Raw genomic sequence first — 72,089 nt, forward strand, 5'->3', positions numbered from 1 at the left:
AGACGCATTGCCTCTTGCTCTCTTAAGAATTAGAATTCAACCAAAAAGTGTTGAAAAAGTAAGCCCATTTGAGATATTGTATGGAAAACCATATCAAACTACTATCAAAGCGAGAAAGTTCTTTACCAATCACAATAAGGTAACTATGTGACGTGGTTTAGCCCCAGCCGGTAGCTAAGTGCCACGCACCGCTCGCTCACCCCTCCCCCGGCGGGATGGGGAGGAAAAGAGAAAAACAACGGCAAAGCCTCGAGGGTTGGGATAAGGGCAGTTTACTGGGACAGCAAGGGAGAGGGAAAACAATCAACAACAGTACTGATAACAGACAGTAACAATGGGTGATAACAGAGAACGATTTTACCGATCCCAGGACCAACGGACCGGACGCTCGACCCGTCCCGGAGCCACGCCGACACGCCGAACCCACCCCTGCCCGACTAGCCCCCTTTTATGGTGAGCATGACGTCACATGGTATGGAATAGCCCCCGGCCAGCTTGGCTTACCTGTCCTGGCTCCTTGTGAAATTAACTCTATCCTTGCCAGAACCAGGACATTATGTGATGTAAATGTAATTTCATAGTGATGTAAGTGTAATTTTGTAACCTAAGGGTATAAATGTGTAAGGGATTGAAAACTAGGTGTGCATGTTAGGAGGAGAGATCCCCCATGCACCCAGCGCTGAATAAACCAATGCTGGCTTTCTAAACTATATTTGTCTTTGGAAAGTTTTTATTGCTGTTTGAGCAGTAACATTGAGAGCTATATTCTTCTGGATCTAAAGTGATAGGGCTTTATGTGCTGTAGTTTGGACTCACTGGCTTCCATCAGAGGTCACTTGGAGGTCTTTGCAGTATTCTTAGTTGTGGGCTTCGGATATGTTTGTGGTTTATTTTGGATGCTTGGCTGTTGGTCTCAATTGGAGAGGCTGTGTGTTACCTGGACATGGCAGCTGAATTTATGTGGAAAGGTATTCTTTAAGTGAGCTCTCCTATACACCCTTCCAATAGCTCAAAAATTTAATTTCACAGTAAACTTTGCACATAGGTCATTTAAGCTATGTGGACAAATGTCTCAGCTTTTCACTTTCTGAGATCTAAATTAACTTTTTTTTTTTTTTTTAACTCTCCCCATTCCATTTATAGACTTATTTGCCAAAAACATCACCCTGGACACTGGGGAGACTTTTGAAAGAGTAATGGCAACCATCACTGATTTTGAGTCTTAGTTGAGGCTTTAACTAATGTTTCCTTTGAAAATCAACCCTAGTTTTATATTCAAATAGAAAGTCCAAAACTGGATACTTCCAAAGTATGCTATAAAGCGCTGACATAAATCCTTGGATTTATGTAGCCCTTTCACACAACAGGATCCTTTGATTCTTCCTCACTGTTCCAGCACATCGAGATGAGAATTTAATCTATGAGAATCAATTCATAGCCCAGCTTCCCTGCAATTTGTTTTTCAGTATGTGTGATGCAATGACAGTTTGTCTTTATAAAAGTGTGATCATCATTCCCAGGAGCTGCTGGGTGGGGGGAAACAACAGAGTTTCTTCTTCCCTGTTGCTACAGGATGTCTTGGCAACTGTGATTCCCAACTTTGCAGGTGCAAAAAGTAACTCTTCTCCCCTCTTTCTCTGTGGGGGATGTTTTTCCACTCTTCCTGGAGGGTGGGAGCAGGGCACTAAGGAGGATCATCAGCAAAAATCTGCAGCAGCAGTGCTAAGGGAAAAAAGGAAACCCTTTCATGACAAATTTTAACTGATGATGAAGAGACTCTTCATGGGGAAGGGAAGGAGGCCTTTTTACCTCCTTCACATAACTTTTAGTTAAACTGACTGGCAAACCAAACTATGGCACCCCACACTGACTTTTAAGTCAAAATCACTGTAATCAGTGTAAGTCACACACACCTTCCATATGTATTTTACAAATGAAAGGGTAATGTCAACAGAGACAGAGTTAACTTTTAGTAGGTGCTAATATTAAAACACTTCTTTCCTCTGTGAATGGCTAGTTTGGCTGTATGTTGTATTAATGATTTTCTTTTTATGGAATTGATGAGTCTGGGGAAGCAGACTATAGAGTAACAAATCAGGGACTTAGTGGAGGCAAAATAAAATATGCCTGATGGAATCCTGACAGAAATAAACAGTATAAATCAACTTTATTAATCACTCGGACATGGAGGCCAGCTGCAGTAAGTCCCCAGCATAATAGGAGAAAACTGAAGACAAACACCGTTTGGAAACTACAGAGGTATCACCGCTGGCTCTCGCAAGGCACATCACTCTCGCCCACTCACTCCTCTGCTCCGCAGCCTGCCCAAAGGCACAGGGGTCCAACAGCTCCTATCATCCTGCAAGATGGTCTTGAACTTCAGGGGAGAAATTAGAAAGGCAAAGGACTGATATCCTCTGTTACCTCTCTGCAAGTTGCCTTTGCCTATGCATAATTTCCCCATTGCTCCCTGGGATGTGCCTACACCTAGAGCCTTATTACACAAGGAGACAGGTTTACACTTGAGCCCACATTCAGTCTCCTAAAAGTGAATGCCAAGGCACTATGAAACTGGATAACCTCATCTTCCCAATTGCCTTTATTCACTGAGATAGTTTACAGGTAAATGGAGATATGTGGGACTGCTGTTGGGTATGTGAAAGGGCATAGTTAAACTAAGTTAAAGCTAAGTTAATTAAATTTAATCAAATTTAATTAAGTTAAATTAAGCTTCTAATTACACCATTTACATTGAAAACAATTAGGATCTATTTTAAGAGATTTTTTAGTAGTACTAAAATTTTCCTATTTGTTGTTCACTTTCCCTGACCTTTGCCTGCAGTCTATGCATGTCTCAGAGGAAAGCTTTCCCTATCTCCCCATTCCAACACATAACTGGAAAGCTGCTGTCTTCTCTTGGATATGACTCTAAACCACTGAAATAACATGAGGACATTTGCCCTCGACTACACATTCTGGTTTTGTTTCTATTACATGATTATAGCCAAGGAAAGCTTGAAATGAACTGGCTTTCCTACAGAGGTTACAGTCTATCATTTCCACTGGCATGTTCATCCACTTCAAAGTGAGGGCAAGTCCTTTTTTAGATTAGAGTTTCCCCTTTATAGATTTATTTCTTGTTGACTCTATACAATTAGAGCTAATATAGGTAATTAAAAAAAATTATTTAATGGCATTGAAGATAGTGGTTAATGTCAGAGAAGATCTGAGGTCCTAGAGACTTGCTGAAGTCATGATTCATGAATGGTTTCTAGCCTGTGGTGATAGTTAGCTGAGTGACATTGGAGGATAATGACCAAAGGTCTGAGAGAGACACTGTCAGGAAAGCATCTGCTGCCGGAGGTATATAAGAAACCTGGGAGAAGAAGTCTTGCTCATGTGAAAACAGTAGAATTTAAAGTTGATTTTAAAATCGAATGAGACAAAAGTTCTATTTCCTTATTATAAGGAAGGCTTTCACTAGGACAGTTCTGGTTTTGTTTACATGTAGAAAATATCGACATAAGCCATGTCTGAAAACCTGCTATGTCTCCTGGAGCAGCAGGTTAGGAAAGCAGACTAAAAGTACAAATAAAAAAATTCACATATTAGTGCCTCTGAAGGGCTGAACATTCGCTAATCAAGTGGAAATACATTAATAATATGAAAGACAGAAACAAATGTAAACAAATAAATAAACACACAGAATCAAAAAATTAAGCCAAATTAATTTTCATTCTACTGAAACACATGCCATGGATGCAAACATGTAGAGAGAAGTGTCTACTCAGGAAGCATCCCCTCTTGTGTATATATCTGTTCCTATTCCTACAAAAAATCTCTGCACCCTGTGTCTCGGAGGTGGTGGGAATCCATGAAGAGTTAATGATGCCAAAGGCAACTGCCTGCAATAGCTTCCTGGAAAATGCCACTGGAGGAGTAGGCAGTGAGTCCTTGTGTGCTTGTGCTGCTGTGTCTGCATTGCCTTCCTGTGAGACCGGCGAGGAAAAAACACCTCCCCAGTAAGTCTGGGCACTTGGATCTGCAAGCATAGAAGCTCTTCCCATCACTGCATGCTTGCTCCTGCCCTGCTGCCCTGTGTCTCAGCAGTGAGACCACTCTGGATGGGCTGTGCCATTGGATTCAAAATGTATTTGCCCTAATTTGTTCTCTACTGTGCTCTTCTGTGAAGGACAAGAGCCTACACAGAGTCTGTGTCTTATATCATTGTGCCGGTTTTGGCTGGGATAGAGTTAATTTTCTTCATAGTAGCTAGTATGGGGCTATGTTTTGGATTTGTGCTGAAAACAGTGTTGATAATACAGAGATGTTTTCATTATTGCTGAGCAGTGCTTACACAGAGTCAAGGCCTTTTCTGCTTCTCACCCCACCCCACCAGCAGGATGGCTGTGGGTGCACAAGAAGTTGGGAGGGGACACAGCTGGGACAGCTGACCCCAACTGACCAAAGGGATATTCCATACCATATGACATCATGCTCAGCATATAAGGGACTAGGGGAAGAGGAAGGATGGGGAGAGGGGGGCGGCAGTGTTCGGAGTGATGGCGCTTGTCTTCCCAAGTAACTGTTATGCGTGATGGAGCCATGCTTTCCTGGAGATGGCTGAACACCTGCCTGCCGATGGGAAGTAGTGAATGAATTCCTTGTTTTGCTTTGTTTACGTGCATGGCTTTTGCTTTACCTGTTAAACTGTCTTTATCTCAACCTATGAGTTTTCTCACTTTTACTCTTCTGATTCTCTCCCCCATCCCACTGGCTGTGGTTAAACCACAACAATCATGCCCAAAAGCAGGTTAGACTAATGCTCTACTGAAGTGTGAAGGAAAGGAAATTTCAATCTCAAGGGCCTTCAGCTGGGAAATTTTATTGATGCACAGGGAGTCAGACACTACAGTTTAGAAAAATCTGTGTTTCCAAAAACGTCTGCAATCCCTGCTTAGGACATGTTGGGACAGCCTGGACTCTATGACAAGGGAAAGACAAAAAGAGGTATTCGATCTGGGAAAGCAGCTCAGACCCCTGCAAGAAAGAAGACTTTCCAGAGTTCCACAGGTCCATAAAGTCTGTAATAAGTCATGTACTAACTCATAAGTCACCATAATACTATTCCTCAGAAATCCTCTCTCTTCGTCCCCAGGCTGCCACACTATCACTCTGACATGACATAGCTTACATGAAGTATCAAAATGTCTTACATATATTTGCTCTATGAATATGCTTAACCCATCAGGACAACTTGGTCTTGCTGCATGACCTGATAGAGGATGATGGCTGATAAATGCAAAGGTTGTGTTATTTGTAAGCGGCAGCAGAACAGAGGTCTGCTCTTATGAGCAGTCTGAGTATTACGGCTTTCTCTGCACATCCAGGATCTGGTTGGCGGCCTAGTCCTGGAACATTTTGGTTCTTCAAGGTTACTGGTAGTTTGATTTGGATGCATGGAATAACCCTAACCATATGCTTATGGGATTCTACATCAGCTAATTTGGGAGAGGTACAGTATTTAATAATAAAACAACGTAAAATAAAATAAATATGAGATGGAGACAGTGTGCAGCCCTACTAAACCTAGCACCTTACAGAACACTCATCTTTTTCATTATCATCTAGTATTGCCTAGCTCAAGTTTTCATAGCACCTTTTTGCTGTGCACAAGAGCTTGAGACACAGCACCAAGGACATCCTGATGAAGAATAATATTGGGAAGGGCAGAATATTAATAAAAGAAAAGAAATCCAAAGACTTCACTGCCAAGAAAACATTCATCTGCAAACTAAAGGGAACATCAAGCTCTGCACTGGCAGGTTAAAAAAATGCAACTTTTTATATAGAGGAACGAGACACTTTCACCCATAGACAATTCTCCCTTTTATTCAGCCCAGAAGGGAATAGTGTGGTGGGTTGATCCTGGCTGGATGTCAGGTGTCCACCAAAGCCGCTCTATCACTCCCCTCCTCAGCAAGGCAGGGAGGGGAGAAAATAAGATGGAAAAAAACAACCCCAAACTCGTGGGTCAAGATAAAGGCAATGTAGATAAAGCAAAAGGCCACGTGTGGAAGCAAAGCAAAAAGCAAAAGATTATTCCCACTTCCTGGGAAGCAGGGCTTCAGTACGTGTACTCCTTCCTCCGGAAGAGAAACATTGTAAAAAAAAAAACCGAATGCCCCCCGCCCTGTTCTTCCCCCTATCTCTCAGTTTCTTATTGCTGAGCAGATGTCATATGGTATGGAATATCCCTTTGGTCAGTTTGGGTCAGCTGTCCTGGCTGTGTCCCCTCCCAAGATCTTGCCCACCCCCAGCCTACTGCTGAGGGGGGAAGAAATGTTGGAGAGACAGCCTTGATGTGTGCTGGCACTGCACAGTAACAGCCAAACCACTGGTGTGTTATCAGCACCTTGCTAGCTACTAATACACAGCACAGCACCATGAGGGCTGCTGTGGGGAGAATTAACTCCATCTCAGCTGGACCCAATACAAATCTCAAGCACAACTACAGGCTGGGTTGAGAATGGATTGATAGCAGCCCTGAGGAAAAGGACTTGGGGGTGTTGGTTGATGAGAAGCTCAACATGAGCCAGCAATGCATGCTTGCAGCCATGAAAGCCAACCGTGTCCTGGGCTGCATCAAAACCAGTGTGATCACCAGGTCTAGGGAGGTGATTCTGCCCCTCTACTCTGCTCTCATGAGACCCCACCTGGAGTACTGCATCCAGCTCTGGGGGATGACAAGAGAGACATGGAGCTGTTGGAGTGAGTCCAGAGGAGGGCCAGGAAGATGATCAGAGGGCTGGAGCACCTCTCCTATGAAGACAGGCTGAGAGAGTTGGGATTGTTCAGCCTGGAGAAGAGAAGGCTCCAGGGAGACCTTATTGCGGCTTACCAGTACCTAAAGGAGGCCTCCAGGAAAGATGGTGAGGGACTGTTTACAAGGGCAGGTAGTGACAGGACAAGGGGTAATGGATTTAAACTAAAAGAGGGTAGATTTAGATTAGATGTTAGGAAGAATTTCTTTACTGTGAGAGTGGTGAGGCACTGGAACAGGTTGCCCAGAGAGGTTGTGGATGCCCCCCTCCCTGGAAGTGTTCAAGGCCAGGTTGGATGAGGCTTTGGGCAACATGGTCTAGTGGAGGGTGTCCCTGCCCACAGCAGGAGGGTTGGAACTAGATGATCTTTAAGGTCCCTTCCAACCCAAACCATTCTATGATTCTATGATTCTATACAATAACTGCTCACTGGAACTATGGAAGAGAATCCAGTTGTCTTCACCAGACTCTGGATTGATGCCATCATAAATCATTTCCACTCAGTTGTACTCGCTGAATTTTCAAGATCTACTCCTTGGATACCTATATCCCTGCTAGTCAATGCAAGTTCTTTTTATATTTCATCCAACCTCTTTTAGACTGTTGCTTTATGATAAGATGACTTAAACCTAAAATGTGCCTGTTTCTCTAGAACAGAGGTAGATATCTTCTGTTGATCCCATCCCTGGCTTTTTACCTGGATGCTGATATACTATGGTGCTTTCAGAATGTCTTGAGGCATACTGAGATTCATCATCATATAGTGTATCCTCAAAATGTTATTGCAATCACCTCTAGAATGTATCTCCATCCTATCACATATATATGGAGAAAATCTACACCATCTTGCAGCCTTTAAAGTAATGCTTAGTATTTATAGGTCTTGATTTAAACTCTGCAGAAGCCAGTGGAAAAACTCTTGTTTTCCAGGTGGGGCTGAGTGAAGGCCCATATAATGCTTTTTATGTGTAACACTCATGGCCATTTAAAGGACAAGTAAATATATGATCCCATTTTACAAAAAGAGAAATTCAAGTGAAGAGTTGCAAAGAGAAATACTTTTAAAACTATCTGCAAATTCAGAGTGTACAACTTGAGACAGAAGACCTAGTTCCCACAGGAGTGTCTGAGTGTCTAAAGACCATATTGACTTCAGTCACAATGGTAAAAAACTCAGCAGTTCAGATATTCATGTTCCTTGGGTCCTGAAAAACTTAAAAGACTCACTGTATGTAAAACAGTGAGCTAGTAGAAGAGATGGGAGTGGAAACATGGTCTTTTTAGTTTATCATTCAGACCATTCAGCTTCTTATATTGCCAGGTCATGAAAATGTTGAACTTTGACATATTACATAGAAACTCTAATTACGCCATTTTTATATCGATTTAGTCTGTAAATGGGACATATTATAGTGCAAATATAAAATACTCTCAAGTTCTTAATAAGGCTTGCTTTCCAAGAGCCTAAGAGCTCATGAAGGACTTCATGGTTCATCCCAAAGCATACCTTATATGGGTGCTAGCCATCTTCAGACTATCGATATCTTGAGTTTGCATTTTTCCAAGTACAAAAATAGCTCATGTTGGATATTTCATATAACAATACAAACCCATTCAAAATTCAATTTGATGAACAACCTTCAAGAGGTCAACCTCTCACTTCTCAAATAGTGATAAATTTACCACCTCAAACAGTGACAAATAAATAAATTCCTGGGCTATTCCCTACTGATCTCTCTAAGCATATGTAACAATATAGATCAGGTGTGAGGACTTATAGTCCCATGAAGTGGCCTGGAAAGATGTGAGAAGGTAGCCTGTCACGTTCAGGTTCCTGCTGGATATTTGACTAGGCTGCCTGGTTACTTTCTGGAGTGCTTTCAGTCTCTAATGCTTCAGTTTTCAGGTTGCTTATTCAATTCACTGATATAAACAAAACAAAATTACTGATCTTTTGTTATTAAGTTAAGATGGGCTTGTAGTTCTGTTTCTTTCAAATAATTTAGAAACATTTATTATGGGGCAGACACGCACACACACATAATTTCTACCTTTTCCTGCCTAAAGCCAGGAGCACCAGAATCTGAATAAAGTAGTTGCTTACCTGGGGAGAAATGCTGTAATTCCTAGCAAAAGGGAATCAGCATATGGTCCTTTGGTGTTCTGCTCTCTGTGAGGCAGTAGCATTGAGAATATATTATAATAATATAATGGGCATTCCAAGTATCTATACCTGAAGATCACAAAGTAGTTTAATTCTAAACAAGAATGAGGTTTTTCATTCATAGCTATTCTTATCTATTTTTACATATGGATGACTAGAAATAGAGAGTACTAAAAAATATAACAATAGAAGAACTGCGGCAAAGTAAAAGCTCCTGATTGCTATCCTGAAATTTTTCCTCCATATTCTCTATTGTCAGATGATTTTTGATGGGTAAAGATTTTCTTTCCAAGAGAAGGCAAGCCAAGTTTATTACATAAAGCAAAGTTCTGTACTTGTAAGTTTGTCTTTTAATCTTATCCTTAAGAGTCCTTATTTTTAATTATTTTATAGTTAAAAAGCCTTTGGTGATCAGCAGGAAGATGGTCAAAGTCATGGCTGGACTATGCAGTGAAACAGCTGAAAGATGTCTCTATTCCGCTAAAACTGAATTTGATGTGCCCTTTCAGGCTTTCAACGTACTTCAGTTTATAGGACATCTGACTCTTGGTGGCAAAGCAAGTATTAATAATGGATAGTAAGTGTAGATTACAGTGAAGCTGCCAGTGTTCTTGTGAAGAATTAAATCTGGCCAGGGATGTTAAGGGCAACAAGAAAAGCTTCTATAGGTACGTCAGTGACAAAAGGAAGACTAGGGAAGATGTGGGTCCCCTCCAGAATGATACGGGAGACTTGGTTACCTGGGATATGGAGAAGGCTGAGGTACTCAATGACTTTTCTGCCTTATTCTTCACCAGCAAGGGCTGTAGCCACACTGCCCAGGTCACAGAATGCAAAGGCAGGGACTGGGAGAATGAAGAACCACCCACTTTGGAAGAAAAAGGTAAAACTCATGGGTTGGGATAAGGACAGTTTATTAGGACAACAAAGGAAGAGGAAAATAAAAACTACAGTACTTAGAATATACAAAGCGAGTGATACACAAGGCAATTTGCTCACCAACACGACCCAACGACCACGCATAACCGTACAGTCAGCCAGTCCCGCAGCCACTGCTCCTCCCGGACTAGCCCCCTTTTATACAGAGGATGACATCATATGGTATGGAATATCTCCTTTGACTAGTTTGGGTCACCTGTCCTGGCTGTATCCCCTCACAGCTTCTTGTGAAAATTAACTCTCTCCTAGCTGAAAACCAGGACAAGAGAAAATGCCATTTAAAACAAAAACATACTCTATTAGCCAGACAGAAGCATGGAATGGTACCTGATCTAAAATTAAAAGACCTTCTTAAGGCTCATAGCACAGAGGGCTAAGAAATTCCTGAATGGGTTTTCTTTTATATGAGCCCTGGTTTAGATTGCAAACTTAAAATGAAATTTGGACCAAACATCCAGTTCCCAGCTGTCCCATTTGCAGTCTGTAAAGAAACTCAATACTCCACCAGATTATCTGTAGCATTTATGTATATATCTACATACACAATCCTCAGGCATCAGTCAGTGTTTGAGTTCTAATGAGGACTTACAGTCACTATATATTATTGTTTTCACACTGCACTAAATATACCACACGATCAATGTCTTATTTATTGGTCACTAAGTTTCTGGTGAATTTAGAAGGACCTAAAGCTCAGGCATCCCACACAACTCCACGGTGTGATGAACACATTCCCAGCCTCCAGAGCCAGACAGTAAAAAGTTACAGCTATTTAAGAAACACTTCCAAAATTACATTAATAAGTGAAATTCACTTTTTCTTGTTCTTACTAAAGCTGATCTACATGCACAGCTGATGAATGACCAATCGAATCACCAACCAGCTCCAAGAAATACATAGTTGTATTCTCCTTCACCTTCTTAGCAGCTTGCTTTGCCTGCTGGTTTACCTTTCCAAATCCCCATATGTTGAAAAACCCTGGGGGGCGGGGGGTAGACACAAAACTTTTATTTTGGCAAAAATCACAAATACAATTTATTTCCTCTAGCTAAAAAGGCAACTATGAGAGTCACTGAAAATCTAAAAGCAGGACAGTCTGCATGGCAAAATGACAGATGCATTGCACTGTGCAGCACTTCTACATCTGGATTATTAATCTTGAGCAGAGAGGGAAACATAGCCACTTTGTCTTTTGTCCTTGCTAGACATAATATGGCAAACAAACATGTTGAATTACTCACCTGGATGAGATAATATACAGATTTAGCAAGAAATCCAGGGACTACCTAAACGAACTAACTGAACAGCAAAGGCAGATCCAGTACAGTGATGTTTACCTTTGCTCTGTCCTCCTAAACTGACTGTTACTTGTGCAAAGAGGAGAGAAATGAGGTGCCAGTCTCTTCCCTCTGTTTCCTGCACTAATGCATTAGATGCTGGCATGCAGGTAACAAAAGTTTCTGATGCTGAATTGCCTGTTTTTATACTGCCCACTGACTTTCTCCTTCAGATTTAAAACCATCACCCAAAGTAGAGTGTAAAGATAGTCCTCGACATGTTCCATTTAGATAGCAAGAAAATACACATCTGTGCCACAGCCTCCAGAAGAACTGTGTAATAATAGACAGAAGTAAGAAAGTTGGGTTCTTTACACAATGCAGTTCTGACTTTCTTCCTGACCCTTCCCTCAGCCCCATCAGCACACAAAACAAGAAATGTGCTAGAGCATGGCCCTGGTGCAAGGGAGATAACTGGAGATATGAACAACTACTTAGGGGATTCCTTAGAATGAAATATTTTTGTTAGACGAGCTGATACAACTGGAAACTAAATAAGCTTTATGGCACAGAACTGCTTAAACAGGACCTTTTAACTTCCCATATCAGACCTTGGAAGGCTTGTACACCCAATGTCTTCCTCAGTTTCCCTCCCACACTTGTTATCAGTTGGTTAAACACAAGACATTATCTCTTCTTACAAAGCCTGTAAGCCTCTCTACTCCTGTATGGTGAATATCGAGTTCTCTAGTTTTCCTTTTTAAAATGCTCTTCTCACCCTCCACTATGAGCAAATCTGTTGGAATTGGCTCAGCTGGCACCTGCTGCTTTTCTCAGAGTTCCCAAATGTGAACACTGCCATCTTCTGAACAGGAGATCAGCTGCCTGTCAAAAAAGTTGATAAGCAATGCTAGTATGGATACGTATATATAAAAGACACAGCAAGTGCTTCAGGTTCTACGCAAGTTTGCTACAACTCTCAAATGTAGCAGAACATCCAGATATTCCATACAAAACAAGCTGCAATTTGTAGCAGAACAAATTATAATGGACTTGAAAAATAGATGGAAAAAACAAAACATGTTTTCAATCCTATTTTAAAAACATACCACTCTGATGGTGCTACATGGACTAAGTGGGTCACACTGATCACACAGCGGGCTCCACTAGGAAACCCCAGTCGCCCAGGAATCTTGGAAGTGATCATGGACTGGCCAGAAGGCAAAGATTTTGGAATATTGCCAGAAGAGGAGGTAAAACATTCTTAAGAGGTCCCACCATATAATATACTATGCAGAAAATGAGAAGTAATATGCACTGTTCACTGATGGGTCCTGTCGCATTGTGGAAAAACATTGGAGGTGGAAGGCTGCTGTATGGAATGCTACATGAAGAGTTGCAGAAGCTGTTGAAGAACGTGAATCGAGTCAGTTTGCGAATGTAAAAGGCATCCAGCTGGCTTTAGACATTGCTGAAAGAGAAAAGTGGCCAATGCTCGACCTCTATACTGAGTCATGGATGGTGGCCAATGCCCTGTGGGGGTGGTTACAGCAATGGAAGCAGACCAATTGACAGCGCAGAGGTAAACCCATCTGGGCTGCTGCATTTTTGCAAGATATTGCTGCCCAGCTAGAGAAGGTGGTTGTAAAAGTACGTCACATAGATGCTCATGTACCCAAGAGTCGGGCCACTGAGGAACATCAAAACAGCCAGCAGATGGATCAGGCTGCTAAGATTGAAGAGGCTCAGGTGGATTTGGACTGGCAGCGTAAGGGTGAATTATTTATAGCTTGGCGAGCCCGTGACACCTCAGGCCATCAAGGAAGAGATGCAACATATACATGGACTCGTGATCGAGGGGTGGACTTGACCATGGACGCTATCTCACAGGTTATCCATGAACAACCCCATGCATCAGTAAAGGTTAGGGGTTGACCTGCTGGGAAGCAGCGCTGCAGAGAAGGACCTGGGAGTCCTGGTGGACAAGCAGCTCTCCATGAGCCAGCAATGTGCCCTCGTGGCCAAGAAGGCCAATGGTATCCTGGGGTGCATTAAGAAAAGTGTGGCCAGCAGGTCGAGGGGGGGTTATCCTCCCCCTCTACTCTACCCTGGTGAAGCCACATCTGGAGTACTGTGTCCAGTTCTGGGCTTCCCAGTTCAAGACAGACAAGGAACTACTGGAGAGGGTCCAGTGGAGGATTACAAAGATGATTAGGGGACTTGAACATCTCTTGTACGAGGAAAGGCTGAGAGAGCTGGGTCTGTTTAGCCTGGAGAAGGGCTGTTTAGCTAAAACAACCACACAGCTGTTCGATCACTCCCCACCTCCCAGTGGGATGGGGGAGAGAATAAGAGAAAAAAAACAGGTAAAACTCATGGGTTGAGATAAAGACAGTTAAATGTGACAGAAAAGGAAGATGGTAATAATAATAACAATGATGAAAGAATATACAAAACAAGTGATGCACAGCACAGTTGCTCACCACTCACAGACCACCGATGCTCAGCTAGTTCCTGAGCCACGATTCCAGCCCCCGGCCAGCTTCCTCCAAGTTATATACTGAGCATGACGTCAAATGGTATGGAATATCCTTTTGGTCAGTTTGGGTCAGCTGTCCTGCCTGTGTCCCCTCCCAGCTTCTTGTGCACCGCCAGCCTCCTTGCTGGCAGGACAATATGAGAAGGTGAAAAGTCCTTGACTTGGTGTAAACATTGCCTAACAACAACCAAAATATCAGTGTGTTATCAACATTATTCTCATAATAAATCCAAAACACAGTCCTATACCAGCTACTGGGAAGAAAACTCTATCCCAGCCAAAACCAGGACACAGTACAAGATGTAAAAAGCCACTTATGATCAATAACACACCAAAAAAAAAAGGAATAATTTATTACAGTGTTATTATTAACATCTCTTACAATAGTAACTATACAATAAAACATTTCAGCCTGGTAACTTTAAAATTCAAAGAATCAGTCAACATCAGAAGTTGTAGAAAGCAGAAGTGAAAAGTATTAGACGTCTTTATGGATAAGTTAAACTTGAAGCAAGGACAGGTAGCCTGGGAGGAATACAGAGAAATTATCTGAGCAACCAGGGATCAGGTTAGGAAAGCTAAAGCCCTGATAGAATTAAATCTGGCCAGGGACATCAAGGACAACAAGAAAAGCTTCTATAGGTATGTCAGTGATAAAAGGAAGACGAGGGAAAATGTGGGCCCTCTCCGGAAGGAAACGGGTGACCTGGTTGCCCAGGATATGGAGAAGGCTGAGGTACTCAGTGACTTCTTTGCCTCAGTCTTCACTGGCAAATGCTTGAGCCACACTGCCCAGGTCACAGAAGGCAAAGGCAGGGACTGGGAGAATGAAGAACCGCCCACTGTAGGAGAAGATCAGGTTCGAGAATATCTAAGGAACCTGAAGGTGCACAACTCCATGGGACCTGATGAGATGCATCAGTGTGTTCTGAGGGAACTGGTGGATGAAGTGGCCAGGCCACTCTCCATCATATTTGAGAAGTCCTGGCAATCCGATGAAGTTCCCACCAATTGGAAAAGGGGAAACATAACCCCCATTTTTAAGAAGGGAAAAAAGGAAGACCCAGGGAACTGTAGGCCGGTCAGTCTCACCTCCGTGCCTGGCAAGATCATGGAGCAGACCCTCCTGGAGACTATGCTCAGGCACAGGGAAAATAAGGAGGTGATTGGTGACAGCCAACACGGCTTCACTAAGGGCAAATCATGCCTGAACAAACTTGGTGGCCTTCTATGATGGGGTTACAGCATTGGTGGATAAGGGAAGGGCAACTGACATCATCTCCCTGGACTTGTGCAAGGCATTTGAAACTGTCCCACACGACATCCTTACCTCTAAATTGGAGAGACATGGATTCGATGGATGGACCACTCGGTGGATAAGGAATTGGCTGGATAGTCACACTCAGAGAGTTGCAGTCAACGGCTCAATGTCCAAGTGGAGAACAGTGACAAGTGGCATTCCTCAGGGGTCGGTACTGGGACCGGCACTGTTTAACATCGTTGTCGGCGACATGGACAATGGGATTGAGTGCACCCTCAGCAAGTTTGCCGATGACACCAAGCTGTGTGGTGTGGTCGACACCCTGGAGGGAAGGGATGCCATCCAGAGGGACCTTGACAGGCTTGAGAGGTAGGCCCTTTGCGAACCGCATGAAGTTCAACAAGGCCAAGTGCAAGGTCCTGCACGTGGGTTGGCGCAATCCCAAGCACGACTATAGGCTGGGTGGAGAATGGATTGAGAGCAGCCCTGAGGAGAAGGACTTGGGAGTATTGATTGATGAAAAGCTTAGCATGACATGGCAATGTATGCTTGCAGCCCAGAAAGCCGACAGTATCCTGGAACAGGTTCTCCAGAGAGGTTGTGGAGGCCCCATCCCTGGAAGTATTCAAGGCCAGGTTGGATGAGGCTTTGTGCATCCTGGTCGAGTGGAGGGTGTCCCTGCCCATGGCAGGGGGGTTGGAACTAGATGATCTTTAAGGTCCCTTCCAACCCAAACCATTCTATGATTCTATGATCTTTCTTAAGAACTCATCTGACTGAAAGCTATTATTCAAAAGGATACAATATTCTCAGGCAATCAAAATCTCCTGGAATTAAAACTTTATTTTAACTAGCCTTACAATTTCTTTTTTGCTATCTCAAAGGCACTACAAAAGAACTGTGGGAAGTTTATATTATATATCAATGTCTAAACACAAGAAGACTTTTTTTAATTTGCTCCCAATTCTTTTATCCGAATATTGTATTGCTATTTTTCAGCTAAATGTTTAATCATATTGAGCAAAAACTGTTGTTTTGTTGACTTGGTGTTCTACTTTATCTCCTGGATTTTTTTCCCATATTTTGTCATTTCAATAATTTTATAAAACACTCTTATTTAAAAGACTGTCCACAGATAGCTAATGATTTACAGTTTTCATACATGGAAAATCCTGTCTCCAAGTGAGCAACAGAAAACATCACATTGTCTCATTATAGCTTTGGATAGTATTTAATCAGCAATATCTCACACTGCTGATCTTGGATAAGTAGGCTCTAGGGAAGCCTAATATCTGACAGCTCAAATAATGAGTTCCAGATTTTCTCCAGAAGGACAAATGTAGATCTCCACAAACAGATTTGGACAGCTTGCATTAACAGTAATAATAAACAATATAGAAAAATTTTATTATGCAGCTCTCAATGAAATTCCTGAAGGAGATCAGTATTGTCTACCTCTTGGTCAAATAAGGGAAAAAGGAAGAAGGTTGCTTATCACACCCTAACACCATTTACTTTTCCGATACAATTCCAGCAGTGTGCTCTGTACACATATTCTGATAAACAGCCAATTATAGAGGAAAACAAACATTTAACAGAAATGCAACATACTCACTTAGCTCTTTGCCAACAGCTGCCTGACATGGTTTAGCCGCAGCCCCAGCTGAGCACCATGCCACCGCTCGCTCACCCCTCCCCCAGCAGGATGGGGAGGAGAATGGGAAAGTAAAGGCAAAGCCTCGTGGGTTGGGATAAGGGCAGTTTACTGGGACAGCAAGGGAAACAATCAACAACAGTACTGGTAACAGATAGTAACAATGGGTGATAACAGAAAACAATTTATTGATCCAACCGGACGCTCAGCCAATCCCAGAGCCACGCCGCCCCCTCCCCTGCCCGACTAGGCCCCCTTTTATGGTGAGCATGATGTCACATGCTATGGAATAGTCCCCTGGCCAGTTTGGCTCACCTGTCCTGGCTCCTTGTGAAAATTAACTCTATCCTTGCCAGAACCAGGACATTATCCACCCCTTATTCTATAAAACCTACATCATGCCCAGATTATTCAGAGATATGATTCCCTTACTCTATGGGCCATCGCTCTAAAATGTCCATCGAGTTCATTTAGTCCATGGCTTTAGGTTCCATCTGCCATTACAGTCTCTCAGGGCAGGAGCAATGGTGCGTGCTGATGGATTGTTGTACACTGCATCCGGAGTCTTCACAGCTGGTGTATCTGGTATGGTCCATGCTCACAGTCTGGACATCAAAGATGTGATTTTTGATGAAGTTCCTGGCCACCAGTTGAAGTCAGTTCTAGTTCCATCATCATGGCACTTGACTCAGTATCATAGTCCATCCTTCATTAGATTTGGGTGATTCTTTTGGTCATACCATTGATACAGTATATCGCTATTAACATCATGCAATTTAATTTATTGGCTATTTTCACCCAAAATCAGATCCCCTTGGGGTACACATCGGCATTCCCCATCCTTTCTCATCACCCACCAAGTGCACCCTGGTCCCTGAGCAAAAGCAATCCCGCAGATGGGCTTGCCTTTGCCTGAAGCAGGGATAACCCATATTTTCTTCCCCAATATATTTTTCATGCGCACTACGGGAACTTTATCCCCTTCTACTGGGCATGGAAATTTTGACTGGGCGATTGGCAGATCCCCTACTGTTAACTAACCAGGTGGCCTTTGCTAAATGCGTATCCCAGTGTTTGAGGGTCCCACCACCCATTGCTCTCAGGGTAGTTTTTAGCAGTCCATTGTATCGTTCGATTTTCCCAGAGGCTGGTGCATGGCAGGGGATGTGATACACCCACTCAATGCCATGCTCTTTGGCCCAGGTGTCTATGAGGTTGTTCCGGAAAAGAGACTCAATTCTCTCTGGGGTGCCATGTCACCACAGGACTTGCTTCTCAAGGCCCAGGATAGTGTTCCGGGCAGTGGCATGGGGCACAGGATATGTTTCCAGCCATCCAGTGGTTGCTTCCACCATTGTAAGAACATCACGCTTGCCTTGGCGGCTTTGTGGGAGCGTGATGTAGTCGATTTGCCATGCTTCCCCATGTTTATATTTCAACCATCGGCCTCCATACCACAGAGGCTTTACCCACTTGGCCTGCTTGATTGCAGCGCACGTTTCACATTGATGGATGACCTGTGAGATGGCGTCCATGCTCAAGTCCACCCCTTGATCACGGGCCCATCTATATGTCGCATCTCTTCCTTGATGGCCTGAGGTGTCATGGGCCCACCAAGCTATAAATAATTCACCCTTATGTTGCCAGTCCAAATCCACCTGAGCCACTTCAATCTTGGCAGCCTGATCCACCTGCTGGTTGTTCTGATGTTCCTCAGTGGCCCGACTCTTGGGTACGTGGGCATCTACGTGACGTACCTTTAAAACTAGCTTCCCTAGCCGGGCAGCAATATCTTGCCACAATGGGGCAGCCCAGATGGGTTTGCCTCTACACTGCCAGTTGCTCCGCTTCCACTGCTGTAACCACCCCCACAGGGCATTGGCCACCATCCATGAGCTAGTATAGAGGTACAGTGCTGGCCGCTTTTCTCTTTCAGCAATATCTAAAGCCAGCTGGATGGCTTTCACCTCTGCAAACTGGCTCGATTCACCTTCTCCTTCAGCAGCTTCTGCAACTCGCCGTGTAGGACTCCATACAGCAGCCTTCCACCTTCGATGCTTTCCTACGATGCGACAGGACCCATCAGTGAAGAGGGCATATGATTTCTCATCTTCTGTTAGTTTATTAGACAGTGGGGCTTCTTCAGCACGTGTCACCTCCTCCTCTGCCAACATTCCGAAATCTTTGCCTTCTGGCCAGTCTGTGATCACTTCCAGAATTCCTGGACGACTGGGGCTTCCTATTCTAGCCCGTTGTGTGATCAGCGCAACCCACTTAGTCCACATAGCATCGGTTGCATGATGTGTAGAAGGAGCCCTCTCTTTGAACATCCAGCCCAGCACTGGCAGTCGGGGTACCAGGAGGAGCTGCGCTTCAGTGCCAATCACCTCTGAAGCAGCTCGAACCCCTTCATAGGCTGCCAATATCTCCTTTTCCATTGGAGTGTAGCGGGCCTCGGATCCTCTGTATCCCCGACTCCAAAACCCCAGGGGTCGACCTCGAGTCTCCCCTGGTGCTTTCTGCCAGAGACTCCAGGTAGGGCCATTCTCCCCGGCTGCGGTGTACAGCACATTTTTCACATCTGGTCCTGCCCGGACTGGCCCAAGGACTACTGCATGAACTATTTCTTGTTTAATTTGTTCAAAAGCTTGTCGTTGCTCAGGGCCCCATTTGAAGTCATTCTTCTTCCAGGTTACATGGTAGAGAGGGCTTACTATCAAACTGTAATACGGAATGTGCATTCTCCAGAAACCCACAACACCTAAGAAGGCCTGTGTCTCCTTTTTGTTGGTTAGTGGAGACATGGCTGCTCTTTTGTTGATAATATCCATAGGGATCTGACGCCGCCCATCATGCCACCTTATTCCTAAAAATTGGATTTCCTGCACAGGCCCCTTCACCTTACTTTGCTTTATGGCAAAGCCAGCCTGCAGCAGGATTTGGATTATTTTCTTGCCTTTTTCAGAAACTTCCTCTGCTGAGTTGCCCCATACAATGATGTCATCAATGTATTGCAGGTGCTCTGGGGCTTCACCCTTTTCCAGTGCAGTCTGGATCAGTCCATGGCAGATGGTGGGGCTGTGTTTCCACCCCTGGGGCAGTCGGTTCCAGGTGTACTGGACGCCCCTCCAAGTGAAGGCAAACTGTGGCCTGCACTCTGCTGCCAAAGGGATCGAGAAAAATGCATTAGCTATATCAACTGTGTCATACCACTTGGCTGCCTTTGACTCCAGTTCATATTGAAGTTCCAGCATGTCTGGCACGGCAGCACTCATGGGCAGCATGACTTCATTCAGACCACGATAGTCTACCGTCAGCCTCCACTCTCCATTGGACTTCCGCACTGGCCATATGGGACTGTTAAAGGGTGAGTGGGTTCTGCTGATCACTCCCTGACCCTCCAGTTGACAAATCATCTTATGGATGGGAACCAGGGAGTCTCGGTTGGTGCGGTATTGCCGCCGGTGCACAGTTGTGGTAGCAATTGGCACCTGTTGCTCTTCAACCCTCAGCAACCCTACAACAGAAGGGTCCTCCGAGAGACCGGGCAGACTAGACAATGGTTCAATGTCCTCCGCTTCTAAGGCAGCTATTCCAAAAGCCCACCGGTAGCCTTTTGGGTCTTTGAAATACCCTTTCCGGAGGTAGTCTATGCCTAGGATGCATGGAGCCTCTGGGCCAGTCACAATGGGGTGCTTTTGCCACTCATTCCCAGTTAGACTCACTTCAGCCTCCAACAGAGTCAACTGTTGGGATCCCCCATCACACCAGAAAGAGATATCGGTTCCACACCTTCATAGTTCGATGGCATTAGGGTACACTGTGCACCCGTGTCCACTAGGGTCTTGTACTCTTGTGGGTTCGATGTGCCAGGCCATCAGATCCACACAGTCCAATAAACTCTATTGTCCCTTTCCTCCACCTGGCTGGAGGCAGGGCCCCTCTAATCCTGCTCATCATATTTACTACTCACCTCTTGCAAAAAGGACTTAGAAGTCCCTTCAAGAGGATCAGAAGTGCGATCTGGCCTTTCACTTGGTCTGGGGGGCTGCCCGGTGGAAACTGGAGCAGCATTCTTTCTGGAAGAGTCCTTTTTTACAGCTGTCTTGCCTTGTAGCTCATGTACTTGTGCCCGCAGGGTTGAGGTGGGCTTCCCATCCCATTTCCTCATGTCTTCTCCCTTGTCACACAGGTAAAACCACAGGCTACCTCGTGGTGTGTATGCTCTATATCCCCTCTCCGGAGCAGAAAAACGCTTACTCCTCACAGCTGAAATGCGGGTCTGTACAGGTGGGGAGTAAGATATATCCTCTTTGAGTTGCCGGACGTCCTGAGACAGTTTCTCCACAGCCGAGACGAGGGAGGAAGAAAGGCTCTCTTCATACTGCCGGAGTCGGCCAGCCACTTGGTCCACCGTGGGTGCCTCTTCACTCTTCCAGTCAATTACTGCCAGTGAGTTGGCGTACGATGATGGTGCACTCCGTACAAACTTCCGCCACATGGGTCGGGTACACTGGACTTCATCGGGGTCTGTGGGCAACTGTGCATTGTCCGGATCATAATAAACCATCTCCCGCACGGCTAATTCCCTCAGATATTGAATACCTCTCTCCAAAGTGGTCCACTTGCCTGGCCGACATACGACATCTTCACTGAAAGGATACCTTTCCCTCACACTTGACAGGAGGCGCCTCCAGAGGCTAAGGGCCTGTGCCTTCTTCCCAATTGCCTTGTCAATGCCCCCTTCCCTAGACAAGGATCCTAGCTGCTTGGCCTCCCTGCCCTCCAGTTCCAGGCTACTGGCCCCGTTATCCCAGCAGCGGAGCAGCCAGGTAATAATGTGCTCCCCTGGAAGGCGGCTGAAATCTTTCCGCATATCTCGCAGCTCCCTCAGGGACAGGGATCGAGTGATCACTTCTGGTTCTGGCTCTTCTTCTTGTTCTCGTGATGGCCCCGGTTCATCATCATCATCATCTTTCACTAAGCGAACCGATTTCCTTGTGTATTTCTTTTTGTGTATAGGGGTGACTCATACTGGTATGGGTTGATCTTTTAGCTCGGCTACAGTGCCTGTTGCGGGGGCTTGGGCAGCTGCAGTGCCCGTTGCAAGATCTTGGGAGGGGACACAGCCAGGACAGCTGACCCAAACTGACCAAAGGGATATTCCATACCATATGACATCTGCTCAGCAATAAGAAACTGAGAGATAGGGGGAAGAACAGGGCGGGGGGCATTCGGTTTTTTTTTTACAATGTTTCTCTTCCGGAGGAAGGAGTACACGTACTGAAGCCCTGCTTCCCAGGAAGTGGGAATAATCTTTTGCTTTTTGCTTTGCTTCCACACGTGGCCTTTTGCTTTATCTACATTGCCTTTATCTTGACCCACGAGTTTGGGGTTGTTTTTTTCCATCTTATTTTCTCCCCTCCCTGCCTTGCTGAGGAGGGGAGTGATAGAGCGGCTTTGGTGGACACCTGACATCCAGCCAGGATCAACCCACCACACTATTCCCTTCTGGGCTGAATAAAAGGGAGAATTGTCTATGGGTGAAAGTGTCTCGTTCCTCTATATAAAAAGTTGCATTTTTTTAACCTGCCAGTGCAGAGCTTGATGTTCCCTTTAGTTTGCAGATGAATGTTTTCTTGGCAGTGAAGTCTTTGGATTTCTTTTCTTTTATTAATATTCTGCCCTTCCCAATATTATTCTTCATCAGGATGTCCTTGGTGCTGTGTCTCAAGCTCTTGTGCACAGCAAAAAGGTGCTATGAAAACTTGAGCTAGGCAATACTAGATGATAATGAAAAAGATGAGTGTTCTGTAAGGTGCTAGGTTTAGTAGGGCTGCACACTGTCTCCATCTCATATTTATTTTATTTTACGTTGTTTTATTATTAAATACTGTACCTCTCCCAAATTAGCTGATGTAGAATCCCATAAGCATATGGTTAGGGTTATTCCATGCATCCAAATCAAACTACCAGTAACCTTGAAGAACCAAAATGTTCCAGGACTAGGCCGCCAACCAGATCCTGGATGTGCAGAGAAAGCCGTAATACTCAGACTGCTCATAAGAGCAGACCTCTGTTCTGCTGCCGCTTACAAATAACACAACCTTTGCATTTATCAGCCATCATCCTCTATCAGGTCATGCAGCAAGACCAAGTTGTCCTGATGGGTTAAGCATATTCATAGAGCAAATATATGTAAGACATTTTGATACTTCATGTAAGCTATGTCATGTCAGAGTGATAGTGTGGCAGCCTGGGGACGAAGAGAGAGGATTTCTGAGGAATAGTATTATGGTGACTTATGAGTTAGTACATGACTTATTACAGACTTTATGGACCTGTGGAACTCTGGAAAGTCTTCTTTCTTGCAGGGGTCTGAGCTGCTTTCCCAGATCGAATACCTCTTTTTGTCTTTCCCTTGTCATAGAGTCCAGGCTGTCCCAACATGTCCTAAGCAGGGATTGCAGACGTTTTTGGAAACACAGATTTTTCTAAACTGTAGTGTCTGACTCCCTGTGCATCAATAAAATTTCCCAGCTGAAGGCCCTTGAGATTGAAATTTCCTTTCCTTCACACTTCAGTAGAGCATTAGTCTAACCTGCTTTTGGGCATGATTGTTGTGGTTTAACCACAGCCAGTGGGATGGGGGAGAGAATCAGAAGAGTGAAAGTGAGAAAACTCATAGGTTGAGATAAAGACAGTTTAACAGGTAAAGCAAAAGCCATGCACGTAAACAAAGCAAAACAAGGAATTCATTCACTACTTCCCATCGGCAGGCAGGTGTTCAGCCATCTCCAGGAAAGCATGGCTCCATCACGCATAACAGTTACTTGGGAAGACAAGCGCCATCACTCCGAACACTGCCGCCCCCCTCTCCCCATCCTTCCTCTTCCCCTAGTCCCTTATATGCTGAGCATGATGTCATATGGTATGGAATATCCCTTTGGTCAGTTGGGGTCAGCTGTCCCAGCTGTGTCCCCTCCCAACTTCTTGTGCACCCACAGCCATCCTGCTGGTGGGGTGGGGTGAGAAGCAGAAAAGGCCTTGACTCTGTGTAAGCACTGCTCAGCAATAATGAAAACATCTCTGTATTATCAACACTGTTTTCAGCACAAATCCAAAACATAGCCCCATACTAGCTACTATGAAGAAAATTAACTCTATCCCAGCCAAAACCGGCACAATGATATAAGACACAGACTCTGTGTAGGCTCTTGTCCTTCACAGAAGAGCACAGTAGAGAACAAATTAGGGCAAATACATTTTGAATCCAATGGCACAGCCCATCCAGAGTGGTCTCACTGCTGAGACACAGGGCAGCAGGGCAGGAGCAAGCATGCAGTGATGGGAAGAGCTTCTATGCTTGCAGATCCAAGTGCCCAGACTTACTGGGGAGGTGTTTTTTCCTCGCCGGTCTCACAGGAAGGCAATGCAGACACAGCAGCACAAGCACACAAGGACTCACTGCCTACTCCTCCAGTGGCATTTTCCAGGAAGCTATTGCAGGCAGTTGCCTTTGGCATCATTAACTCTTCATGGATTCCCACCACCTCCGAGACACAGGGTGCAGAGATTTTTTGTAGGAATAGGAACAGATATATACACAAGAGGGGATGCTTCCTGAGTAGACACTTCTCTCTACATGTTTGCATCCATGGCATGTGTTTCAGTAGAATGAAAATTAATTTGGCTTAATTTTTTGATTCTGTGTGTTTATTTATTTGTTTACATTTGTTTCTGTCTTTCATATTATTAATGTATTTCCACTTGATTAGCGAATGTTCAGCCCTTCAGAGGCACTAATATGTGAATTTTTTTATTTGTACTTTTAGTCTGCTTTCCTAACCTGCTGCTCCAGGAGACATAGCAGGTTTTCAGACATGGCTTATGTCGATATTTTCTACATGTAAACAAAACCAGAACTGTCCTAGTGAAAGCCTTCCTTATAATAAGGAAATAGAACTTTTGTCTCATTCGATTTTAAAATCAACTTTAAATTCTACTGTTTTCACATGAGCAAGACTTCTTCTCCCAGGTTTCTTATATACCTCCGGCAGCAGATGCTTTCCTGACAGTGTCTCTCTCAGACCTTTGGTCATTATCCTCCAATGTCACTCAGCTAACTATCACCACAGGCTAGAAACCATTCATGAATCATGACTTCAGCAAGTCTCTAGGACCTCAGATCTTCTCTGACATTAACCACTATCTTCAATGCCATTAAATAATTTTTTTTAATTACCTATATTAGCTCTAATTGTATAGAGTCAACAAGAAATAAATCTATAAAGGGGAAACTCTAATCTAAAAAAGGACTTGCCCTCACTTTGAAGTGGATGAACATGCCAGTGGAAATGATAGACTGTAACCTCTGTAGGAAAGCCAGTTCATTTCAAGCTTTCCTTGGCTATAATCATGTAATAGAAACAAAACCAGAATGTGTAGTCGAGGGCAAATGTCCTCATGTTATTTCAGTGGTTTAGAGTCATATCCAAGAGAAGACAGCAGCTTTCCAGTTATGTGTTGGAATGGGGAGATAGGGAAAGCTTTCCTCTGAGACATGCATAGACTGCAGGCAAAGGTCAGGGAAAGTGAACAACAAATAGGAAAATTTTAGTACTACTAAAAAATCTCTTAAAATAGATCCTAATTGTTTTCAATGTAAATGGTGTAATTAGAAGCTTAATTTAACTTAATTAAATTTGATTAAATTTAATTAACTTAGCTTTAACTTAGTTTAACTATGCCCTTTCACATACCCAACAGCAGTCCCACATATCTCCATTTACCTGTAAACTATCTCAGTGAATAAAGGCAATTGGGAAGATGAGGTTATCCAGTTTCATAGTGCCTTGGCATTCACTTTTAGGAGACTGAATGTGGGCTCAAGTGTAAACCTGTCTCCTTGTGTAATAAGGCTCTAGGTGTAGGCACATCCCAGGGAGCAATGGGGAAATTATGCATAGGCAAAGGCAACTTGCAGAGAGGTAACAGAGGATATCAGTCCTTTGCCTTTCTAATTTCTCCCCTGAAGTTCAAGACCATCTTGCAGGATGATAGGAGCTGTTGGACCCCTGTGCCTTTGGGCAGGCTGCGGAGCAGAGGAGTGAGTGGGCGAGAGTGATGTGCCTTGCGAGAGCCAGCGGTGATACCTCTGTAGTTTCCAAACGGTGTTTGTCTTCAGTTTTCTCCTATTATGCTGGGGACTTACTGCAGCTGGCCTCCATGTCCGAGTGATTAATAAAGTTGATTTATACTGTTTATTTCTGTCAGGATTCCATCAGGCATATTTTATTTTGCCTCCACTAAGTCCCTGATTTGTTACTCTATAGTCTGCTTCCCCAGACTCATCAATTCCATAAAAAGAAAATCATTAATACAACATACAGCCAAACTAGCCATTCACAGAGGAAAGAAGTGTTTTAATATTAGCACCTACTAAAAGTTAACTCTGTCTCTGTTGACATTACCCTTTCATTTGTAAAATACATATGGAAGGTGTGTGTGACTTACACTGATTACAGTGATTTTGACTTAAAAGTCAGTGTGGGGTGCCATAGTTTGGTTTGCCAGTCAGTTTAACTAAAAGTTATGTGAAGGAGGTAAAAAGGCCTCCTTCCCTTCCCCATGAAGAGTCTCTTCATCATCAGTTAAAATTTGTCATGAAAGGGTTTCCTTTTTTCCCTTAGCACTGCTGCTGCAGATTTTTGCTGATGATCCTCCTTAGTGCCCTGCTCCCACCCTCCAGGAAGAGTGGAAAAACATCCCCCACAGAGAAAGAGGGGAGAAGAGTTACTTTTTGCACCTGCAAAGTTGGGAATCACAGTTGCCAAGACATCCTGTAGCAACAGGGAAGAAGAAACTCTGTTGTTTCCCCCCACCCAGCAGCTCCTGGGAATGATGATCACACTTTTATAAAGACAAACTGTCATTGCATCACACATACTGAAAAACAAATTGCAGGGAAGCTGGGCTATGAATTGATTCTCATAGATTAAATTCTCATCTCGATGTGCTGGAACAGTGAGGAAGAATCAAAGGATCCTGTTGTGTGAAAGGGCTACATAAATCCAAGGATTTATGTCAGCGCTTTATAGCATACTTTGGAAGTATCCAGTTTTGGACTTTCTATTTGAATATAAAACTAGGGTTGATTTTCAAAGGAAACATTAGTTAAAGCCTCAACTAAGACTCAAAATCAGTGATGGTTGCCATTACTCTTTCAAAAGTCTCCCCAGTGTCCAGGGTGATGTTTTTGGCAAATAAGTCTATAAATGGAATGGGGAGAGTTAAAAAAAAAAAAAAAAGTTAATTTAGATCTCAGAAAGTGAAAAGCTGAGACATTTGTCCACATAGCTTAAATGACCTATGTGCAAAGTTTACTGTGAAATTAAATTTTTGAGCTATTGGAAGGGTGTATAGGAGAGCTCACTTAAAGAATACCTTTCCACATAAATTCAGCTGCCATGTCCAGGTAACACACAGCCTCTCCAATTGAGACCAACAGCCAAGCATCCAAAATAAACCACAAACATATCCGAAGCCCACAACTAAGAATACTGCAAAGACCTCCAAGTGACCTCTGATGGAAGCCAGTGAGTCCAAACTACAGCACATAAAGCCCTATCACTTTAGATCCAGAAGAATATAGCTCTCAATGTTACTGCTCAAACAGCAATAAAAACTTTCCAAAGACAAATATAGTTTAGAAAGCCAGCATTGGTTTATTCAGCGCTGGGTGCATGGGGGATCTCTCCTCCTAACATGCACACCTAGTTTTCAATCCCTTACACATTTATACCCTTAGGTTACAAAATTACACTTACATCACTATGAAATTACATTTACATCACATAATGTCCTGGTTCTGGCAAGGATAGAGTTAATTTCACAAGGAGCCAGGACAGGTAAGCCAAGCTGGCCGGGGGCTATTCCATACCATGTGACGTCATGCTCACCATAAAAGGGGGCTAGTCGGGCAGGGGTGGGTTCGGCGTGTCGGCGTGGCTCCGGGACGGGTCGAGCGTCCGGTCCGTTGGTCCTGGGATCGGTAAAATCGTTCTCTGTTATCACCCATTGTTACTGTCTGTTATCAGTACTGTTGTTGATTGTTTTCCCTCTCCCTTGCTGTCCCAGTAAACTGCCCTTATCCCAACCCTCGAGGCTTTGCCGTTGTTTTTCTCTTTTCCTCCCCATCCCGCCGGGGGAGGGGTGAGCGAGCGGTGCGTGGCACTTAGCTACCGGCTGGGGCTAAACCACGTCACATAGTTACCTTATTGTGATTGGTAAAGAACTTTCTCGCTTTGATAGTAGTTTGATATGGTTTTCCATACAATATCTCAAATGGGCTTACTTTTTCAACACTTTTTGGTTGAATTCTAATTCTTAAGAGAGCAAGAGGCAATGCGTCTGGCCACTTGATCTGGGCTTCCTGACAGATTTTACTTATTTGCCTCTTCAAATTTTGGTTCATTCTTTCTACCTTTCCACTGGACTGTGGTCTCCAGGGAGTATGTAAATCCCATTTTATTCCTAATACTGTAGCTAAAATTTTAACTGATTCTGCAACAAAATGAGGTCCCCTATCTGATGATAATCCTAGTGGCACCCCAAATCTTGGTATTATTTCCTTTAGTAGCACTTTTGCTACTTCTTTCGCTTGATTGGTACGACATGGATAGGCTTCAGGCCATCCTGAAAATGTATCTACCAATACTAAAAGATACCAATACCCATTTTGCCTTGGGAGTTCCGAGAAGTCAATCTGCCAGTAGTGTCCTGGTGAATTTCCTCTTCTGGTTATTCCCTGTAAAAGTCTTTGACAAGTTTGAGGATTATTCTTTAAACACAGTTCACATCTTTGCACTATACTTTTCACAATTCCCATCATTCAAACACTAATTACTTGTGGGTTTAGTGCTTCGATCAGGGACTCTATTCCCCAGTGAGTCTCTGCGTGTTTTCTCTCAGCTAGTTCCCTCATTAGTTCTTGTGTTACAATTATCATCTGGTTTGTCGGCGTAACCCACCATCCTTCATAATTTTTCTTGGCTTTTGTCACTTCTGCCAGCTTATCATCTTCAGGGGTATATTTTGGTTCTTTTGTTTCTAAATTCTGTTGCTTCCGTGGTAGGAGTAGCAGCACCTGTTTCCCTGCTGCTTCTTTTGCTGCTTTGTTGGCTCTTCGATTCCCCATTTGAACTGGCGAATGTCCACATTGATGAGCTTTACAATGCATGATAGCTACCTTAGCTGGCAAGTGGACCGCTTTAACAAAAGTTCAATGGTAGGCCCATATTTTACCGGCGAGCCCTGTGACGTTAAGAGTCCTCGCTCCTTCCAAATAGCTCCATGGGCATGCACAATTCCAAAAGCAAATTTTGAATCAGTCCATATATTTACCTTCTTTCCTTTGGATAACTCCAATGCTCTTAGTAGAGCAATCAGTTCTGCTTTCTGGGCTGACGTATTCGATGGCAGCGCCTTTGCCTCCAGGATATTTCTTGCAGTTACCAATGCATATCCGGACCTTCGAGTGCCGCCTTCCACGAAACTGCTTCCATCCACATACAGCTCCAAGTCAGCTTATTCAAGGGGATCATCTTTGAAATCAGGTCTGCTGGAGTACACCTGTTCAAGAGTCTGTAAACAACTATGAGTTAATTCTCCTGATTCTGCATTGGCTGTTAGGAACATTGCAGGATTGGTTACAGTTGTTACCTTAAGTTCCACATCATCTTGTTCTAGCAGCACCGCTTAATATTTTAACATTCGGCTAGGAGATAACCAATGACCCCCCCTTTTGTTCCAATACTGTGGTCACTGCATGGGGTACATAGACAGTCATCTTTTGTCCTAGTGTTAGTTTTCGAGATTCCTGTATCAGCAATATCGTCGCGGCTACTGCTCTCGAACAAGTGGGCCATCCTTTACTCACATTATCCAATTGCTTAGAAAAATATCCCACTGGCCGTTTCCAGGATCTTAACTTTTGAGTTAGGACTCCTAATGCGATATGTAACCCTTTGTGCACAAACAGTTCAAATGGTTTCTCCAAATTAGGAAGCCCTAGTGCGGGTGCACTCATCAAAGATTCTTTTAATTTCTGAAAGGCTTTCTGGCATTCAGGTGTCCAGGTTAATATTTGCTCTTCTCGTTGGAGAGCCTCATATAATGGTTTCGCTATTAACCCAAAGTTCACAATCCAAAGGCGACCCCACCCGATCATGCCCAGGAAAGCCCTCAATTCTTTCTTTGAGTTTGGTTCAGGAATCTGACAAATTGCTTCCTTTCTTTCCTGCCCTAGACTCCGTTGTCCTTGAGAAATAGTAAATCCCAGGAAAATTACTTCTTCCTTCGCAATCCGGGCTTTCTTTTGGGACACTTTGTATCCTGCTAGGCCTAAAAAGTTCAATAATTCAATTGTGTTTTGTAATACTTTTTCCTTTGTTTCTGTTGCCAACAAAATGTCATCAACATACTGTACTAAAGTTAAGTCTCTGTGATCTTTCTTCCATTCCTCCAGCTCTTTTGCTAATTGATTTCCAAAAATGGTTGGGCTATTTTTAAAGCCTTGCGGCAACACAGTCCAGCACAATTGTGTTTTCCTTCCAGCGATGGGATTTTCCCACTCAAAGGCAAATATCTTTTGGCTTTCTGTAGCCAGCAGCAGGCAGAAGAAAGTATCTTTTAGATCCAGTACCATGAACCGCTTATCAGTTTCCTTCAAGGTTGTTAATCAAGTATAGGGATTTGCTACCACTGGATGCACATCTTGGACAATTTGATTTATTGCCCTTAAATCTTGTATCAGCCTATACTCTTCCAAGTGGGGTTTCTTCATGGGCAGGATTGGAGTATTATATTTTGATTGACATTCCCTTAAAAGTCCATATTTTAAAAGTTGTTCAACTACTGGCTCCAGTCCCTTTCTAGCTTCTAATTTCACAGGATACTGTTTTCGTCTTACCGGTTTGGTGTCTGGTTTTAGTTGAATTACTACAGGTTCTGCTGCCCTAGATCTTCCAGGTGTTCCTGATGCCCAAACCAAAGGAATCACAGCATCCTTGACTTCTTTGGGTATTTCTAGAGGTGGCATCTCCTTCTGTAACATAAACACTTGCGCATTCAAGCCTTTATCTTGTGCTATCGTTACTTGAATTTTTCCTTTTTCAAAAGTTATCTGTGCATTTAATTTACTCAATGCATCTCATCCCAGCAAAGGCACAGGGCAATCCGGTATATACAAAAATCGATGGGTTAACACCCTTTCTCCAATTTTACACTTTATAGGTTGGAAAAATGGCCTATTTTCCTTTTTCCCTGGGGCACCAATCACTGATGTTTTCTCCTTTGACAATTTCCCAGTTCCTTTACAAGTATTTAATACTGAGTAAGTTGCTCCTGTATCTACTAAAAATTCCATATCATTGTTCCCCATCTTTACTATAACCAGGGGCTCATCTACTGGGGAATGTTCTTCAGCCCCCGGTCTCCCTCAGTCTGAGTCCAGGGTGAGCAGAGGCATTGCTTCCCTCTCCCCATTCCTCAGCTGAGGGCACTCTTTTTTTTTCCCCAATGTCCTTTCTTTTTACAAAATGCACATTGATCCTTTTCTAATCGGAACCTTGGGGGTCTGGGATTCCCTCTCCTAGGTCCCGCACACCCTTGTCCTTTAACCTTCCTTGTTTCCAAAGCTATCGTTGCAGCTAATAGTTTTGTTTCTCTCATCCTTTCTTTCTTTTTATGCTCCTCCTCCTCTTTTTCTCTGTTATTATACTTGATTATCCCATAAATATGTGAACCAGGGAAACTTGATCCCTTTCATTCTCGGGATCCAAATCAGTGTATTTTCGTGCCATTTCTAACAGTCTTTCAAGGAAGGACGAGGGATTTTCGTCCTTTCCCTGAATGACCTGGTACAATTTTGACCAATTCTTAGCCTTTGGTATTGCATTTCTTATACTGTATAGAACCAATCTCTGATATTCGGTTAACATCAGTCTTTGGGGGGGGATTATTTGGGTCCCAATTTGGATTATTTTCAGGGTCCAATACTACAGGCAGAGCAACATCTCTTCGGGGCTTTATCTGCTACCCCTACCATCATAACTTGATCTTTATTCAACCCACATTTTCGCCGAATTGGCCAATCATTCCTTAGAGCAAAAGACAAATCTACATACGGCACTTCATCCCATTTTCCTTCTCTTCTACAAAACAACATTAGCTGCAATATAGTGTTATATTTTAAACTACCATTCTTCGGCCATTTTTCTTGATCCTCTAAAGTATACAGCGGCCACCAATGATTACAATATTCAACAAGCTTCCTTCTAATTAGAGGATCTCCTCCAAACTTATTCCAATGTTTCAGAATACAACCCAGAGGTGAACATTTCGGGATCCCACCCTCCAGTGATTGTTGTATTCCCATTATTACTATACCTTTTTACTTGAGTTACCAAGTTCAGACACATGTATTTTAGTCTAGCTGTACACTGAACATCAGGTGTGCAACACAGCAAGCTAAGAATATCGTGAGCATCATGGTAATAATAATGGTTTCATTGCAGATGTTCCTGTACTTTAGTGAACTGGGACTGGCTATATGCTCTGCTGACCATCTCATCATTTTGTGGAAGGATGGTAAATGAGAATCTAGACTCTGCAGTTTAACACTATTTCAGAAATTAGTGCAAAATGGTGATTTGCAGCTCAAACTTTAAATCGCTCTAATACAGTCTAAATATGCATAAACTGGATGTGCTTTAAATGTAAGTGTAGCCAAAAAGGTAGGCCTGTGACGAAGGCCTACTTGTATTATATGTGATAAGAAACTATTCATTGTTTACTTTAAGTAGAAGGCTAACGATTCTTAGGATGAGCACATGTTACACATCATGATAAAAAGGAAGAGCTACAAGACACTTCAAGGTCTTTATGAACGTACTTATCAGAAAGGGAAGACACTAATTGCCTTATCTTCTTAAGGCATTTAGCGAACATTTACCAGGACCGAAGTAGTGAGAAACTAGGGGAAAGGTCACTTGGGCCAGGGTCTCCGCGACCACCCCATGAGCCCCCTACCCAAATTATCCCACCTACTCAAAAGATAAAGGCAGAGAAAAAACCTGAGCATGCGTTCTGGTTTGCATACTAGGCGAAGAAATCTGAACCAATCACTGTAACTGGGAGTGCACCGCTCTGTAACATTTGTGTATAAATATGACAAGAGCACCAGCGTTAGGTGTGCTAGATTTGTGGCAGGATGCCACCTAGCACCCGGTGCTGAATAAAGCAATATCTCCTCTCTAAACTGGAATAAGTTTCGGGAGTTTTACTTTTGGGTAACATAAGTGTAAAGGAAAGTCTGAGCTACTGGGAATGTGACTATCAATAAGGTTTACACCTAAAGTCATGTATTATATTGGAACTTTTATTAGTTGCTACTACTCTTCTCAAAGGAGAATTTTGCATGTTGAAACTTACTTGGCTTACTCTGTCGGGAGAAATGCTGTTCTCTTAACATACTGAAGATAACGATGACTCAATAAACAGTTTCTAATATTATTCCTAATGTTTAAAAACATCATGGGTGTATGTCAAAATTAAGATTTGTTAAAATCCTTAGATGAATCATAACTAAAGCAGCTGGGGGCATTCCACAGTGTTATATGCAGAAAGGAGGCATAGAAACAAATCTGAGGCTTCCTGCTTTATGTAACTTATTTCTTGAAGCTGGACTTCAGTCACTGATGGCTCAGATTTATATATCTACAAAAAAACCACAAACAAACAGTTCTCAAATAGAATTTTTGCATTTGAAGTTACTATCCTGCACCAAGGGTAAGAGGAAGAAAAAGCAGGCAATACTAGTTTGTGCAGGTTTTAATTTTTGGTAAAGCAAGGTAGTAGTGTCACCGAAATCCGGGAATAAACCTCGTAACACCAATGTAGTGTTAAAAGGCAGGCATTCTTTATTGCAGCGCTGGATGCACGGGGGATGGTTCCACCTAACGTGCATACCTAGCCTACGAACATGCACATATTTATATTCTCAATACACACATGGTTACAATTACATCACATAGTTACATAGTTACTTCATTATGATTGGTGTAAAACTTTCTCGCTTTGCTTTTAAAGCTATATACTTAAAGAAATTCAGAGAGCATGCCCAGTGAGGGGTGGTCGTACCTTGGAGGTGGGTAACTTTTAGCATGGAGGTGTGTTTTGGTATTATAATGAGATTATAATGAACAAAGTTCACTCAAAGGACATGATTTTGACAAAAAATGAAATATTACTTGGCTCATGTACCAACCACGCAGTTTATCAGCTCCATGGTACATACCAACCTCTCAGGTTCTCATTCCTAAAATGTTTTTCTCATTCCTTACTACTGCTAATAATCTCATCTTGATCCCATCACCATGGTTAAAAAGTTAAACACATCGGTTACAGTAGTATAGAGATACTCCTTGCTTGCAGCAGCTGCAGTTTTACTGTGGATTAACCTACACTACTGGAGTTTATATAGCACCATTACCATGTCTAGCATGAAGTGTGATTGGATTAGCTTAATCTTTCCATAGTGCATTCATCAAATGCATTTGTAACAAAAAGCACTGGCCTTACCATGGATTTCCAGGATGTAAATACTTCCATAACCAGTAGAAGTTGATGTGTTCAGGACTAGCAAAACAGTTCTGTCAGATGAATACTAAATTCTCAGCTGAAGTTTGACTGCAGAGAAATCTGCACCAAGTTTATAAAGACAGATAGTATTTTAGAGTTTAAAAATACAAAGCCTCTTAAGTACACAGTGCCTTTTTCAAGTCTGAGATAGAAGCAGTAATCTGCAAACTAAACAGGAGTGGGAAACATACACCCCCAAACTATAACCCCCCGTCCCCCCAAACAGCAAAACCCCAAAAGCCAAAATAAGCAAAGTTAAACCCAGAACAGTTGAACAGTTGTTCAATTGCTGCTTATACTCTGATGGGAGTTTAGTGGTTGTAAAGCCACGTAGAATAGGGTGCCACTGTCCTAATGTCTACTCAGAAGATCCAGCACTTGAACAGTTTCGAAGTAATTCTCATGGAACTTTTCAGTGCTCTCTCTTGCCTTTGATTCAGTGAAAACTGTTTTCAGTACAGGAGACTTCAGGGCTGTGATTCCAGACTTAAGAGCCAGTGGCTGCAGTAAGTGCAATTAAAACAAAGGGCTAAGCTGATCTTGACAAGAGCAGAAGCAAAAGGAGGAAGCTCCAGCTTCCTTTGCCTCTGGAGTCTGACCATAATCATCCCTGGAAGGCAGGGCAGAGGGACAGTAAAATTTTGGGCTGTATTTTTCCCCACTTTAGTCAACTTGTACAGCTAATCTTATTTGAGTGTAGAGCCCAAAATGGCATATCTCAAAACCACAAAACTGTTACCGGAAAGCGGCAAAATAATTCACTCTCTAAGACTTATTTTGAAGTTTTAGAAAGCAGGCATTCTTTATTGCAGCGCTGGGTGCACAGGGGATAACTCCACCTAACGTGCACACCCAAAAGACAAAACTAGCAAGTATTTATACTATGTTAATACGCATATTCAGTATATTTCCGAGTAATGCTTATCACATTCATGGATTTTCCGGGAACTCGTTAGCATATGCTGATGTCTTTCGCACATGTTTGTTGGCACCTCCGGGTGGTCCTCGGGGGGTCTTCAGACTCAGTCCTGGTATCACGTATACCTTATCCCTCAAGGCTGGTTTTGTGATCACCTTGTAACTTTCTTATCTTTGCGCATCTGTTCTTCCAAGGCCGAGCTGTTTCAAATGAGATTGTTCCAGAGCTTCTTACCTTACAACTAATTATTTTTCTAAGTTACAATGGTTTCCCTTTTGTTTGGTTACATCTATTGAGCAATGGCTCTAATTGCTTGAATTGATCTTAATATTTCAATATTCACAGGTATCAAAACAGATGGTGAAATTGTTAAATTACCCTCTCCTTTTGATTCAGGAAGGTTAAGTTAGTGTTAAATCTTGAGCTGCATGTTCTTTGCTTAGGGTAGCTATACTATAGACCAGCATAAGAAAGGTGTTTGGATTACAGCTGATGATATGCCTTTGGGTATATGGTATTAAACTTGGGGGAATGAAGGCATGTTAAGCCTTTTTGCCTGTCAGTCTGTAGCTGATGCATTGTTTTAGCTGGTCTTCATCAGCAAGTGTTGCATTTTTAGTTACTCTCTGAAAGGTACGAGCTGGGGGGAGGGGAGATCAGTTTCTCTTTGGCTCTTTTTTCCTTGCTTAAATTGAGAAATAACTGTTTAGTTGTATATGAACTGTGTTTAAACATCATTACTAAAACGTTACAGTGAAAGCTTATAAAACAGTTAGGGTTTTTTTTTTTTGAGAGGCTACTGCTATCATCAGTTATAACTAGAGACATGAACATCATCTTTTTGTTAGCTCTTGTTCTCATGGTATAGGAAGAACTATTTCATTTTTAAGTGACTGCTTTGAAGTGAATACCTGGTAGAGAAACAGACCTATTTAACTGAACAGTTCTAGTCACAAAACTCACTGTGCATTTTACAGGGATCTAATTCAGCCTTAAATAGTCCTACATGCACATATAAATATTTATATCAAAAGTGCCGTTGTTCTACTACCATTGAAGTGTATCTGAGATCTTCTAAGGGTCTCTTCCTTTAAAAAGGGTTGAGTTGAAAGTATTAAATTGAGTTCTTTGTTTTACACATGAACATAACAGTGAACACAGTAAGGCTATACTAGCCCACTCCTGTTAAATAAAAGTTTGTCACTTGCTGTTGAGAAGTGCAGTGAGCAGAATTAGGATGACCAGGTTATAAATTTTACTTCCAGCTAGTGTCCTTTTAAATTCTTTTCTCCACCTCGTAGTAAAGCAGAATTCCATATGTTGTTCACCTCATGAAAGTAAATATCTTTATCAGACCTACCCTTAATACTTGTACAACTCTGAGGAGGTCGTTTTAAGTACCTGTGCACTGACAAGAGCATGAAACAACAAGCTGTTAGACCTGACAGAATTGGCACATGGTGACTAAGCTATGCTGATTTCTTCTGCTCTTAAAGAGGACATCTCTCCTGACGTGGTTTAGCCCCAGCCGGTAGCTAAGTGCCACACGCTGCTCGCTCACCCCTCCCCCGGTGGGATGGGGAGGAAAAGAGAAAAACAACGGCAAAGCCTCGAGGGTTGGGATAAGGGCAGTTTACTGGGACAGCAAGGGAGAGGGAAAACAATCAACAACAGTGCTGATAACAGACAGTAACAATGGGTGATAACAGAGAACGATTTACCGATCACAGGACTGACCGACCAAATGCTCCACTAGTCCCGGAGCCAGGCCGAGCCCGCCCCTGCCCGACTAGCCCCCTTTTATGGTGAGCATGACGTCACATGGCATGGAATAGCCCCCGGCCAGCTTGGCTCACCTGTCCTGGCTCCTTGTGAAATTAACTCTATCCTTGCCAGAACCAGGACACTCCACGCAAATTACCTTTTTGCTTAGTCTCTGGGTGGGGGAAGAAACGCAGGGTCTTGCAACAACTATGCTGATTTCACATTAAAGTCTTAACTCATGAACCAGAACTGAGGCTGAACTTTTTCTTAGGTTCCTTCCACCGTTCACAGTTCCCTCCTTGTAACAGAAGTGTGACAAAAATAATTAATTAAAATGTTTTACATGGCTGGGATCTTACAGTGTTTCTGTCTTGAACAAATTAAATTAAGATGACAAAGCTTTGAATCTTGTGAAATTCTTTTCTCTAATGCAAGCTGCAGTGAGCGTTCAGTCATCAGAATAGTTAAGGTACAACCACTGAGAGCACTAGTTCTAAATAAAAGAAATGGTAAAAAGCAAACAGTTTACAGTATAAAAAACAGAGGTTCATAGATTCATAGAATCTTTAAGGTTGAAAAAGACCTCTAAGATCATCAAGTACAACCATCAACTTACCTGAATAAAAATCCATTGAAAAATGTTGTACTACATAATAAGAAATAATGAATAAACATACTTTACCATAAACACCATTCTTCAAATATACACAATGCAGCATTTTAATACACAGCAACCTGCCTTAGCTATGACAAAAGCAAGATTTTATTACAATTCTAACAAAAATATAGCTTATATAGATTTCTCTGCACATATATTTTATGAATGTTTCCTTTTGTTTTCAGAACTTGGTACAAAACATACAAAAAAGATTGGCATATTATGTAAGGTACCTGCAGTAAACAACAATCACTAACACTTTTCTTCCAAAGCAATTTAAGCTCTGGAGGTGTTTTTTCTTTGTTTGTTTTTGTTGTGTGTTTTTGTTTGGTTTTGGTTTTTTTTTTTACCCGGTTCAATTCTTGATACAGCATAGGGGAGGTAAAGAGTATGTCTCAAGACCTTTCCTTTTAATTAGTGGACTACTTCAACTGAAGTCACAGCTTTGACGCTCTTGCCTGCAGTCTGGAGTGCATGGTGTTAAAAATCAGCAGTTCTGCTAGTATTTATTAACTGAATAATAGTCTAAAATTTGAACTCATGTTCATGTTCTGCACGTGATTAAAATGAGATGTACAAAAAATATGCATTTGTGCTTTGGAAGCTTTAGCATAAATTTCATCTCTTAAAGCTAATGAAAGACTGTATTTGATTTCTAACTTATTTACATCTTCTGAAATACTTTTTACATCATAAAACAAAACAGTGTTTTATTAGGAAGGAAAAAGCAGTACAAATTACAATGTTGTTATGAATTATAACCTGGAAACTTTTTTAAAAAGCTACAGGTTCATCCTATAAATAAGTAGCACAATATATGTCCTTGTCATAAAATTTAGGTTAGTTTAATAAAATTGATGACCATGTATACAAACACTTTATAAAAAAGAATGTTGATCAATTGCCATAATAGCTTATACATAAAATTTGACAAAACATCACACAGTAACATTTCTAAGATGGCAGAGAAACATGTGGATGGCACCAATTATACAGAACATGCTTTTTTTCAGTCTTTTTCTCTTTCTTTTTTTTTCAGTCTGTTTCTCTTTCAAGAAAATCCCTTTCTTAAAGTATGACGACTATCAATTATGCTACCATGCAACCACTATGATCTCAGTTTCTGCTGCCCAGAAGAAATACATTGCTAAAGGAAAAAAAAGGACCTAGATGAAAAAAGCTTAGTTTTAAGCCATTACTCCTTCCTTCTTTACATAGATTGTTTGGTAAGCACTCAACTTTTGTGATGCTGGTGGTGTGTGCAGTGAAAACAGCTTCAACAGCATTGTTGCTTAGATCCTATGCTGTACTGCATACTGAATGCTTATATACAGGTACTGTCACCGAAATCCGGGAATAAACCTCGTAACACCAATGTAGTGTTAAAAGGCAGGCATTCTTTATTGCAGCGCTGGATGCACGGGGGATTGCTCCACCCAACGTGCATGCCAGGTGATCACCAACACACAGGTTATGTAGGATCAAAACATACATATTCATCATCTTTCTCAGAAAAGGCAGTCCTATGATAATCATTTCTTAGAATCCATTTCCATATTCTCCTCCCCGTCACGCATGCTCAGGGATTTGAGTTGGTGGTCCTCAAGGGTCTCTGGTGGTCGTCAGTGGTCTTGCACCCGTGTCCGCTGGGTGACCCTCTTCTTGTGGGCATGCGCAGTACCCTCGCTGTAGATGCACCTGTCCATGGTAACTTACTTCATAAGATTAATATTCCCGGGCCTATTGTCCGGTTGGGTAGGGACTGTACAAGGAACATAGCAGCATTGTACCTTGCCATGGTCAGTTAGCTTCACTACGTATTACCTTGGTTACAAGCTAATTATCTCAACCTGATTCTATAGTTTCTGTTTCACGGCCCCTATCCTACGGTTACATTTCCCCCCTTTGGAAGTTTTGAAATAATAACTTCTCAATACTTCCACTCATATTTTCCTATCCTAGACACATTACAGATGGTCTTAAACTTGTAACCATAGCATCTATGCCCCAGTGTGTCTGCTCATGTTTCTCTTTTGCAAGTTCTAACATAACTTGTGGAGTTACTATTACCTGATTTTCTGGTGTTACCTACCATCCTTCCATATTCTGAGATGCTTTTAAGTGCTCTGCCAATTGTTCATCTAGTTTGCTGCATCTTGCTTTTAAATTTGGAATTTTCATCTGGTTTACTGGTACTAGTGCAAGGATACTTTGTTCTGTAGCCTCCTTTGCAGTTTTATCCGCCAACCCATTACCTATATTTACAGCCGTCTGACCAAATTGATGAGCCTTGCAATGCATTACAGCCACCTCCTTCGGTTTTTGGACATCTTGTAGGAGTTGAAGAACTTCTTCCTTATGTCTTATAGGTGATCCTTGGGCTGATAACAGTCCTCTTTCTTTCCAGATAGCTCCATGAGTGTGGATCACACCAAATGCATATTTGGAATCTGTCCATATGTTTACTCTTTTCCCTTCTGCCATCCGTAAGGCCTGCTTCAGCGCCACCAATTCTGCTTTCTGCACTGATGTATTTGCAGGTAGTGTCCCCGATTCCAATATCTTGGTGGTGGTAACAACAGCATACCCGGCCATTCGCCTTCCTTCTTGCACGAAACTGCTTCCATCCGCAAACAGCTCCAGATCAGGATCCTTCAAAGGTTCGTCCTTCAGGTCCGGTCTGCTGGAATAAACTTGTTCAATGGTTAGCAGGCAATCACGTTCCAATTTCTCGGTAGGATTTTCTGTTGACAGGAACATTGCTGGATTTACAATTGCTGTGGTTTTTAATTCCACGTCATCTTGTTCCAATAGGACAACCTGGTATTTCAACATTCTGCTAGGGGATAACCAGTGACCCCCCCCCTTTTGTTCTCAGACAGTTATTACCATATGCGGTACATATACCACTATCTTTTGGCCCATAGTCAATTTTCGGGCTTCCTGAATCAGCAGCACCGTTGCTGCCACGGCACGCAAACATCCCGGCCATCCTTTACTCACGGTGTCAAGTTGTTTGGAGAAGTACCCCACCGGTCGCTTCCAAGATCCCAGCCGTTGCACCAACACTCCAAGGGCCAGATGTTGCCTTTCGTGTACAAACAGCTCAAAAGGTTTGGTTAGATCAGGTAGACCCAGTGCAGGGGCCGTCATCAATGCCTTTTTGAGTTCTTTAAATGATTTATGGCATTCAGGTGTCCAAATCAAGTATTGGTCTTTAGATTCCTTCAGGGCTTCACATAGGGGTTTCACATACAGTCCATAATTTAGAATCCAGAGTCGACACCACCCAATTATTCCCAGAAAGGCTCTCAGTTCCTTTGGACTGCTAGGTTCGGGGATCTGACAAATGGCTTCTTTTCTTTCATTTCCCAATTGTCTCTGTCCTTGAGATATCTCAAATCCCAAATAAATCACTGCTGCTTTTCCTGTCTGGGCCTTGTTTCTGGAGACTCTGTGTCGCGTGAAAGGGTACAAGTCTGATATGTGGCTGAGGGAGGCCCTCCCGTTGAGTCACGAGGTTCAGAAAGGACCCCCTTGCTTTCTAAACTCCTTCTCAGAGAGGAGCCTAGGTGCGGCTAGGTCCAGTCTTAGTCCCAGACTTGGTCAACGGTTTATGTCTAAAGGGTTATGTGTGTAGCCACTTATCAGAGTCAACGTTTGCCTGTCAGAGCCCCACTAAGGACTTTCACTGAAACAGTTTCGCAAAGTTGAAAAGAAAAATAGGTAATTTATTGAAGCGACAGATGTAAAAGTTCGGAATTGCCGTTGATAAATGCACTAACTGCAACAATTTTGAGCTCAAGTTAATAGTTCAGCGCTTTTGTGAATGATAGTTTTCCCGGGGTAACATCCGACATAATCGGAGGCGCAAGTCTTACCAAAGAGGCGTCCCTGCTTGGGGAGGAGAGAGGTCCAGGCCCGTCGACCCGTCCGGATAGTTGGAGTTCTCGTCCTCAGAAAAGAGGATTCTAAATGCCAGATTTATACTTCTGGCGAGGTGGGACTAAGTCAGGTATTGTGTGTCGATTGGCCCTTAACAAGGCTTGTTGTGCAGTTGATCGGGGCTGGGGGGGGGAAGTGGCAGAGAACAAAGGCATTCAGTACAGAGGAGCGGTGGTCTGTTTAGTTTTACCAAAGTAACGTCAAGCTGTGAAGGCTCCCCCTCACCCCAGGCGTCACTTAGTTGATTAAGGAGCAGACCCGTCAGGCGCTGCATCTTGTTAAGATGAACAAATTGCTCATCTCCTGCCCCTGTTCAGGTCCAGTGCTTGTCAGTGCAAGATAAGCAAGTTGCTCAATCCCTGCTCTCGCCCAAGCTGGACTCCCCCAGGGCCCCTTCTGCTGGGTCATAACGGCCCTGTATTCGGCACCAACAAGCCTGGATAAGTCCGGCACCCCACATTATCCACCCCGTGACTTTAGTCACAACTCGCCAAGAGGAACATCATATAATTTGGATTTAGGCAGGTTGAGGGATCCATCTCTCTCTCTCCCCTGTTTTCATTCTCATAATTTTCAATAGGGGATGGTATTAAAGGGACATATTCAGTATCACAGACTTGAAGCATCCTGACTTGTGCAGTTACAGCTCTAGTTATCATAGTTTTCACACATGACAATCCAATTCCAACAATAACAATCATTATGATAAACATTAATGCATACTGGATTAGATTCTGAATCCATCCACTCACTTTTAATCCAAACCAACTGAAAACTTTTGAAATCCACCCAGTCCACTGCCAGTCTCCTGGTTTCATTTTCTCACGGAGTTCGCGGGTCTGGTCTGCCATTTTTCTCATCTCATCCATCGCTTCGTGCAAGGTATCAGACACATTTGGGATTGAAACACAACAAGTTTCATCGGGATAGGTGTTATTTAGCCACCCACAAACACCGTTCTCCTTCAATAGTAGTATATCCAAGGCCAATCGATTTTGTAAGGTCATCTGTGAGGTTGCTTGTAGCTGGGTGTTGCTAGCCTCGATGGCAGTTCGTGTCCAATTAGCAAGAGTCTCTACTTGCCACGTCAGATTTTCTATATAAAGTCGATTGTTAACTATTACTGTCCAGTGACCCCAGAATGCTTTCATGGCTAAATGTATCCTCATTCCCGGTGTATAATAACTTGGCCATGACGTGGGGGGTAATACGTTTCTCTTTGTTCTGTACCCTCTTACTTTCGTCAATGATTGAGTGTAATTAAAAGCTATTGTAGGACATATAAACTTGGAAGTCCTAAAGTGCATTCCAACCCATCCCAATAGGGTTGAATGTAATCCGATATCAGTCCATCAGAACATACCCATATGGTCTCAGGTGGTGCAGGTAACATTAGAGTGGTACACGTACTGTTTTCTACTACGCTACGCGTGGAGTGTCCATTCCTATAATGTCTCGTAGGGATTCTACATTTACCAGAATTGTACACTGACCAGACGGTGATGTTTCCAGGCGTCACCTCCTTTTTACAGTCTGGTGCTGACCCAGGGATTGGAGCACTATAATTATGGCACAGACATATACTTCTTAAGGCATGATAGAGGTCTGAGGCAAACCATACCCATAGATAATCATCAATATTGGAGCAATTTATTTTGTTGGTACAATTCCATAACCTGTCTGGTCCCAATGGCGTGGTATATTGGGGTCTCCTCACCCATTGTTCAAAACGTTTTTTGTGATCAGTGGTGGTCCATATGCAAGATGAATTATTAGATTGTGGGCCACAGTCAGATCCATACTTAGAAGGAAACTCAATACACCATTCAGCTTCTACTGGGACATTATATTGGAATGTAATAGGCAAACCCCAGAACGGCCGAGGAGGCTGATTAAGCCAAGGTACCTCAGTGCAACTGATATTTGAAGGTACATTGTTGTTATCAGCTGCTCTGCGTGGGTTTATCCAAGGATTCTGTGGCCAATATTGCATAGTGCAATTGGTATCCCATATATTGCTAAGGTTAAGGCCCAAGGGATATGTATAGTTTAAAGAAGTAGTATTTTCTACATTCATCCATGTTAAGTCTTGTATTAGAGTGTCATTTCTTTTCCACAGATCAGACAGTGCTCCACTTAGGTCAAGAGGAATCACCATAAAAGGGAGTCCCTCCGCAGGGGTTGTTGGCATCATTAAGCAAGTAGTACCCTGAGTCCACTCCATCATCCTAAAAAATCCTTGCATTAGCTTAAAAGCAGTGTTGTCCTGTAACATCTCTAAGGTTCTTTTACTTCTTCGATCATAGTCTCTATGGATCACACACACAATTACTATACCTAACACGTATATATATATTAAACTTATCCTAAAACTACTTACACATAATAGGCTCATAATCAAAACTTTGGTTACTACTTAACAGTAAATAGTACAAACAGAACAACAGTAATGATGAACACAGTTAAGCCTGGAATATATTCCAAACCAGCATTTTACTAAACACACAAATTATTTCAACTATGGCCTCAAACAATATCACAGTTTTGTTAACCATGGCCATATTAAAACTTTGGTTTCCAGATAAGTATGAGAATTAGAAATAGAAATACGCAACAAATAAATAAAAATCAGTAGCCCTTGGGGGCACTCTAGATTGGTGTAGGGGAGTCCGTGATCCCAGGTGCAATTTCCTGTCATTCGGAGTACCTGTGAACACAAAAGAAGTGCTCGGTCTTGATTTGACCGGCAGATATTAGGTTAGAAGCTGGGTACTATCCACCTAGTGCTGATTCGATGGAGTTTTCCAGAACTGTCTTTCGCTTCCCAAGCATAAAGATTCTTTGGAGTTGTTAGTACCATTGCCACTGGCCCAATGTGAGGCATTTTAACCAGCACAGGCTGGCCTGCATAAAAGCCAGTAGGGTATTCCCCAGGTTTTACATCTGCCTTTGGCACTAAAGTTGTGGCAGAAGCACAAAAAGCTTTCATCTTTGGGCAACCATCTCCGCTCCATCTATTGTTTAATTGATAGATGGCACTGGACAGTCGTAGATGCCATCCAGATTCACGAGTTTTAGCAAATCGCTTGACCAAGCCATTTGTTCGCTCCACAATACCATTGGCTTGGGGGTAGTAAGGAGTATGGAATACCCACCGGATGCCTTCTTCCTTTGCCCAGTCTTGTACTACTGTAGCTGAAAAATGTGACCCGTTATCACTTTGAATCTCTTCAGGAAGGGGAAGTGTACTAAACCATTCCTTCAGACTATGGAGTGTGTTTTCACCAGTGGCAGCTGCGACAGCTGTAGCCATGGTAACTCCTGAAATGACTTCCACTCCCACCAGTATGTATTTTTTACCCCCTGAGGGTCGTAGTGGGCCAATGTAGTCGGTCTGCCAGGTGTGCCACAGTGTTTTCTTGTCCCGGATATGCAGGGGAGGTGCTTTACTTGGATGATCTTTGTTAAGTCGCAGACAACATTGTGAACAGGCAGTTACTACTTGCTCACACAGCTTTACTGATACGGGCCATCCTCGGGCTATACCTTCTCGATACAAATCGGCTCGCCCAGTGTGGCCTCGTTTTATGTGCAACCATTCAAGCAAGCGTTCCCATTCATGCTCATTACTCACGACATCAATTTTCTGTAGTCGTGTGAGGCTATCGACTTGTTGATTGAACTGGGCAGCGATAGAAGCTGATCGATCATGTCCTTTCACCCATCCAATATGCAGTAGCCTTTGTTCTCCTATTTCTAGCAATTGTTTCCAGCTGTCAGTTTGCCAGACTGGGACTCTGTTTACCTGCCAGTCATTGACTGCCCAGTGGCCTACCCACTCTGTGGCTCCTTTAAAAACAGCATATGAGTCGGTGTAGATATGGCTGGCACCATGTCGGGCGGCTAGTAGGACTGCCCTAAGCTCCCCTACTTGTGCACTTCCTTTACCTGTTTCGCTTAACTTTTCCCCTGTGGCCACTCATTGTTTTGCCTGTAAGATGATGCATCAGTGAACCATACCCCTTTAAGGTCACTGCCTTCCTTCAGAGGAGGTTACTCCTGAATTGGAGATGGTTTGCTTGATGGAGTTTGGAATAACAATGTGCTGTCTATATCTTTCTGCAATTTAGATACTTTAATGCTGCCTTCCGTAATAGGCATGATGTCATTGATACTTTCCAGGTAGGCGTACCATTTACGGACTGTAGGCTTCTGGGCAATGCCTGCAGGTGGTGCCGTACCCTTCCGAACTATATCCAGAAGACGGAAAGGTCCCCGAATGATCACACTCTGTTCTTTTCTTATCTGTTCCACTTTTTTCACTGCTCGCACTAAGGATAGCAAGCCTTTTTCAAGGTCTGAATATCTCATTTCGGTGTCATTGAAAGAATGGGAGCTAAACTCTAGCGGTCTCTCTGGCCCTTCTGGTCCCTTTTGCCATAGGTTACAATGGGAACCATGTTCACTGAACCGCCACTCTACGTGGATAGGGTCAGTCGGGTGTAAGGGGCCTAGCTGTTGAAATAGCCTCAGTTCTCTTATTAACAATTCTAACGCAGTCTCGTGCTGTTTAGTCCATTCCCATGATTTACCTTTCCTGAGCAGATTGTATAAGGGACGGGCAATAATAGAAAAACCAGGGATATGTTTGCGCCAATAGCCTAAGGTTCCCAGAACTTCCTGTAGCTCCTTTATGCTAGATGGATTCTGCCCATGCTCTATTTTTTCCAGGGTGTCGGGGGGAACAGAGGCGGCTCCTTTAATCCACCAAACTCCCAGGAACTTAACCTCTCGGGCAGGTCCCTGACACTTGGATGGGGGAATGTCTAGTCCCAAAGTCATCAGTTTTTCTTGTATACCTTCCATGGTATGCCCGACTTCCTCTGCGTTTTCTCCTCCTATCAGTATGTCATCAATATATTGATAGATCGTGACACCCTGTGGGCTGGGAATTTCTGATAAAACCTTCGCCAAAGCATTGTGAGCAATGGTGGGGGAGTGTTTATATCCCTGAGGCAGCCTGTTAAAGGTGTACTGTACCCCTTTCCAGGTAAAAGCCAATTGGGCTTTATCGTGTTCCTGGAGTGGGATCATAAAGAACATATCTTTGACATCTAAAGTTGCCATCCATGGGTGCGATGCTCCCTGAATTTGGGTTACTAATTCTGCAATGTTTGGTACGGCTGCTGTTAAAGGTGCAGTATTGGCATTCAATCGCCTATAATCAATTGTAAGCCGCCACTGTCCATTTGGCTTTTTTACTGGCCAGACGGGAGAATTATGGGGGGAGTGTGTGCGAGTGATAATACCTCTTTTTTCTAAATCTGTTACCACCCCGTCAATGCCCGAATGTGCGGCTGCTGGCAGGGGGTACTGCTTTACATTAGTAATTCTTGATGGGGGTAGAGGTATAGACATCTCTAATAAGTTTATAGCTTTAGTTTCATCCTCTTCAAGCCATGCTATTTCTCCATCACCTCGTCCAGCGAAACTCCAGACTGACCCATCGGGGAGTTTCCACACTCTGCCATACAACACATCAAATCCCAATATGTTGGTGTTTGCAGCACCGACCAGTACTTCAGTGCGGGTCAATTTGCTCTCGCCTGGGAGCCACAAGGCAATTTTTGCTGTGGGGCATTCCTTTACGATCCCATCAATCCCTGTAAATTTTACCTTACGGCGACCGGGTTTCACATTTAGGCATTCCGCGGTCTCCTTGGTGATTACTGACATTTGAGCACCCCCATCAATGAGGAAATATGTAAAAATTCTCCTTGGTCCTACTGGAATAGCAATGACAGGTTCATGGTGTTTATCAAAGAGCCATTGTATAGTTAGCACTTGCCGGGCAGGGTAGCTCACTGTCCTCCCCGGGGATGCAAGTTTTTTGTTGGAGTATCTACTAAATCAATCAGCTCCTGCTGTGGGGCTGAGGGCAAGGATCTAACAGGAATTGATTTATTTCCGGCCATCTGACTTCCCCCCACTGAATCAATTCTTTGGCTTAGTGATTGTACCAGAGCTCGGAGATCAGCAGTGGAGGTGCTGTATAGTAACTGTCGTGGCACTCCCATCGCCAAGGCTCTGCGCCACAGATCATTACGTTCCTTATCAAACTTTGGTTTGAACTCTGATTTAGGCTTAGTGGTGTGGACCTGACGAACTCGTCGAGGGGGTGGTTCTGGCGGTTTCCCAGTGGTCGGTCCGATCCAACCCATGCGGCGCCCATAATTCACTATCTCTTGTACAAACTCGCTCCAGGTGGGAATTGACTGATCCCTGTGTCTCCCAACTCGGGGTGCACGGTAAGGTACAGCATTAGCCTCCCCGGTGGCTCTGATCCTATCCTGGACATTAGCTACATATGTCTTTAGGCTGTCCGGGAGGCCACGGATGAGGGGAGTTAACCTTGCTGGGTCAATAGGGGCTAGCATTGGGGATTTCCTTAACACATCCCTCTCGTACATTGCTTGTATGCAGGCTGCCTTTTGTACAGACACAGCCAAGTCAGAGAATCCTGATGTTTTGATAACAAGGGGATCTCCTCTTTCTTGCGGGTCTATGCCGCCAGCCCAATAGGCAGCCCGTGTCGTTAATGAATAATTATGATTGCCTGGTGTAGCGGTTAAAAACACTCCAGGGCCCCAATAGCCTCCTGCTTCTTCCTCGCTTAGTAAAATTCGGTCCCCCCCCGTAAGGGAGACTCGCCACACGTATTCCGTCTCAGACTCCTCCGGGTTCCTGGAATACTTTTCCTGCAACTTTGCTAATTCAGCAGGAGACCAGGGAATGGTGCGTACAGTAGTACGAACATCATCATCCCCCTCATTTGTAGTTTCAGTTTTAATCAGTGGTCGTATAGGCACAGGTTCTGGGGTAAGATCAAAATCTTCCACCGGTTCATCATTATCGTTATCATACCAGATGTCTCCATCCCATGTCTCGGGATCTGCACAGTGTATTAATTTGCGGATCTGTTTAGCCGAGACCGAGGATGGCATTTGATTCAGTAAAAGATTTAACTTTTCCTGCAGTTGTTTTTCTCGCCTTTCCGCTGAGGCTAATAGCATTTTAAGTTCCCTATTTTCTGTTTTTAAGCTTTGGTTTTCAATCACGAGGGCATCTACTCGTGTTCCCAATTTCTCACCTTTTTCCTTTTCAAAGGTTAATGAAGTTTTCAATACTTCATTTTCTGATTTCAGAGAGGCATATTCTACATCTGCAATTCGTTCGGGGGGAGGGGACTCTTTAATTTCCCTTTGTGCACAGGATAAACAAGCCCCCAGCACTGCACAAACAATTCCTTTGGCTTTACCTTTTTTAATCTTTTGCTCACTTCTACACTGTTCTATCCTCTCTACCACTTTGTCCTCATCTTTCCAAAATTTTTGGGCCCATTCTATTCCCGCTTGGGATGGTGCACACTTATATTTTTGCAGCAGTTTATCCATGGCAATCCTGTCCGTGACGCCAATTTTACTGTCGCGTGAAAGGGTACAAGTCTGATATGTGGCTGAGGGAGGCCCTCCCGTTGAGTCACGAGGTTCAGAAAGGACCCCCTTGCTTTCTAAACTCCTTCTCAGAGAGGAGCCTAGGTGCGGCTAGGTCCAGTCTTAGTCCCAGACTTGGTCAACGGTTTATGTCTAAAGGGTTATGTGTGTAGCCACTTATCAGAGTCAACGTTTGCCTGTCAGAGCCCCACTAAGGACTTTCACTGAAACAGTTTCGCAAAGTTGAAAAGAAAAATAGGTAATTTATTGAAGCGACAGATGTAAAAGTTCGGAATTGCCGTTGATAAATGCACTAACTGCAACAATTTTGAGCTCAAGTTAATAGTTCAGCGCTTTTGTGAATGATAGTTTTCCCGGGGTAACATCCGACATAATCGGAGGCGCAAGTCTTACCAAAGAGGCGTCCCTGCTTGGGGAGGAGAGAGGTCCAGGCCCGTCGACCCGTCCGGATAGTTGGAGTTCTCGTCCTCAGAAAAGAGGATTCTAAATGCCAGATTTATACTTTTGGCGAGGCGGGACTAAGTCAGGTATTGTGTGTCGATTGGCCCTTAACAAGGCTTGTCGTGCAGTTGATCTGGGCTGGGGGGGGAAGTGGCAGAGAACAAAGGCATTCAGTACAGAGGAGCGGTGGTCTGTTTAGTTTTACCAAAGTAAGGTCAAGCTGTGAAGGCTCCCCCTCACCCCAGGCGTCACTTAATTGATTAAGGAGCAGACCCGTCAGGCGCTGCATCTTGTTAAGATGAACAAATTGCTCATCTCCTGCCCCTGTTCAGGTCCAGTGCTTGTCAGTGCAAGACAAGCAAGTTGCTCAATCCCTGCTCTCGCCCAAGCTGGACTCCCCCAGGGCCCCTTCTGCTGGGTCATAACGGCCCTGTATTCGGCACCAACAAGCCTGGATAAGTCCGGCACCCCACACTCTGTATCCTCCTTGGCCCAGGAAATTCAATAAACTGATGGTCATTTCAAAACATGTTTCCTTACTTTCTGCTGCTATCAGGATGTCATCTACATACTGTAATAATATACCTTCTCCCTGATTTTGTTTCTTCCACATTTCCAACTCTTTTGCCAACTGATTTCCAAATATTGTAGGGCTATTTTTAAATCCTTGTGGAAGCACAGTCCATGTGAATTGCGTCTTCCTTCCTGTAGCGGGACTTTCCCATTCAAAGGCAAATATGCCTTGACTTTTCGTATCCAGAGGTATGCAAAAGAAGGCATCCTTTAAATCCAGCACAGTAAACCATTTATGTTCCTCCCTCAGAGATGTCAGCAAGGTATATGGATTGGCCACTACTGGGTGTATATCTTGAACTATCTGATTTATGGCCCTTTAAATCCTGAACTAATCGGTATTCCTTACCTCCTGATTTCCTTACTGGTAATACGGGGGTATTGTATTCTGATTCACATTCTACCAACAACCCATACTCTAAAAATTTTGTAATTAATTCCTCTAATCCCTTTCGGGCTTCCCACTTAATAGGATACTGTTTTTGTCTTACCAGCTTGGCTCCAGGTTTGAGAGTCACCTTTACCGGTTCTGCCAGTTTGGATCGTCCCGGAACTTCACTTGCCCATACCAAAGGGGTAACTGCATTGTCCACCACTTCTGGGATCTGTTCTTCCTTGGAGGAATCCTGTAACATAAATACTCTCGCCTCTATGGCTTTTGATTCTGGTATCAGTAACCTAATTTCTCCATTCTTAAAAATTATTTGTGCATCCAATTTGCTTAATAAATCTCGTCCCAATAAAGGCAATGGACATTCAGGCATGTATAAAAATTGATGTGTTATCCACTGTTTTCCCAACTTAAATTTTAATGGTTTCAGAAAAGGCCGGCTCTCCTTCTGCCCCGTCGCACCAACAACCTCTACTGATTTATGGCTGAGTTTTGCTTTACATGTGTTCAATACCGAATATGTAGCCCCCGTATCTACTAAAAATTCCATTTCTTCATTCCCTAGCCTTAATGTAACCAGGGGCTCAGCTAGGGTTGATTCCCCCGGTCCCCTTCATGACTCGTTATCCAAAGCCATCAATTTAACACCCTGGAGTGTTGGGTCTAATCCCCCAGCTTTAGGGCAGTCTCTTCTCCAATGCCCACGTTCCTTGCAGATGGCACATTGGTCTCCTGCTAATCTGGAGACCACCCTTCTCCTTCCAAGCCCCCGATGAGCAACATTCATTCCTCGTCCTTTTCCCATGCCTCCTTTATTATTCTCAGTCAAAATGGCCAGAATTTTCCCATCCCTTCGCATTTGTCTGAGTTCTTTTTCTTTTTCGCTGTTGTTATACACAGTCCAGGCTATTTCAAGCATTTTGCCTAAGTCTCTGGACTCAGCCCCTTCCAGTTTCTGAAGCTTTTTCCTTATGTCTGGGGCTGATTGTCCCATAAATATAGAGGCCAATTGTATAGCTTCCTCGGGTTTTTCTGGGTCCAAATTGGTATATTTCCTAGCAGTCACCTTTAGTCTTTCCATAAAGCCTGAAGGGGACTCATTTACTTCTTGTCTCACTTCATAGAGTTTGGACCAATTAATTGCTTTTGGCATTGCATGTTTAACACCAAATAAAATCCACTTCTGATATCTGGTCAGCATTCCTCTGGGCCCCGGCTGATCAGGGTCCCATTCAGGGTTTGTGGATGGAAAATTCTGATCCACCGACCCTTGTATATTTCCATTAGCATGGGCACTTTCTACTTGTTTTCGGGCTGTGTTTAATACCATTTTCTTTTCAGTGTCTTCCAACAATGTATCCAATATTACTTGCAAATCTTCCCAATCGGGGTTTTGGGTTCTAATTATTGTTTCCATTACTTTGGCAACTCTTTCTGGGTCATCCCGATAGGTGCCTGCAGTTTCTTTCCATGCTCTTAAATCGGTTATGGAGAAGGGAACTTTCACCATTACCGGACCCTCGTTGCCAACAGCCTGTCAAAGAGGGGCCTGGAGGGGAGTTAATCCGTCTCCTCCCCCTCTTCCCCTTGTCCTCCCAGCAATTGGGCTAAATCCTTCCGCCTCCCCTTCCACAGGAGGGGCGGAAGCATTATTGGCCCCCAGATTTTGATCCCCTTGATCATTTCCTAACCTTCTATGAGCTGCAACCAATCATTCAACATCATCATCTTCAAATTCACATTTAAAACACCGTTTACCAATATCACAAGATGAGCAACCTGTTTTCAAATCTTTACCAGGTTCCTGCCCCTTTAATGCCATTATCGCAGAACTAGATGGAACCAATTCACATTGCCTTTGCCATTCCGGATGATTTCGCAGTGTGAAAAACAAATCCACATATGCCATTTCATTCCATTTACCTTCCCTTTTACAAAATAACATTAGTTGCAAAATTGTGTTATACTGCAACGTCCCGTTTTCCGGCCACTTTTCCCCATTCTCTAAAGTATACAGTGGCCACCAGTGATTACAATATTCAATCAACTGTTTCCGAGTCAAAGGATCAATATTTCCCAGACCTTTCCAATGTTCCAAAATACATCCCAGTGGTGTTTTTCGTGGGTTTGGTTTCTTACTCGGAAAAGTACCCATCTCCCAGGGACTCAGTGGTTGTGATTGTGCACTATCACAAGCACTAGTCAGAGGGACCCCAACCCGTGTTAGAGCTCCCTCAGGGATTTCTCTCGGTGCGGGCCTGTCCCACCACGGTGGTAAAGAGAAATCCCAACCTTGGAGGCTTCCCCTCCCCGGTGGGCCCTGCTCCACAGGCTTTCGCCTAGCAGAGACTTTTACCTGAGACGTCTCCCTAGCCCAACTCTGCGCAGCTTTCACCGCGCCTTACGAGCAGGCCTCCCGTGCGCCCCTGGTGCGGGCCTGTCCCGCCACAGTGATGAGAGCCACGGGGCTCCTTGACTGAGGCCTTCAACTTGTGCTCTTGGTGCGGGCCTGTCCCGCCACGATGGTAAGAGCAAATATTCAAATCAAATAAGAATGCCTTTACCTCTCCCAGGGGTCTTGCTCAGAGCTCTTTGGTCCGGGGATCGGAGGTTCTCCCCGAGAATTCCCCGGTGCCGGCTGGAGGTCCTGTGATCCCACGGATCCGTCGAGGTTCAAAAGCGGTGTCCCACCTGGGTCGCCAAAAACTGTCACCGAAACCCAGGAATAAACCTCCTAACACCAATGTAGTGTTAAAAGGCAGGCATTCTTTATTGCAGCGCTGGATGCACGGGGGATAGCTCCACCCAACGTGCATGCCAGGTGATCACCAACACACAGGTTATGTAGGATCAAAACATACATATTCATCATCTTTCTCAGAAAAGGCAGTCCTATGATAATCATTTCTTAGAATCCATTTCCATATTCTCCTCCCCGTCACGCATGCTCAGGGATTTGAGTTGGTGGTCCTCAAGGGTCTCTGGTGGTCGTCAGTGGTCTTGCACCCGTGTCCGCTGGGTGACCCTCTTCTTGTGGGCATGCGCAGTACCCTCGCTGTAGATGCACCTGTCCATGGTAACTTACTTCATAAGATTAATATTCCCGGGCCTATTGTCCGGTTGGGTAGGGACTGTACAAGGAACATAGCAGCATTGTACCTTGCCATGGTCAGTTAGCTTCACTACGTATTACCTTGGTTACAAGCTAATTATCTCAACCTGATTCTATAGTTTCTGTTTCACGGCCCCTATCCTACGGTTACAGTACTGCCCCTGAGAAAAATGGACTAATGGCCATCTTGAGATTATTCATTTTAGTCTCTAGAAATCTCTGTCTCAGAGCAAGGAAGAAAAAAGCAGAAGTACTTACCATCCCATGCATCGGACATATCTGTTATAATCAATGAAGGAAATCTGAGACTTGGGGATGCTGCAGGTGTTTCTATCAAATACTGGCATTACAACAGGCAGACCCTGTCTCTTCTCTTCATCCATCTAAGAAAACAAAACTCCAGGTAGCCTCTAGAGCTTTGCTGCCTTTCATGCTGGAATAGCAAAGGCAAGGGGATTAGATGAATTGCAGTAAGAGATTTGAGACAAAACTTAGAACCCCTGAGGTGAACTGGCTTAGGTTCACGTGCTTTATTTCATCTAGAACAGGGACTGAAATCAACATCTCTTCCCTTTTACAAGTACTCCGTTACTGTAGTGCTGTGATTGCTCTTAGTTCCGGTGAGACAGAACGCTCTAATCTGGTGATTAGGGTACACCAGCTAAAAATGGAAAATGAGGTTTCAGAGTCCCTTTAGCGGAGGACAGATTTGAACTCTCCTTTTCCATGTGCCTGGTGGCTGTTCCAAACCATTTCTTTTTTCAGTAAGATTGATGGTGCTGTCACTACTTTCTCTGCTTGTATTGGGTTATAAAATGAATAGAAGTCATGATATGCCCTTTAACTCGGTATCCACAAATGGAAGAGGGCCGATTTTGTTGCTCTTAGTATGGTAGAGGAGCCAATCACCTCAACAGTCTTATAATTTAATTACAAAAACCAATTTTAAGTAGTTTAGGCAGCATCTAATGATGGAAGTGGCAGCAGAGCAGTTCCCAAAATTGCCAGATGAGGTGAATGAAGAGCAGAACAGTTCTCAGCACCTTGCATTGCTGCAAGCAGACTAGTGCCTAAGATTGGCAATTTAAAGCTAGCTCATGATACTGCTAGGGAGATACAACCTAAATGATCCTTGATCTTACCCAGGAAGTGATCAAATTTATTCACTACAATTAAAATGAAATTCAGACATGTCCCAGATACTAACTACTACTTTGTTTCAGTAATAACTGTCACATCTATGATCTGAATTTGGATGGTAGACATGCCCACTTTTCTATCTCTCCAATCGTAGCTGCTGATTTCTATGCAAATAAAAGCTAAAAATCTATCAGTTAGTCAAATAAAGGACTAGAAGAGTGTTTCACTTTCAGGAAGCCGGTACATTTGTGTTAGAAAAACTGAATATTAAGAAAGGAAGTTGAGCTTCCAGTTCTGTTCTGAGGAATCACATGTAATAAACATTTATACTGCCCATGTGTCTGCAGTACTGGCCTGCCACATCATCTGCCTACCGTGACAATAGTTCAGGTACCATCTTAGAAGAGAAAAGGCCAGCCTGATGAGTCAGTCAAGGGCTTTGTCAGGCATGGATCTTCATGCTCTCTTCAGGGAAAGTATTGGGACTAGTAGCTAGAATGGTGATGGTCTTGAATTTCAGACAATTAAATTGACTAAGGTTAATCAAATCATTTTGGTTTGGCCAGATGGAGAAATTTAAAAGTGTAAAAACCTCCTTTCCACCATTCTGTACTGCAAGCTTCAGGGTAAACAAACTAGCTAACTTTGACTGGAGTGAATTCTTCTGCATGAAAGTGAGGGGCCAGTCCTGACTGGGGATGAAAAACATACATCTGTACTCTGTGGTGATGCCAGGCAGACTCCATGCACAACAGCAGACCAGCCGATGTGTGCTTTCTTACATAACATAATAAATTATAAAAATATACGTACCTGTGCAAAATATTCCTCTGAAATCCTCCCTTCCCATTCAATACATAGCTCTAGGGGACGACATGGATTTGCTACATCCGCACATTTAATCATTATACGCTTGATCAGTGTCTGGTTATCTGGAAAATTCTTTATATTGGCTGTACATTCACAGTCACTGCCTTCACTCTGTAAAAGAGAGTTGGTTACAGGGGCTGGTGGCCAGCATCCCTGCTAGCAGTGAGGACATCATTATTAGCTCTACAGCACTTATGCATCCAGTCCGATGACTTCTAATTCCATGCAAAGCACCAGGAATTCAGAGGAAAAAGTGATGCCTGAGGACAGCAGCCTTGCTAAGTAACTAATGATAGCCCCATTACATGAGACAGTTGGGGAGATTCTCAGACATAATAGCAAAGTTTGTGAAATAAAGGAGTCACAGGCTCTTTATCAGCTAGGGTGAGTTACCCTTCTTTGCATCCCAGCCTTGCCCTCTTGGAACAGGACCAGTGTGCCAATGTGGTGGAAGCATCCACTAACTGCAAGCTGATAAACCACTCTCTCACTGCTAAGTGTTTAAATTTGGGAGTGCTTCATTTAGGGGAGTTTCTAGAGTTCAGTTTTCATGCCCAGATGGGAAAACTGAGGCAGGCAACAGAGGGGTGAACCAATTTTCACAGCCGACTCTTTCTTTTAGAGGCAGAAAAGCAAGTCTGTGCCATTCAGTTTCAGTATGTTTTCAAATAAAACTGCCGCCTTTGCTCTGGATTTCGAACTCCCAGCCTGGAACACTTTTTGGTTTTAGGCACCAGCTAAGATTAGGTCTCAGATAATCTTTGAGATTAACAGTAGGAAAATGCAAGAGAAGCAGACTGACTGCAGAAAGGCTTTGCTTGCTAGGCAGTAAAATACTGAACTGCTTATTGACTGCTCTGGAGAGCGGGTGGAGGGGATGGAGTAGTTGTAACAAGTCTGTTGCGGCATCATCTTCTGGGTCTCGAGCAGTTTAGAAGGGCATAGGTATATTATGTTCCTTACCGAGTGTATTTGGTTTGCACGGCAAGGTTTTGGTAGTGGGGGGGCTATAGTGGTGGCTTCTGTGAGAAGTTGCTAGAAGCTTCCCCTATGTCCAATAGAGCCAATGCCAGCCGGCTCCAAGATAAATGCTAAATTGGTGTTAAGGAGTTTTCTTTCATTCCTGAATTTCGGTGACAGTCCCACTGGCAAGGCGGTGCGAGAAGCAGAAAAGGCCTTGGCTCTGTGTAAGCACTGCTCAAGAACAGGTCCACATAACAACAACATCTCTATATTATCAACGTTGTTTCCAGCACAAATCCAAAACATAGCCCCATACTAGCTACTGTGAAGAAAATGAACCCTCTCAGCTGAAACCAGGACATTATCCACCCCTTATTCCATACTATTTACATCATGCTCAGGTCCCACACAATTCAATACATCCTCATTAACCACTACCACCTTTCTCATCCCTTAATAATATACTGATATCATTCCCTCAGTCTGTGGACCACCCTCTTAAAATGTCAATAAATGTCCACAAAATGTCCATTGAGTTCACTCAGCCCATAACCTTGGGCTTCATTTATCATACCAATCTCTCAGGGCAGGAGTGATGATGTGTACTGTTGGACTCCTACATGCTGCATTCTGGAACTTGTGACTGGTGTTTGGTGTGGTCCATGCTTACAGTCCATGGGTTGAAGGTGTTGTGGGTTTTTTTTTTCCTTCCAAAGAAGTTACTGGGCACCAGTTGCTAAGGCCAGATCTAATTCCATCATCGCAGTATTCATCCTTCATTAATTTAGGTGATTCTTACTGTAATACCGTTGATACAGCATATGACAATTGTAGCAATGATAAGATACAATGACAGGGTTATTTTAGCAGTTAACAGCATACATTCTAATTTATTGGCTATTCTCACCTAGAATCAGATCCCCTTGAGGTACACATTGGACTTCCCCATCCTTCTGCATCACCCACCAGGTGCACCCAGGTCCTTGAGCAAAAGCAATCCCACAGATGGGCTTGCCTTTGCCTGAAGCAGGGCTAACCCAGACTGTCTTCCCTAACATATTCTTCATGCGCACTACAGGAACTTTATCTCCTTCTACAGGCTGTGGAAGTTTTGATTGTGCAGGGCCAGCTCGACTGGTAGACCCCCTAGAGTTAACTAACCAGGTGGCCTTCGCTAAATGTGTGTCCCAATGTTTGAGGGTCCCACCACCCATTGCTCTCAGGGTAGTTTTTAGCAGTCCATTGTATCGTTCAATTTTCCCGGAGGCTGGTGCATGGTAGGGGATGTGATACACCCACTCGATGCCATGCTCTTTGGCCCAGGTGTCTATGAGGTTGTTCCGGAAATGAGTCCCGTTGTCTGACTCAGTTCTCTCTGGGGTGCCATGTCGCCACAGGACTTGCTTTTCAAGGCCCAGGACAGTGTTCTGGGCAGTGGCGTGGGGTACGGAATATGTTTCCAGCCACCCAGTGGTTGCTTCCACCATTGTAAGAACATAACGCTTGCCTTGGCGGGTTTGTGGGAGCGTGATGTAGTCGATTTGCCATGCTTCCCCATATTTATATTTCAGCCATCGTCCTCCATACCACAGAGGCTTTACCCACTTGGCCTGCTTAATGGCAGCGCATGTTTCACATTCATGGATAACCTGTGAGATAGCATCCATGGTCAAGTCCACCCCTCGGTCACGAGCCCATCTATATGTTGCATCTCTTCCTTGATGGCCTGAAGTGTCATGGGCCCACAGAGCTATAAATAATTCACCTTTATGTTGCCAGTCCAAATCCACCTGAGCCACCTCAATCTGAGCAGCCTGATCCACCTGCTGGTTGTTTTGATGTTCCTCAGTGGCTTGACTCTTGGGTACGTGGGGCATCTACGTGACGCACTTTCACGACCAGCTTCTCTAGCCGGGCAGCAATATCTTGCCATAATTCGGCAGCCCAGATGGGTTTGCCTCTGCGCTGCCAGTTGCTCTGCTGCCACTGCTGTAACCACCCCCACAGGGCATTTCCCGCCATCCATGACTCAGTATAGAGGTAGAGCATCAGCCACTTCTCTCTTTCAGCAATGTCTAAAGCCAGCTGGATGGCTTTCACCTCTGCAAACTGGCTCAATTCGCCTTCTCCTTCTGCAGCTTCTGTGACTTGCCGTGTAGGACTCCATACAGCAGCCTTCCACCTTCGATGCTTTCCCACGATGCAACAGGACCCATCAGTGAACAGAGTATATTGCTTCTCATTCTCTGGCAATTTATTATATGGTGGGGCTTCTTCAGCACGTGTCACCTCCTCCTGAGGTAGTCTATGCCCAGGATGCATGGAGCCTTTGGGCCAGTCACAATGGGGTGCTTTTCCCACTCATTCCCAGTTAGACTTACTTCAGCTTCCAGTAGAGTCAGCTGTTGGGATCCCCCTGTCACTCCAGAAGTACAGATGGGTTCTGCCCCTTCATAGCTTGATGGCATTAAAGTACACTGTGCACCGGTGTCCACTAGAGCCTTGTACTCTTGTGGATCTGACGTGCCAGGCCATCGGATCCACACAGTCCAATAAACCCGATTGTCCCTTTCCTCCACCTGGCTGGAGGCAGGGCCCCTCTAATCCTGCTCATCATAGTCACTACTCACTCCTTGCAAAAAGGACTTAGAAGTCCCTTCAAGAGGATCATACATATGATCGGGCCTTCCACTCACTCTGGGGAACTGCCCACTGGAAACTGGAGCGGCATTTTTCCTGGAAGAATTCCCTTTTGTGGCTGTTTTACTTTGCAGCTCATGTACTCGTGCCTGTAGCATTGAGGTAGGCTTTCCATCCCACTTCCTCATGTCCTCTCCATGGTCACACAGGTAAAACCACAGGGTACCTCGTGGTGTGTACCCTCTATATCCTCTCTCTTGAACAGAGAAATGCTTGCTCTGGATAGCCGAAACACTGGTCCGTACAGGCGGGGAATAAGACATACCCTCTCTAAGTTGCTGGAACTCCCGGGACAGTTTCTCCACAGCTGAGACGAGGGAGGAAGAGAGACTTTCTTCATACTGACGGAGTCGGCCAGCCACTTCATCCACTGTGGGTGTGTCTTCGCTTTTCCAGTCCATTACTGCCAGTGAGTTGGTGTACGATGATGGTGCACTCCGTACAAACTTCCGCCACATGGGTCATGTGCACTGGACTTCGTCAGGGTCTGTGGGTAACTGCGCATTGTCTGGGTCATAATAAACCACCTCCTGCACGGCTAATTCCCTCAGGTACTGGATACCTCGTTCCATGGTGGTCCACTTGCTTGGCCGACATACAACATCTTCACTGAAAGGATACCTTTCCTTCACACTTGACAGGAGTCTCCTCCAGAGGCTGAGGGCTTGTGTCTTTTTCCCAATTGCCTTGTCAATGCCCCCTTCCTTGGACAGGGATCCCAGCTGTTTGGCCTCCCTGCCCTCCAGTTCCAGGCTACTGGCCCCATTATCCCAGCATCGGAGCAGCCAGGTAATGATGTGCTCCCCTGGAAGGCGGCTGAAATCTTTTCTCATATCTCGCAGCTCACTCTGGGACAGGGATCGAGTGATTACCTCTGGTTCTGGCTCTTCCTCCTGTGATGGTCCTGGTTCATCATCATCCTTCACTAAGTGAACTGATTTCTTTGTGTATTTCTTCTTGTGTATAGGGGCGACTGATACTGGTACTGGTTGGTTTTCTGGTTCACCTTCAGTCCCTGTCACAAGGGTTTGAGTAGCTACAGTGTCTGTTGCAGGGACTCGGGTAGCCATAGGGGTTGGGGTAGCTGCTGTGCCTGTCACGGGGGTTTGAGTAGCCACAGTGTCTGTTACGGAGGCTGGGGCAGCCGTGGGGGTTGGGGTAGCTGTTGTGCCTGCTGTGGGGTCTGGAGTAGCTGCGGGGGTTGGGGTCGCTGCGGTGCCTATTGTGGGGTCTGGAGTAGCCGTGGGGGTTGGGGTAGCTGCCGTGCCTGTTGTGGGGGCTGGGGTAGCTGCAGTGTCAGTGGGTCTGTTTTCCCTCTCTTTCCCCTGATGACACTGACTACTATCGAGCAGTGTTTGGTAGATCGAGGCCAGGGCCCAACACAATGCAGTAAGTTGTGCCTCCTTGGAATAGCCACAGCATTTTCCCTTCAAATATTCTATCACTTTCTCAGGGTTCTGTAGTTGTTCAGGGGTGAAGTTCCAAAACATTGGGGGTGGGAAGGTCTCTAGATACCTGCCCACACACTCCCACATGCCATGCCAGCCCTGACTATTCAGCCTCGGGGCAGGTGTCTGAGTGGTATTCTTAAAACATCTTTTTGCAACCTTGAACAAAACTTGAAACACATTCAGGAGACATAATAATATGAACACAATGGCTTGAACATCCCAAGAATAATCAAAATTTTCAAAAGCTGCTGCAACTAGCCTATAGGGAAAAAGGGGAATGAAAGAGCAGGAGGAAGTATCCCCCTCTGTCTTCCCTGTAGATTGAGTGCGATTATTAATTGATTCAAAGAGATATCCAAGGTACGGGCATGACAGCAAAACCAAATACAAGTACCAAATTAAACTCATAATCATTGATGTTATCATATCATAAGTTGATATCACACAGTACAGCAACATGAGAACCCGGACCCCTCTCCCAGAGGTGATAAACAGCAACATTGCAAGGAATGCATACAGCAAGTAGGGGTTTAGATACCACAGCCACGTGAAGAAATAAAACACCATTGTGACCACCGGCTGTTTAAAATAATACAATAAATACTTATGACAACTTTGTTTTAACACACTCGGGGCAGATCTGTCGTTATCTCAACCCTTTGTGCCCCACGTTGGGCGCCAAAAAGGACTGTTTGGGCGCCAAAAAGGACTGTCGTGGTTCAGCCCCAGCCGGCAGCTGAGCACCACGCAGCCACTCACTCCCCCCCCCCTCCTTTCCCTCCCCGCCAGTGGGATGGGGAGGAGAATGGGAAGGAAAAGGCAAGACCTGGTAGGTTGGTATAAGGACAGTTTACTAGGATAGCAAAGGGAGAGGGGAAGACAAAACAAAACAAAACAAAACAGTACTTAACAGAGTATACGAAACTGGTGATACACAATGCAGTTTCTCACCCGAGGACCGTACAACTCAGACCGCATGCTCAGACCTGTCCCGAAACCGGACTGTCCCCGAGCCACGTGTCCTGGAGCTGCTACCGCCCCTCCCTGGCTAGCCCCCCTTTTATGCTGGGCATGATGTCGCATGGTATGGAATACCCCCTTTGGCTAGTTTGGGTCACCTGTCCTGTCTATGTCCCCTTCCAACTCCTTGTGCACCCCCAGCCGTCCTGTAGCCAAAAAGAAAGGCCTGTAACGAAGGCCTGCTTATATTATACATAATAAGAAAATGTAGCCAAGAAGAAAGGCCTGTAACGAAGGCCTACTTGTATTATATGTGATAAGAAACTATTCATTATTACTTTAGGTAGAAGGCTAACGATTCTTAGAATGAGCACCTGCTACACATCATGAGAAAAAGGAGGGGCTACAAGACACTTCAAGGTCCTTATGTACATACTTTGCAGAAAGGGAGGACATTAATTCCCTCCAGCAACATCCTTATCTTTCTGAGGCGTATAGCAAACAATTACCAACACCGAAATATTGAGAAACTAGGGGAAAGGTAATTTGGGCCAGGGTCCCCACGACCACCGACCCATAAGCCCCCTACCCAAATTATACCACCTACTCAAAAGATAGAGGCGGAGAAAGGAACTGAGCATGCGTTCTAGTTTGCATACTAGGCGAAGAAATATGAACCAATTACTGTAATGGGGAGTGTACCACTTTGTAATCTTTGTAACATTTGTGTATAAATATGACAAGAGGACCAGCATTAGGTGTGCCTGATTTGAGGAACTATCCTCCTGACACCCAGCGCTGCAATAAAGGAAATGCCTGCTTCTTCATGCTAAATTGGTGTTAAGGAGTTTTCTTTCATTCCTGAATTTCGGTGACAGTTTTGGCAACCCAGATGGGACAAGGCTTTTGAATCTCGACGGATCCGTGGGATCATAGGACCTCCAGCTGGGACCGAGGGATTCTCGGGGAGACCCTTCCATCCCCCGGACCGAAAAGTTCTGAGCACGTTCCCTGGGACAGGTAAGAGGCATTTCTCTTACTTTTAATTGTGATTTAAGATTTTGGGTTAGAGGCCCCCTTAGCCTTCAAGTAAGCCGTGGCGTGAGCTACGCGAGGGGCTGTTGTACTGCAATTTGAGAATTTTGTAAGAACGTTTGAAAGGTATTGATCAATCAAGAATTTGTGTTTTAATGGTTTTGTGTTACTTTTGTCACTTTTGTCATTTGTCAATTTTTGTTTTGTGGTTTTTTTGTGGTATTGTTTTGTGTTACTTTTGTCATTTGTCAATTTTTGTTCTGTGGGTTTTGTGGTATTTGCGTTACGATGGGTAACAAACCTTCGGTGGATGGGGGAATATTAAAGAAATCTCCCCTAGGGTGTATTTTAAAACGTTGGAAACAAATAGGAAGGGACCCTCTTATAAAAAGACAACTAATTGAGTATTATAATCACTGGTGGTCGATATATAAATTGGATGATCAGGAAAAACGGCCCAAGAATAAGAATTTGTAATATAATACAATATTACAGTTGATGTTGTTTTGTAGAAGGGAGAAGAAATGGGATGAGGTACCTTATGTTGATTTGGTTTTTTTTTCACCTTACGAAATCATCCTGAGTGGCTGAAGGACTGTGGGTTTACCCTGCAAGACCCCCTGGCATCAGCATTAGAAAAGCAGAAAAAGGCAGCGAGAGGCTGTGAAGGTGTTGCTCTGCTTGTAGTACGGGGCAACGGTGTTTGAAGTGCGAGCGTGATGAGGAGGATGATTTGGAATTAATGAAAGATGTTGGAGGTTGCATGGATGGTTTTTGATAACAGAGAGCAAGAGAAGGAAATGAGAGAAGAGCAACGAGAAAACGAAAGAGAGCAGAGACAGGCAGGGAGAGACAGGGAAAGAGACAGTAACCTGAGAGCTGTGCTGCAGGGAGCGTCAGCAAACAGTAACTTCAGGGGAGGACGGCAATACTATGGGGGGAGAGGCGGGGCCCCTCCAGCACAAAAAACCAGGAATACCTTAGGAGATCATCAGTGTGCCTATTGTAAAGAATTGGGATATTGGAAATGGGATTGTCAGAAATTTAAGGACTGTTTTAGGGGTCCTATGCCTATCGGTCCAGAGGTTCTGGAGGAGGCACGATACAATCAAGAAGCAGCTCCCTTTCCACGTCAGTTCCCCTTAACTAAGTCCTGAAGGGGACCAGGGGAAACCTCCCCAGCGGAACCCCTGGTTACAGTAGAGCTGGGAAAAAGGAAAATAGATTTTCTTGTAGATACTGGGGCGACTTATTCTGTGTTAAATACTTATCAAAGAACATTGAGCGATGATACAGTAAACATTGTGAATGCCACAGGGAAAGCGGAACAGCGTGCCTTTTTCTATCCTTTAAATTTTAAGCTCGGAAAACAAAGGGTAACTCACCAATTTTTATATATGCCTGAATGTCCCATACCACTCTTGAGATGGGACCTATTGAGTAAATTGGAAATGCAGATCACCTTTAAAGATGGGGAAGTTCAATTATTAATCCCTGAATCTAAAGCCATCAAGGCAAGAGTTTTTATGTTGCAGGAACAACCTAAGACTAACCAAGGAATTCCCGAGGACGTGGAGAATGCAGTGACGCCTTTGGTATGGGCTAGTGAGGTTCCAGGTAGATCCAGAAGAGCGGAACCAGTAAGAATTATCCTTAAACCTAGAACAAATCCGGTAAGACAAAAACAATACCCATTGAGGATAGAGGCCAAAAATGGATTAGAAAAGTTAATACTCAACTTTATAGAATATGAGTTGCTCACATAATGCGAATCAGAATTTAACACCCCAATCTTACTCGTTAAAAAGCCGGGGGTGAGGAATACAGGTTAGTGCAAGATTTACAAGCCGTGAACCAAATAGCGCAGGACATTCACCCGGTGGTGGCAAACCCCTATACATTACTTACAGCCCTCAAAGATAAACATGAATGGTTCACAGTCCTAGATTTAAAGGATGCCTTCTTTTGTATACCTCTCGAAAAACAGAGTCAGGCTATTTTTGCCTTTGAATGGGAGAGCCCAACCACTGGATGAAAAACTCAGCTAACCTGGACTGTGTTGCCTCAAGGATTCAAAATCGTCCAACAATCTGTGGAAACCAGTTAGCTAAAGAATTAGAAATATGGAGAAGAGACCATCCTGGAGGAGTTATGCTGCAATATGTGGATGATATCCTATTAGCAGCAGAAACCTGGGAGGAGTGTATACAAATGACTGTTGAACTTCTTAGGACAAGAAGGATGCAAAGTGTCCAAGAAGGCGGCACAGATTGCAAAACCAATGGTCACTTACCTGGGATTTGAGATTTTACAGGGCCAGCGGAGATTGGGAACAGATCGGAAAGAGGCCGTTTGTCAGATCCCAGAACCGAGGACAGCAAGAGATCTGAGGGCTTTCCTGGGAACGGCTGGATGGTGTCGTCTGTGGATATCCAACTATGGACTGCTGGTAAGACCTCTTTACGACATCTTGAAGGAGGCACAGAGAGAATATCTGCCTTAGAACCCTGAATGCGGGCAGGCCTTTCGGAGCCTAAAAAAGGCTTTGATGATGGCGCCTGCCCTAGGGCTGCCGGACTTATCTAAGCCCTTCGAACTATTTGTATATGAAAGGCAACATCTCGCTTTGGGAGTATTGGCCCAGAAGATTGGGGACTGGAAGAGACCAGTCGGGTACTTCTCTAAGCAACTGGACCCTGTAAGTAAGGGATGGCCGGGATGTTTGCAAGCCGTAGCGGCCACTGTCTTATTAATACAGGAAGCCAGGAAATTGACCATGGGGCAAAAAAATAATTGTATATGCACCCCACATGGTTACCACAGTTCTAGAACAAAAGGGGGGACATTGGTTATCCCCCAGCAGAATGCTTAAATATCAAGTGATACTATTAAAACAAGATGATGTAGAACTCAAAGTCACCTCTGCTGTCAATCCGGCTGGTTTTTTTTAACCTTGAATGAGGAAAGCGAGGACCCTTTGAGCCACGACTGTCTGCAAACAATTAAACAAGTCTATTCCAGTCACTCAGATCTGCATGACGAACTTTTGACTAACCCTGATTTGGAGCTATTTACAGATGGTAGCAGTTTTGTACAGGATGGGAAATGAAGGGCCGGGTATGCTGTTGTTACAACTACAGAAGTTGTGGAGGCCAAGACGCTACCCATCGACACGTCGGCGCAGAAAGCGGAACTGATTGCACTATGTCAGGCCTTGAGAATAGCTAAAGGTATACAGGTAAAATATATGGACAGACTCCAAATATGCCTTTGGTGTCGTGCATGCTCACAGAGCCATTTGGAAAGACAGAGGATTGCTGTCAGCACAAGGATCTTCTATTAAACACAAAGAAGAAATTTTACAACTTCTCCAAGCTGTCCAGGAACCAGAAGAGATTGCTATAATGCACTGCCGGGCACACCAGTTTGGGCAATCCAATGTTAATATAGGAAATCCTTTGGCAGATTGCACTGCCAAGGAGGTTGCACAACAAGGTATTCTAGCACTAATCCCAGCTAGAAGGATACAGCTACCAGGGACTAAGCCTTTTTACAGTGAAGTAGACCGTAAATTGGCATTGCATTTAAAAGCAACAGAATATTCAGAAGGATGGCTGATAACCCCCAATGAGCAAGTTATTGTGCCACCTCAATTAATGACACAAATAGCTGAGGCCAGACATAAACGCATTGGGGAGTGGAGTCTTTGATTGACAGCCTCCAATCACAAGTACTTAGTGTTTGAATGACTAAGATTATAAAATCAGTTACAGAGAAGTGTCCAGTCTGTTTGAAAAACAACCCTCTTAACCAAAGGAGGCCACCCCCAGGGGTTACTAAGCGAGGGAACTCCCCCGGAGATTACTGGCAAATTGATTTTTCTGAGTTACCCAGACAAAATGGCTATTGATATCTTTTGGTTTTGGTGGATACCTTTTCAGGATGGCCTGAAGCTTTTTCCTGTCGCACCAACAAAGCACAGGAGGTTGTTAAATGCTTATTAAAGGAAATAATACCTAAGTTTGGTGTACCAATTGGAATGTCCTCAGATAGAGGACCGCATTTTGTGGCTGAGGTTTTGCAACAATTAAGTCAAACCTTGAATATTACATGGGATTTACATACTCCATGGAGACCGCAATCTATTGGAAAAGTTGAAAGAATGAATCAGACTCTGAAGAGACAAATAAGTAAAATCTGTCAGGAAACAACATTAAAACGGCCCCAAGCCCTTTCTTTAGCACTTCTCCACATTAGGGTACAACCTCGGACTAATAAAAAGGAAAAATGCTTGCAGGTCTAAAGAGATACATCACCTTATCTGAGCCTCTGACCCTTGATACCCCCGTGCATCCATATCAGCCTGGCGACCACATCAACGTAAAGACTTGGAACTCTGAACAGCTAAAGGAAAAGTGGAAAGGCCCCTTCCAGATTCTTTTGACAACCTACACAGCAATCAAGGTTGAAGGAATTGAACCATGGATCCATTATCCCCGAGTTAAGAAAGCCCCCTTGGATCAGTGGCAAGTAACTATGGAAGGGCCTCTAAAAATCAAATTGAATCGGGTTTGAAAAAGTATGTCAAGTATGTAAGATGTCTTGCTCTGTTGGGACAGGTATGGTCCTGTTCTGGGTATTATAAGCAGTTCCTTTGCTCTCCAGTCAAGGGAAACAACAGGAGCTATGGTCTCAAGCCCATAAACAACATACTGGTATAATGGGGAATGTAGGCAAAGCTACCTTACTGACAGTGGTAATACATGGAACTGAGATGTTTTTAGAAAATGAATGGGGCTTGGAGGATGGCCATTGTGGGAAAATTCCCATAATTAAGGGGAAGGTAGGGAAAGAAATGAAAATAGGATGCAGAATGATAAATGGATCTACACATCAGAGAGCAAATAAGATCACTGTACATAAGGCCACATCTTGTATAGGAGAAGGTCAAATTACGACCCAATGTATTTCTAGTACCTTAGATTGTTGGCACAATTTTACTTTGGTACAATCTGTGCACGTAATCTGCTTAGGCGTCCGTGATCAATTGGTGGCATTAACATTTAAATTTAAGATAAACGTTATCGAACCTAGCATGACACAATCCCCTAGTCTAAGCCTTCCCACAACATCTGGGCCTGTGCCAACAGGACCCTCTGGACTGACTCCATTTACTTTTAGCATTGGTCTATATGTTGTTAAAAATGTGGGACAACAACAAATCTTACTAAATTAATTTTATTCCCTTAAAAGGGTGGAGTTGTCCATACAAATCAATATTGTCGCACTAAAATCCTCATGTTCCCCATTCTTGAACACAGCCCATACTGGATGGCTGGCCTGGTTACGTGGGTGGACTCCCACCTCTCATAGAGCACAAAGAGATCTAACTGGCACTTTGGGAACAGGAATGGGAATATTGAACAGTATAGATGCTGAAGTCCTCACCAATAAATTAGCTGCTGCCACTAAGGACGTGCAAGGATTACAACATCCTCTTCGATCCTCCCTTTCAGCTTTAGGGGCAAATCAGTGGCTGTTACCAGATATATTGCCTCAATGGAAACAAATTAATGAAAATGACCATGAGATAATCCTGGAGGGCCTGGGCACTGGCCAAAGTAATATCTTGTTAGCTCTTAGCTGTATTCAAGCCCAACTATGGGTCCAGTCAGTGGCATCAGCAATCATTAGAGAAGGGGAAGAAGGGGTCTTACCTAGTGAAGTCCCTAAAGTCATTTGGGATAACACAAATGAATTTGAAAAAGAATTCCAGTCTTGGTGGCAGTTAGTGAATTTCACCTACAATCCCACCAACCATAGTGCCACAGCATTTGTACTGACTATATGAAATGCTTCAATACATACCCCTATAGGAATGAATTTAACACTCGTGAGAGAACTTTTACATCATCAAGACCTACAGGAAATTTTGCAGAAAGCTCACGAAAACGGACAGAAAACATTGATAACCATCCACCACGATACTGAGAAAATCCATCAGGTGTTGGAAAGAGTGAAGGAAGATGGGGAGCATAAGTGGTGGGATACTCTGTTTGGATGATCGCCTAACGCTACTGGACTATTGAACAAAATGTTGCATCCGGTTATTGTATTGCTTTTGCTTGTCTTATTAGGCTTTGTTTTAACTACAGTTTTGTATATTAAGCTTTGGATAATGATGAAGTGCTTGATACAGCTCACAATGTTTGCTAGAAGTACTGCTAATACATCTACTGATTTATATATGGCTCTGATAGAAAAAGGTGAAGGTGAAACTTATAAGAATCTGAAAGGATCTGAAAAGTTTCAAAAGGGGGGAATCGTAGCCAAAAAGAAAGGCCTGTAACGAAGGCCTGCTTATATTATACATAATAAGAAAATGTAGCCAAGAAGAAAGGCCTGTAACGAAGGCCTACTTGTATTATATGTGATAAGAAACTATTCATTATTACTTTAGGTAGAAGGCTAACGATTCTTAGAATGAGCACCTGCTACACATCATGAGAAAAAGGAGGGGCTACAAGACACTTCAAGGTCCTTATGTACATACTTTGCAGAAAGGGAGGACATTAATTCCCTCCAGCAACATCCTTATCTTTCTGAGGCGTATAGCAAACAATTACCAACACCGAAATATTGAGAAACTAGGGGAAAGGTAATTTGGGCCAGGGTCCCCACGACCACCGACCCATAAGCCCCCTACCCAAATTATACCACCTACTCAAAAGATAGAGGCGGAGAAAGGAACTGAGCATGCGTTCTAGTTTGCATACTAGGCGAAGAAATATGAACCAATTATTGGAACGGGAAGTGTACCACTTTGTAATCTTTGTAACATTTGTGTATAAATATGACAAGAGGACCAGCATTAGGTGTGCCTGATTTGAGGAACTATCCTCCTGACACCCAGCGCTGCAATAAAGGAAATGCCTGCTTCTTCATGCTAAATTGGTGTTAAGGAGTTTTCTTTCATTCCTGAATTTCGGTGACAGTCCCACTGGCAAGGCGGTGCGAGAAGCAGAAAAGGCCTTGGCTCTGTGTAAGCACTGCTCAAGAACAGGTCCACATAACAAAAACATCTCTATATTATCAACGTTGTTTCCAGCACAAATCCAAAACATAGCCCCATACTAGCTACTGTGAAGAAAATGAACCCTCTCAGCTGAAACCAGGACACAAGGTCAGTGAAGAAGGGGAGGGAGGAGGTGCTCCAGGTGCCAGAGCAGAGATTCCCCTGCAGCCCGTGGAGAAGAATTCAGACCCAGTGCCATGTCCAGTGAGCCCTCCAGAGCTTGGAGGTGCTGGGGAGTGCAGTGCAAAGTGTCTACAGAGCCAGTGAAGTTCAGCAGCATTTGTGATTTCCAGCTCAAAGTGTTGGGAGAACAGAGCTCAGCAGTCCCTAGAAGCAGGTCAGTTCAACTGGCATAACGATGTCCCTAAAGTCATAAACCCGACCAGTCTTGACTGGTTTCTGCGCCCATGACAGTTTACAGTACAAAAAGTCCAGTTATGGAAAACTGACAGAAGCTCCTTTATTTATTTTTAATACCACTGACCTTCCATTTGGTCTGATTGTTTTTTTCCCCCCCAATGTTTATAACAAAGCATGATTTTCACTAAGCTGTGATAAGATGATCTTTGCTTAGGTGAGTAACACTGCCCTAGAGAACCCTGTCAGACACTGAGCATTCAACCTTGAGAGGCAACAAGAGAAGGTAAAAAGGGGCCTGGGCTGGGAAACTCGAAGGTGTCTCATGAAATATGCCCTGGCTGTTGATGGAGCATTAAGGTGCAAGAAACTGATAGGAATAGTGGCCTGGACATCTTTTGGTGCAATCAAGAATGGGACTGGAGTGGAGAGGTCTCAAGAAGCAATGGAGTTATTCCTTATGGCTTGAAGGCTCCATGTAGACACAAAACTATCAGGGCAGTTTCCTCAGTTACAACCCCAGGCTTAGGCAAATCCCACTGTTTGGAGGCAGGACCATAGGCACAAGTGCCAACCTGGGTCCATGCACGGAATTTTGCATGTACAAAAGCATCCACTCACACATTTTCTAAACACAAGATGGCTTTGAAGGCAAAGCTTATAAAATGAAGCGTTTAAATGAGCTAAGGGCAAAGCCAGATACAGAAAACTTAAGAAAATAAAAGTATTTTTTCACACTGAGGTATGAGGTCACAAATCCAATTGTGTCTTTTGGGCATTACCACAGTGCAAATCAATACAACGTGAATGAAAATGATACTTCAAAGTTGTCTCAGAAGAACTTCACTGAAATGTCTGAAGGCATAAAGTCCTGCAAGCTCTTACGTATGAGCTGGTCTCCTCAGAAGCCATTGGCTTGTTGATGCTGTCCACAGATTTATTCACATGCTCAGAGTACTTCATCATCTCTGTTGCCAAAACCATATCAATAATGGCCTGGGACAATGTCTGGTAGTGATTTCTAGGAAAGAAAAAATAGTTCCTGCTCACAAGCCTGCCAGATAGAACTCCATCCTTTCCTTGTCCCTTCCCAAACAGCACTGCAAAATGCTGCTTGGGGGCTCATCCACATGAACTGTCACCTTAATAGTTATGAATGGTCTAGGGTTGGAGGAATGGACTAGACCACTCCTCTCCAGGTTCCTCCAGCTCTGAACTCCTGTATCGCCTTTTTTTCTGTTATTTTTACCTAATGAAAAACAATCCCCTGAAGTCAATAAAAAATTAAAATTCAATTTCATAATGCTGTAATACTGAGACAACTTCTCCAGGAATGGCACCAACATATTTCCATCACACTGTACGTTATCTTGGAACTCAAATCTCAGATTTTTCAACAAACTCATTAGCTGTTTGGGGTCAGGCCCTGATCCCTTTCCCTCCCACCTTGCCCCTGCAAAAGCTACGATGATGCAATGGAAACTCCGAGGCTATGAGTACGCCCAGCAGCAGGGTTGCCTCCAAGTCTCCCAGAGCTTCAACTCCGTCTGCCACCCCCCCTTTCCATCTCATGTGAATGCAGCAGTTCCAGCAAGCACGAGGCCATGCACAGACACAGCTTGCAGCATCTGGCTGCTTGGGTGGAAATGCATGGCCTAAAAAGCCATTTCCAAGCTCCTGCAAGTGGGTCAGATGCAGCCTTGAGGCTGCCAACTGGATCATGCCGATGTCATCCATAAAAGATTATCAAACATCTTTATATGCTTCCAAACAATACAAATTGGAGCACTGAGGGGGAGAATTAAAACCTTTTTTAAAAATAATGTCTACATAGAATTCTGGAATAGGTTAAATATTAAT

This window comes from Balearica regulorum, chromosome W (genome assembly GCF_011004875.1).
Source record: "Balearica regulorum gibbericeps isolate bBalReg1 chromosome W, bBalReg1.pri, whole genome shotgun sequence".
Lineage (NCBI taxonomy): Eukaryota > Metazoa > Chordata > Aves > Gruiformes > Gruidae > Balearica > Balearica regulorum.